The sequence below is a fragment of the Cryptomeria japonica genome, chromosome 3 (genome assembly GCF_030272615.1).
Source record: "Cryptomeria japonica chromosome 3, Sugi_1.0, whole genome shotgun sequence".
NCBI lineage: Eukaryota > Viridiplantae > Streptophyta > Pinopsida > Cupressales > Cupressaceae > Cryptomeria > Cryptomeria japonica.
The window spans coordinates 176,360,762-176,432,850 of record NC_081407.1 but is presented as its reverse complement, the minus strand read 5'-3'; the positions used below and the strand labels follow the sequence as shown (position 1 = coordinate 176,432,850).

The 72,089-nt window shown below is 38.4% G+C and overlaps 1 protein-coding gene and 1 pseudogene across 1 annotated transcript; one reads left to right on the top strand and one right to left on the bottom strand.

Annotated features, from left to right (window-relative positions):
- LOC131048571 (potassium transporter 5-like) overlaps positions 1 to 16,927 on the top strand; it is a 56,703-nt pseudogene extending 39,776 nt beyond the window's left edge.
- A 3,753-nt stretch (positions 16,928 to 20,680) lies between these two features.
- LOC131874028 (epidermis-specific secreted glycoprotein EP1-like) lies at positions 20,681 to 63,387 on the bottom strand. Its single transcript, XM_059217236.1, has 4 exons — positions 63,211 to 63,387; positions 21,214 to 21,966; positions 20,849 to 21,160; positions 20,681 to 20,779 (listed from the first exon to the last, which is right to left on the bottom strand). The coding sequence occupies exons 1-4, from the start codon at positions 63,385 to 63,387 to the stop codon at positions 20,681 to 20,683; spliced, it is 1,341 nt and encodes a 446-aa protein (XP_059073219.1).
- Between the last annotated feature and the right edge of the window lie 8,702 nt (positions 63,388 to 72,089).

Here is a 72,089-nt window from a genome sequence, read left to right as displayed (position 1 = left end):
CACAGAAAAGCGAAGATGATTGGGGGGTTAGGGATTAGGGGTTTGCCCTTAGGTCAAACCCCGGTTTTGGAATTAACCAAGAAATGAGAAATGCTGTAAAGGTAATGTAAAACAAGTACTAATACCTTGTTGTAAGGATGTTTGTATCCTTATATGCGAAGGTATAGATGTTGTTGTTTGTTGTATGTTGTATGTTGTAGCATGTAATGTGTTGTAAGTGATCTCCTCTTCAATGGTTGAATCCTTGTATTGAATGCAACACTTAGCCTTGAATGGAGACTTAGAATGATCAATTGCTTGAAGGAATGCTTGAATGCTTGAATGCTTGAATGCTTGAATATTTGAGTATCGTTTCCATGCCTTGTACGCATATGTCCTTCCCCCCTCAAATGGGAGAGGAAATGTAGTTTTTATACTTGCCAATTAGGGTTAAAAGACTGATTTTCCCGACCTTAGGCTGACCAGGAAATGTTATTTTCCAAATTGCAAACAAAAAGACCCGAAGTCCGATAGGAGACTGGGCCCAAAATAGGGCCAGGGACCAGGGCACTGGGCACCATGGTCCTGGGGGACCAGGGCGCTGGGCGCTCTGGTCCCACCTCCCGGGACAGCAGGGTGCAAGGAGGATCAGGCCAGGGTGCTGGAAAAATGCAGTTTTTGGTGTCATGGACAGGTTTCGGGGTCTCCATTCACGTTTAGTGTTGCGTCGCCATCGTGAAGACCAAAATGCGGTCGAAATTGCAAGTGTCGCAATTTTAGGATGCTACAACTCCTTTGAATGAATCATTGCATAGTATTATGAATAAGTTATTGGAACAAAATGTGCTTACTCTTCCTCCTATAAGGCAAATAGATCCTACAAAGATTAATTCACCCTATTTTGATAACAAATCTTTTTGTCAATTTCATCGTCAACCTGGGCATGATACTGAAAAATGTTTTGCTTTAAAAGGTAAAATTCAAGATTTGATTGATAATAATACTATCTCTATTTCTGGTGTGAATGATAAAGGCAACACATCTGTAGCTCCTCCTAACCAAAATCTTCAGATTTTTACCGATCCATTGCCTTCTCATATCTCTAATGCGATTGATACTACTGATTCCTCTGTCTCACCTGATGATCTTGTGTCCATGACTCCGAATGTGATTAACTTTGTAGAGCAGCAGAAAATCCCTAAAGAACCTTCCATCACCTTTGATTCCAGTGAAACTATCAGGGCACCTGATGGTCCTTTATACATAGTTGCAAAAGTCAAGAATACACCTTGCCGTGGAGTGCTTATTGATCCTTCTTGTATGATTAATGTCATTACTGAATAATTTCTTTTTACTTTGCAATTGAATCAAGTGATCTATGACGAAACAAATGTGGTTGTGAAATTATTTGATGCATTTTCTTCTCCTGCAATTGGTTCTATTACATTACCTATTGAGGTCCATAACAAATCCCTTGATGTGGACTTTGCTATTATTCCATCATCTGAACAATTTCGTGTGAAGCTAGGCTATCCTTGGCTATCTTCCATGAAAGCTATTGCTTCTCCTATTCACAAGTGTTTGAAATTTCCCCATAATGGTGAAGTTGTTACTGTCAATCATAGTCTCTTTAAACCAGCTGAAAGAACTTCTAGCATTCCTATTGATTACTTTTGGCCTAAACAATTCCAATCTCTTCCTCCGCGAAGTGATCATCTTTTTAAATCTTATCAAAAGTGGAAGAAAGATATGATCCTATCTCTAAGTGAACCTAGAACACCCAAACTTGACATTCCTATCGTTCTCGAGAAGGAAGTTCTTCCTTTGAAAGATAAAACTAATGTCTTTCCTCAAGAAGATTCCCAACCCATCCCTATGGATGTGACTATGCCTATGATTAATAAACTTCCTAAAAGTAGACCTATCCCTCCTCGTCATGATGGACTTGGTCTCCTTCCTAAACCAAATATTCCTCCCTTATATGGAGCAGTTCCTCCTCCTTCCTCTTATGGAGAGAAGAGACCTTCCTCTTCTCCTATTGTTCAACCTAAGAGACCACAACCTAAACACCCAAGTGAAAAGGATGAGAACATTCCTCCTCCTCAATCTTCACAACTTCCTACTAAGACTAGACGAAATCATTCTGCACATGAACGCCGACGAAAGCATCGTCTTAGAGCTCAGGCAGCTGCTTCTCAAACTTTGCAATCCCCAAAAACACCTTCAGCTAATATTATTCCATTTTCTCCTCAGCTGACGATTGAGCCGAAATCTCCTAAACATAGGATGCATGATGGTCTTGACCCTGTGCGAGTTAAAGATCCTATTTTTATAAATCTTGATGATGATATAGATGAAAATGTTATTCATGATGAAAATGTTACTCCTGTTCATTCTGATAGTGAATATGAATATGTTGATGTTAATAACCATCTATCTAACGAATTTTCTAAAGCACTTATCCTAGCTCCTAGACAAGAACACCGTGGCTTGGGATATGAACATAGCCCTTGTTTGGATCTTGTGATAGCTCCATCTGCTGTGTTGGATGTTCCTCCTCTAGCGTGTTTCCTACCTTCCCGAAATATTGATCAGCAAGATCGGGGGGTAGATGATGTGCTAGACTAGTTCATTAGCATAGCAGATTCTCTCCTCCTCTCTTGATCTCTTTTGTTACCTCTTCTATATGTTATTCTCATTCTTCTATTTGTTGTCCTTAGTGTTGTCTACTTGAGGATGATGCAAAGCATTGAGATCTCTTTTGGTCTCTCTCATGTTGACTCAAAAGACACATGTGTTCCCTTCTTCTAGGTGATCTTCCTTGATCGGGGAATGAAGAACAATTATGCATACATACATATGATACACATGAATTATCATACAGCATACTGACCCCGAGGAAAGCGAAGTCACCTTGTGCTTTGTGTTTTGTGTCTATTATCCTTGGGCTTATCTCACACTTGGGGGCTAAATCCTTGTGATAACGTGCTCCTTTCTCATTTCTTATATGTATCACTACCTTAAAGCAATCACCCCCGGTGAGGCGTGTGCGATTACTTTAACGTAGGGGGGCATACATCCCGTTCATATCTTTTCAAGATACTTAAAAATTTCTTGACAAATTTAGCTTTGCCTTGAAAATTTTTGATATCTTTCTTGCATGACTCATAGTGAGGGAACCTTACTACTGACAGTCATGGTTCTCCCTCATGATCTTCCCTTTTACTTTGTCAATCGAAGTCGTAAGATCCTTAGTCCACTGGGGGCTTGGTGTATCTTGCCTCCTTGACGTGGTGAAAGTCTTTCAATGTTGTTTCCTTGTACTTTACCGAAAGTATGAGCGTACGCTCATACTCCCGCTAAAGTGGGGGCTAAATGTAGCGTCCTAAAATTGTGACACTTGCAATTTAGACTGCATTTGGGTCTTCACGATGGCGATGCAACACGGAACCTGAATGGAGACCCCGAAACTTGTTCATGACATCAAAAACTGCATTTTTTAGCACCCTGGCCTGATCCTCCTTGCACCCTGCTGTCCCTGGAGGTGGGACCATGGCGCCCAGTGCCCTGGTCCTTCAAGACTAGGGCGCCTAGCACCCTGGTCCCTGGCCCTATTTTGGGCCCGGTCTCTTATGGGGCTTTGGGTCTTTAAGTTTGCAAATTGGAAAATATTATTTCCTGGTCGGCCCAAAGTTGGGAAAATCAGTCTATCAGCCCTAATTGACAAGTATATAAACTACATTTCCTCTCCCATTTGAGGAGGTCAGAAAAGAGAAAAAACATATGTGTACAAGACGTGGAAACGATATTCAAACATTCAAGCATTCAAGCATTCAAGCATTTCCTTCAAGCAATTGATCATTCTAAGTCTCCATTCAAGGCTAAGTGTTGCATTCAAGACAAGGATTCAACCATTGAAGAGGAGATCACATACCACATACAACATACAACATACAACAACATCTACGCCTTCGCATGTAAGAATACAAACATTCTTACAACAAGGTACTAGTACTTGTTTTACATTACAATCATTTACATTTACAACATTCTCATTTCTTGGTTAATTCCAAAACCGGGGTTTGACCTAAAGGAAAACCCCTCATCCCTAACCCCCCAATCGTCCTCTCTTTTCTGTGTGTAGGTTGCAGGTACGTGGCTGTAATTGAAGATCTGGAACCCTTGTGCAGAGACGAACAGATCCCCCTTCGTTTCGTGGATTTTTCGGAGGACCGTGTGCACGCCGGGCGCCATCGTCCCGTCAACTTTCGCTCAAATTTGCAGAACAGTACCGTCTCGACATTTTACTGCTAATTCCAGGTCCGCAGCTTCATCCCATAGCCCTATCTCTGTTTATAAGTGAATCTTTCTCACTTTTCATGCATTCCTAGTTCAATCTTCTATCAACATTCTTTACAAAAGAGGGTATCCTTGATGTCTTAACCCTTGAAACTCATTTAGAATCCAATCTTGCATTGTGTGGGATTGGATCTTGTGGGTTTCAACCCCTCTTTTGAATGTAAAGTCTCTCCTAAGTGAAAACCATCAACCCTAGTGATCTCCCTTCTCTCTCCTTGGAGTTGGGGAGGGGAGAACGAGTAGGGTTCGATTTTTCCGCTTTACAATTTGAAGAGATGTGAGCTAGTGAAAAATGATATACGTGTAGCTCAATTTATGAAAATGTTTTAGGAGAAACTAGTTTATGAGTACATAATGCATACACATAGAGCTCAATGGTTAGATGAGCAATTCAAGTTATGTAAGGACACATTTCCTCTTGGCACCATTGTCTCTATCGTTGATTTCGCTGAAAATTATACACTACAACCTCAAAATGAAGTGCAATCCATGTATTATCACTCTACACAAGTTTCTATTTTTGTACACATAGCATTCATGCATGCAAATGATAGCACAGAGGAGGATAGAAAGGTTGTAAGAGAGTATCACTTCTACATAAGTGATGATTGTACTCATTCATTAGAGTTTGTACAAGGATGCTTTAAAGTTTTCTATGATAGTTTAAGGGAAAGGAACATACGATACAACCGACACTTAATATGATCAGATAATTGCACCGCACAATTCAAGACTGCAAGGATGTTTTATTGGTTGACAAGGATGCATGTGACAAGTGTTGTACAATATTTTTGGAATTTCACTGAGGCTGGACATGGTAAGGGAGAGCACGATGGTGCAGGAGCATGTGTGAAAAGAGCTCTAGCTAGGGAAGAATTGAAGGACGAAGGTGGTGCTAAGTTGATAGATGCAGAAACAATTGTGCGATGGTGTATGATGGGTCCAAGTAATCCAGGTACGTCATTGGTTCGTAGATATTTTTGGTTGATCATGAGTTCAAATTCAAGTTCACTGGTAATTTATACAAGACAGATGGTATGTTTTTGCTCTTCATGCATGTAATGTTTGTGGGAAGAATGTGAATCACAAGAGTGGGTTGGCAAATGGTCTTGTAGACCATTGGTTCCCATTGATTCATATCAAATTCTCAAAGCACTACAATTGAGGCAAATGGAGACATTAGTGGATTTTGACCATGTATCCAACCTAGTGGTTTTAGGTGATTTTTTGAGTTAATTTTTTTGCAAGTATTCTTTTTGGTTCATTTTGTTGTTCATCATACTTTATTTTTGGTATTAATTAACACTTTGTAAAATGCAGGTCATGTGTATGCAGTTGTTGCAGAAGAGAGCAATGAAGAAGGAACAGATTACTATTTGTGTCAATGTGTTGAGCCAAAAAGAAAATTGACAACCACAATCATTGACAGAGAGGGTATTGAGTACCCAATAGGGTCTGTTGTCGTGACAGGAACATGGCTTCAAAGATACCCTATCAATAATTTTGATGTTTGGTTGTTCGAGGACTTTGAAACACACAGACATATTCTTTATTTCTCTAACCTTGTTGTTGCAACAAATATTCATTTGATTAAGTATCGTGGTAGACCTCATAACAAGATTTTATGGAGAGTTCGTGAATCTGACCACGAGGCAATACTTGACACAATATGGGTTAGAGTCGATCTTGAAGGCTCACTTGATTGATTCTACAGTTCAGAGTAGAATGATTTTGAGAATTTTGTATAAATCATCAACAAATTGTTCTATATTCATTTTTTGTATATATAAATGCCCATGAGCTGATTTTTACATGTTTAGGGGCATAATTTTGTATATTTAAATGGCAATGAGCTGATTTGTACATATGTACATGCCAAATTTTGTATTTTAAAATGGTGATGAGCTGAATCGCACATATTGTAATGCCAAATTTTGTATAAAAGCCCATGAGATGATTTGTATATTAAAATGCCGATAAGTTGAATTGCACATATTGTAATTCCAAATTTTGTATAATTTGACCATATTTAGAGGCAAATTTTTGAATAATATGTGACAATGTTTTCTAACTATTTTGTGTGTCAATGTTTTGTGACTATGTTTTGAGTATATTTGATGTGTCCCTGGTCAATCACGAGCATTCTTGATTCTTTTATAATCATGGAGAATTATTTGAGTCATTATCGGGTCATAGGGGTCATAGATTGAGACTAGATACAATTTAAGCAAAAATTGTCATTGTTGTCAAAAAAATTGTCAAAAAAGTTGTCAAGCAACTTCTACATTGAGTCGGTATGGTATGACTCTTGACGTTTTGACACTTTGGAATGCATGACAGGGGCATGCTTAGCATAAACGTGCCCACCTAGATGCGCTTGTGACGTCGGTTTGTGCACACGACAAACTGAATCAATTCTAGTCAATCTTGCAACTTTTCATTGCATGCAACTAACGGCTTTTACAGTAGGCAAAAAAATGCTAATAATTGAAAATGGCTTCAACTCGTCAAAAACTGAGATAGGCCATTGTAGAGGAGCCTCATGCGAGCCCATGGGTTCAAACAGATTGACCACATGTGTCCTAGATTTGAAGAAACAGTCCGTCAAATTTTGACTTTTTTTTGGACTCAGGGCACTTGAGAGATCGCACCGATACGGTATGACTCTCGATATTCTGGCACTTTGGGATGCATGATAGGGGCATGCATAGTGTAAACCTGCCCACCCGAATGCACTCGCGACCTTAGTTTGTGCACATGACGAACCGAATCAATTCTAGCCAATCTTGCAACTTTGCATTGCATGCAACTGACAGTTTTTGCAGCAAGCAAAAAATGCTAATAATTGAAAATGGCTTTGAGTTGTCAAAAACTGAGACAAGCCATTGTAGAGGAGCCTCACGGGACCCCACGGGTTCAAACAAATCAACCATATGTGTCCTGGATTTGAAGAAACAGTCCGTCAAATTTTGACAATTTTTTGGACTCAGGGCACTTGAGAGATTGCACCGTTACGGTATGACTCTCGACATTCTAGCGCTTTGGGATGCACGAAAGGGGCATGCCTAGCGTAAACCTGCCCACTCGGATGCACTCGTGACGTCAGTTTGTGCACATGATGAACCGAATCAATTCTAGCCAATCTTGCAACTTTGCATTACATGCAACTGACGGTTTTTGCAGTAGGCGAAAAAATGCTACCAATCGAAAATGGCTTTGACTAATCAAAAATTGAGATAGGCCATTGTAGAGGAGCCTCACACAACCCCACGGGTTCAAACGGATCGACCATATGTGTCTTGTATTTGAAGAAACAGTCCGTCAAATTTTGACAGTTTTTTGAACTCAGGGCACTTGAGAGATCGCACCGGTACGGTATGACTCTCGACGTTCTGACACTTTGGGATGCATGATAGGGCCATGCTTAGTGTAAAATTTCCCACTCGGACGCACTGGCAACATTGGTTTGTGCACACGATGAATCGAATCAATTCTAGCCAATCTTGCAACTTTGCATTGCATGCAACTGACGATTTTTGCAGCAGGCGAAAAAAATGATAATAATTGAAAATGGCTTCGAGTTGTCAAAAACCGCGATAAGCCATTATAGAGGATCCTCACGCGACCCCACGGGTTCAAACGGATCGACCATATGTGTCCTTGATTTGAAGAAATAGTCCGTCAAATTTTTACAATTTTTTGGACTCAGTGCACATGAGAGATCGCACCGGTATGGTATGACTCTCGACATTCTGATGCTTTGGGGTGCATGACAGGGGCATTCCTAGTGTAAAAATGCCCGCTTGGATGCGCTCGTGAATTCGGTTTGTGCACACGACGAACCAGATCAATTCTATCCAATCTTGCAACTTTGCATTGCATGCAACTGATGGTTTTTGCAGCAAGCCAAAAAATGCTACCAATTGAAAATGGACTTGATTTGTCAAAAACTTAGATAGGCCATTGTAGAGGAGCCTCACACGACCCCACGAGATCAAACGAATCGACCATATGTGTCCTGGATTTGAAGAAACAGTCCGTCAAATTTTGACAATTTTTTGGACTCAGGGCAATTGAGAGATCAAACCGGTACGGTATGACTCTCAACGTTCTGGCACTTTGGGATGCATGACAGGGGCATGCCTAGCATAAACCTGCCCACCCAAACACGCTCGGGACGTTGGTTTGTGCACATGATGAACAAAATTTGACCATTGCGAGCGTGAGGGTGCTCTCGCACCAAACACATTGTTGTTTATATTCATATTGTTGATTTTGGTTGTTTATATTCATATTGTTGATTACATATGCAAATATTAATTTAAATTTATAAAAGGGCAGCAACCAAATATAGCGAATACACAATAATGAACTGAATACAAGGAGTTTTGTAGGGTTAATTCAACATTTTAGAAATTTTATCAAATCATATTCCACGATTGCAATGTTTTATATTCATATTGTTGATTACATATGCAAATATTCATTTAAATTTATAAAAGGACAACCACAAAATACAACAAATACAAAATAATGAACTCATTACACATTTATTGGATCAAATATCGATATTTATATATATAAAAAAAGGCATGTCTGCCAAGTCAATACAATATTACAAAAATGTGGCATATGCCATGTCCAAATCGATATACAATAAAAATGTAGAATATATCTACATGTATTGGTCATTCTATGACCAAAACTAACACTATATGATCCTAAACTTGTGGTGGATCATCAAAATCAAGCCTCTTCGATGCAGTACGTGACTCTGTAGATGGCTGCAAAATCACAATTCAAAAGCCAAGTTAGAATTCTTTTGTAGAAAATAGTTCACAATTAACAACATAACTATGCATTTAACTTTAATTCCTTTGCAATTGAAATGTAGATTACCTCATCGGCTGATCTAGGAGCTAATGTCTTCGCTCTCCTCTCCTTGTCACTCTTAGGAGTTTTCTTGAAGACATACTTAAATAGATCCACTTTATGGCCGTACCGCGAAGGGGTCTATTGTAGATTAAATATACAATTAATATAATGTACTAACATAAATATATCAAAAACACTTAAAAGCTATAATATAGAGAACAATGACGTACCTATGCCTGAGATGCTTCTCCAATGGACTGAAGATGGCTCACCATCGATGCAGAAACTGTCACTATTACCTATACAAAAAATGTTCAAAGATTAAATACAATTAATATAATTATAAGTACTGAAGGTTAAAAACAATTAATTTTACATATCAAACAAAAGTGTACCGGGTCCTGAGATGCTTCTACAATGAAAGGAGGAGGGTTCACCATTGACAAAATAGGTATGGATGTTTCCTGTATGAAAAAATTATAAGATTACAATATATCACAAGTTCACATGTACGCGTGCATATAATCATGAAATCAAGAAAATAAAGTAGAGATACATACCTCCACCCTCTCTTGATCTGCGGGCAATCAGATGCATTCAACAAATCCACAAAGCTCAATGGCCGTTGTACATGTAAAATAGACAAAAAACACTAATCAATCTACAAACCCCAACTAATACTTGATTTCAAGATTTTCAAACAATTGTACAACTAAAAATGTGTTCAATTACCTTCTTCCCACGTTTTGGCGTCTTCGAGGAATTCTTTTTCTTAGAACGAGCCCTAGACGCGGAGGGGGTACCCTAAAAAAACAAAATTAACATGAGATATTAGTACAGATAATAAATTAAACATAATTTTAAAAATCTAAAATGAACTGACTTGCATATTCCATCAAAACAATACATAAAAAGAGTTGTACAAAATATGATACCGTATAGCCTTGTAGGCCAAAATCGATCATTGAGAGCATGATGTCATCAATCTAGGACATTTTGTCCCCTGTCAACACCTACAAACCAGAAATTGGACCAAGCATTAAAGATAGTTAGTATATATTGTATTTTTTTGAATTCAAAGTGTACTATTCTATTTTAACATGTTACAAAATTTATACCTCAGGCATCAAAGCTACAGCTATAGTAACTAGGGGAGGTGTATGGGATACCGCTACTGCATCTTGAAATGCATATTTTTTGTCTCAATTTAAATTGATGTATAAATAAATTTTTATTTATGTAATCACAAATTTAAAATCACTGACAAATAAAATTTTATGAATTCAAATCAACACACCTGTGTCTGTGGCTCATGGGAAAACACCATGTCCATCAACTCATCTGTCAACGCGACATCCTCAACCGTGTGAGCCTGACATCTACAACCGTAAATCGTGCATAGATGATATGAGGATCCATTTGCACTGGCTGCATCATCTATCCCTGAGCATATCCTCGAGCAACTGACACACAATGCTAGATGGGCTCTCTGTCGCCCTCTAATGGCTCATCATCCAATACAATAGGGTGTGCTAATGACGTCCCATGTTGGATGATGGCACCAGTCAACGTTGTGGCGGCCTGAAGAGTCTGTAGCTCCATCGACTCTTTCATCTCTAATGGGACAACCTGATGCACCTTGGGTTTGGGTGCTAGGGGGCGGCGACTCTCCGCGGGTAATTCCCTATGGGCTCTAGGTCTATCTTGGGCAGAGCCACCACCTCTACCATGAAACTCTCTCATGTCAAAATAGTTTGGCCACACATTGAGCACAAACTCACAATATATTTTTCACAAAAAATATAATGGCACCTCATAATTATTACAAGGTGGATCCTCAAAGACCATCCACCACCTCTGCCAAAAAAGATTCTTCATCTGCACATTGGTACACCAATGTATGGGAAATCTCTTTGCATTAAGAGGTAATGACTGACTAGTTTTGGGATCAACAAAAAGGGCACATATTTGTTGTTTAGTAATATTTTTGTTTTTTACTCCATTGTATGATAGCCCATTGGCATAGAATTGACGACACCTATCCCTAAAGCTTCCCCATTTGGTAATTTCTATGAAAACAGCTATGGCATCACTAGCTAATGTTTCTAGGCTAGTGGCGAGGGATTGATGATGGTCAAGTTCAAAAGTTTTCAATTTAACAATCAGTTTATTGATTTTAGACGTATTTTGTCCTAACTGATTAATTAATTCTTCCTATGTTTCAGGTGTGCGGTCAAAAGGAGGAATTTGGGGTTGTTCTTGTGTGTTTTTAGGAGGTGCATTTGGTTGTTCTTGTGGGTTTTCAGGAGGTGCATTTGGTTGTTCTTGTTCTGGATTAGAAGAATTTGGTTTTTGAAACAAAAAATAAAAAAACCTAATCAAAATTAATGAAATTAAATTCAAAATATAAAACAAATTGCATAAATCCGAAAAAAAAGACAAAAATAAACAAAAACTAACCTTGATCCATAGCTTGGAGGACAATTCTAGCACCCTGTTCGTGGTTTAGGAGAGGAAATGGAGAAAAAACGAAGTTAAAAACACGTTATTCATGGGTAAATGAGACCTAGTTTTTTTTTAAAAGCTTTTTTTACCAGGCACTGTGTATGTGGTTTTATTTGGATTATTAGTGCGTGCGCGCTCATTTTCCTATGAGCAGCACGTACGGGCTCATTTTCCTAATCATAGCACGTACGTGCTCATTTTTCTAAAAGAAGTGCGTATGTGCTATCTTCTCTAGGCTCGAGAAGAACAAACCTAAGTGCGTATGCAAGAATTTCAAATTTTAAAACTACATATGCGTTGCTTGTTTTTCCATGTTTTTTTTAGGTGGTGTCCACTTTTCTGACAACCATCTTTGTGCACACACCCTTTTAGATCATAAAATATCCATCTCTTCTCTCATTTACTCATGTAAGACCTTGTAAGGCTATTCTTTTGGATTCGCACACATTTGTGTGAAGTTGTAGGAGTAATTATGAAATATACTAAGAATAAGTTAGAGTGTGACTAAATACTGAATTATCATATTATATAGCTAATAAAATTCTTTATGTTTGGTAATTCTAGAGTTTGAATAAATCTTTTATGTATATGGATGGTGATAAGGGATTCTATGTGAAGCTAGAAATCTAAATATCACTCCAAGACTATTTTATCTTAAGGTTATTAAGAGACTTTTTCAATAGAATGTAGCTTAGAAGGATCGAGATGCTTGGGTAGAAAATGACACCTCTAATAGAAGCACCCCATTCAATGGACAAAACTAAAGCATTTTAGAAAAATTTTTATGTTTTCTCCATGAGTGAATTAAATCCATTTGACAATGCATAAGATTGGTATTTATAATTTGAATTAACATTGACATATAGGTTCAAATGAGGCATTTTTGTTTGCAAAAAGTTTGAGAGAATAATCTTAAAGTAAATTTTACTAGTTTTTTTGGTCTTAGGGATCTTAAGAGACTTTGCTAGTATAATGTAGCCTAAATGGATCATAATGCTTGGGAAACAAAACTAAACCTCTAGTACTAGTATTAGGTACCCATTAAAATAATCAAATGACTAATATTTTCAAACTGTAGCGTCCTAAAATTGCACCCCTTTGCAATTTTGACCGTATTTGGCTCCTTACCTTAGCATTTGTGCCCCTTGGCCTGCTTGGGACCTAATTATGCTCATTCCCCTTCTATATTGAATCATTTTTTCACATTTTCTATTCATAAGGCACTTGCTCCTTGCCCCAAAATAGGACAGGACCAGAGTGTGGTGCCTTGGTCCTCAATAGGACCATGGCACCACGCAATGGTCCTCCTTATTTTTGGGGCCCCTTTAACCTATTTTCACATTTCAAATGTGAGCAAGAATTCCCTCCCCGTGTTGGTTCATGTCAAAAAATTAATCAATTTTCCCTACGGGCAAGTATAGAGGATTTCCCCTCTCATTTGAATAATCTAAGACACCTATCAAGAAATCTGGCAATCACATGAGATCAAGCATTCAAACATTCAAGAGTAATTGAGCATTTTTAGTCTTCCTTCAAGATTCAGAGCAGCGATAAGGTCAAGATTCGAGCATTGAAGTGGAGATCTATACCATATTTCATGAAACCCCAATTCCATATGGAGGCAAGAAAAACTTCACAAGGAGGTATCATCATTCCATTTTTAGTCATAATTCAGCATCTCCCTCAAAAGGAGAACCTTTCATTACAGTCATTTCAATTAAATCTATTTCAATTTCATGGTTAATTCCAAAAATGGGGTTTGACCTAAGGCAAGCCCCTATTCCCAACCTTTTCCCCCTTCTTTCTCTGTATAGGAAATAGGTACAGAGCTCTACTTCTCATAATAAGATTCATTCACAACAATGAATCAATGCTTTTCGAGACGCAAAAATTTTAGAGGACCGTGGTGCCGCGTCTTGGTCCCGAATTTTTATGAACTTTTTTGAGGGTTAGATCTGACTCGGCTTATGCTGCTCAATTCCAGGTGCCCAACTCAATCCCGCATCGATAACTCATTGTTTTCTCATTTCTATCTTTATTTTTCAGCACTTTACCTTAAATCAGCGTTTCAACTTACAAAAGAGGGAAAAAAAATTTAGTAATCAAATTAATCCATTCAGTATTCAGTCCTTATTTTATTTGTGATTGAATCTAGTAGATTCCCTTCCCTCTTTTGAATGTAAAGGCTCCAAGTGAAATTGATTTGGTGATTTCTCCCTTCTATGTTGCAAATTGCCAAATCCAATTTTCCCCTTTACACAAACAAAATTTAAAACAATATATAATTGACCAAGACAATCAAATGGCCCTATAATTATTGAGCTAAAATTCATAATTTTAATAAAAAAGTGTTTGGATCCAAAGAAATAAAATAATGCTGTTTAGTTCTACATTCGATGAAGATTCCTTAGTATTTAGTTCACTTAAATTTCTCTAATGCACACTTCTATGTCATTTGTTTTTGTTCCTAATGTTTTGGTTTAGTTTCACACCTATGAAACTAATCTAAACTAGCTTGTAGATCTAATGCATGTAAATAGGGTTTGTATAGAAATCGATATCCAAAACTTGCATGCCTTGATGTTGGATCTTATATTAAAAAATAGTTAGTGTCGATAGACACTAGATTTAGGAGTTTTCTAAGATAGGAAGGTTCTTCTTTGGTAAAAGGTTTGTTGCTAATTCAATGATTTGGTAATAAGGTTGAAAGATAACAAGTTAATATGTAATTATGCATAAGATGTTGATACAAGTTGGAAATTTTACAATTATACTCTAACTATTGGTTGCTCTATTGAATTTTGAATGGATTCTTATATATATATATATGTATATGAATTAGGATTTTTCCTTATATATAATGCCAAAATACACAAGATAATAAATTTTGTGCGCAAGTAAGCTTATAATAGCTAGTTGGAGGGATCTGAATTTGGCCTAGATTCAAATTAGAAATTTCAAGTTATGAGATCATTTTTTCATATATGTGAAACAACAAAAGTTAACTCCATGCATGCAAATTCAATCCAAAGTAATAAATGGATAAAAAAATATAAAACTATTCTTACAAAAATACAAATAAAATCAAACCAGACTTACATTATTTACCATTTTTTAATACTAAAATATACTACTTATGTACTAATCCTTATATTATAAATAAATTAATAAAAAATGAATCCACAAGGAACAAAAGAAATGAAAGTATAAATTTTTTATTATTACAAATATACTAAATATATTAACGACGTTTAGAATTGAGAAAAAATAATGATGATGATTGAAAACCCTCTCTAAATTTTGAGTTAAGGTGTACACTTTTTACTTCTCTTTATATTAAGAAAGTTTACTCAATCAATGACATCATATTTCCACAATATATTATATCCATAGTTTGCAATTTCTGAATTCGATTGTGTAAATTTTTTTGCATCAAATATACATCTCATTCTTCGCATAATTTGAACATTTCAATCCATACTTCCAATTTCATTTTAATCGAATAAATCCCTCAACATAGAAGATGGATATACTAGTATTTACTTTAATCTTTTGAAAAGGACAGGAAGGGTTGGTCGTCCATAGGTATCTGACTTTTTTATTTCTTTGCAGATGTAGTGGTGCTGATCTATTTGATTATTTTAGTTCTTCTATTCTGCATCTAGAGCTTCAGAACCAATAAAGTTGGGTGTATGTTCGGCCCTGCAATATTACTATGGTTTTTTCTTATTGGGTCCGTCGGCATCTACAACTTCGCTAAACATGACAATGTTGTTTTGCATGCCTTCAATCCCATGTGCATCGTTGACTACTTTAAAAGAAATTGTAAAAAAGGCTGGCTCTTCCTGGGAGGAGTTGTTCTATGCATTAAATGTATGTAAAATCATACCCACTTTTTATTTTATCAGTAAATATGATCGTGTATACAGAGTTAATTGATTGCAAAAATTATCATGCAGGAACTGAGGCCATGTTTGCAGACTTGGGTCATTTTTCAGTTCGATCTATTCAGGTGAGTACCACCTTTGACAGATGTACAAGCTCTGTTCAAGAATTGAATTTTAAGTTCACATAAACTAACTTACACTTGTGATAAAATTGTTCAGATTGCACTTACTGGAGTAGTTTATCCATGTTTGATCTGTGCCTATGTGAGTCAAGTTGCATACCTTCGAAGATTTCCAGAAAATGTATCAGACAGTTTTTAAAAGTGAATTCCAGGTAAAGTATTGCATCATTGCTTCCACAGTCCACTCACAGATGGAGAAAGCTAAATTGGCAGAAGCAGCAACTATGAATTATATGATGAATGAGACATTGAAATATATGGTTTTTATATGATTTAGATACTCTATGCCTGCCCATGTTTGCTATCGCTATTTTGTCTTCAATTATTGCAAGTTAGTCAATGATATCGGCTACATTTACCATAGTAAAGCAATCCATGTCAATGGGGTGCTTTCCTCAAGTTACAATCATCCACACATCTCTGAAATATGAAGGGCAGGTGTACATCCCTGAGATCAACTACATTCTCATGGTTCCGTGTGTAATTGTCACCACTTCTTTCAAAGACACAACAAAAATTGGCAATGCCTATGGTAGACAGTCCTATAACAACACCTTTTTAGGATTTAATGAAGATTTCATACTTAATAGAAATTAAGTAAGAAGTTTCTAATTTGGCATGTTGGTGCAGGCATAGCTGTGGTTGTAGCGATGGTAGTGACCTTAGCCTTCCTCGCTCTCATAATGCTCATGATATGGCAGACGGTTGTTACTGGTGGGCGCTTATGTGGTCGTATTTGGAACAATAGAACTTATCTTCTTCTTAGCATTGCTCTGGAAGTTTACAGAAGGAGGGTACCTGCCTTTATCTTTTGTATCTGTATTATTATTTGTAATGTACGTATGGCACTATGTACATGCAAGGAGATATGAATACGAGGTGGAGCGAAAAATGTCGGCGGATTACGTGACAAGCCTTGGTAGAAGATTGGGTGTGAATAGAGATGCAGGCATGGGGCTCCTCTACACAGAATTAGCACAGGGGATTCCTGCTATATTTTCACAATTCATAACAAACCTCCCAGCCTTGCATTCTGTAGTTGTATTCGTGTGTTTCAAGTTTAATGTTGTCTTACTGAAAGCATTGTTTCCTGATTATAAATACCCCGTAGAATCTGATCTTCCAAGCCCGTATAGCTGATATGGGAATAGCGCTGGAATTGGAAGCCATGGTTGTTGGAGCTCAAGTAATCTCACAATTTCTTCTTTCTCTAATTCTTTTGCATGTATGTTAGCCGCATAATATGCTCTGCAAGTGCAATAGATACCATAACAAAAAAAATTGAGTTTTCATATATTTCATTATTAGTAGTTTTTTTTTAGCAAGTTGAACACTTTGAAATTCAAATTTTGTAATTGGTAAAAACGGCAAAAACATATGTAATATGAAAAATAAGAAAATGAGTATGTTATTATCAAACCAGTCCATGTAAAGATTTAGATTAAGGCAAGCTAGACAGAGAGATTGACTTTTTGTTTTTTTTGGTTTCTAAGGAGAACCCTCATGCATCAAGTGTTCTCAGAAAAGCTGGACAGATGAAAAACGCCCAAGATATGAACATTGAGAAACTAAACGAAGAGTTGAGTCAAATGCAAAGTTCTCATTTAAGTCAAATGCAAAGTTATATGGCAGAGATCGAATGGTATAAAGAATGTTGTAAGAGGCGCTATAGCTACTATGATTCTTTCAAACACCACATGGAACAACAAGATCAACATGTAAATTTGGTTCATATAAAATTGAAAATTGTTGAAGAGGAGGAGAAGCATCTATTATCAAGTTATTTCAGATGCCAAAATAAATGGATCAATGCTGGCACGGCATATAAAAGGCTTGTATCATAAAACTAATTTTTGTAGCATATAGAAGACTTGGCAATTATAAACCTATTTTTTGTATCATCCTACTTGTTTAATGAATACTTATCAATATATTCACTCTCAAGCTTTTCCTTAAGAACATGAGGAGTTGGTTGTTTTTTAAATAATTATCAATTTTGTTAAGGAAATCAAGCCTGTTTTATTGGATGAAGTTAGTTTGTTATGGTATTTTGTTCAGTGTTTTGTAAGAGATTAAATATAATTACTTTGAATATTGTATTACTATTTGAAAACATTTTGATTGAAAACTACACAAAAAATATTTAAAATAAATAGTTTTTTTTTAGTATATTTTGATTGAAAACCACACAACAAATATTTAAATAAATTGTTTATTTTTTTAATACCTTTTTTATGTTGTCTCTAGAGAGACAATAGTTGAGATCTTAAGACATATTGTCTCTCGAGGGACAATATGGTTTTAATTCAAACTATTGTCTCTCTAGAGACAATATATCTTTAAATGCCAACATTTGTCTCTAAAGAGACAAATGTGAAGTTGTCTCTAAAGAGACAAATGTGAAATTATCTCTACAAAGACAAAAATATTTTTGTTTTATATTGTCTTCATAGAGACAAATTTTTAAGACGATAATTTGAGACACTCAATTAAAGACGATATTTAAGACAATTTATATAACTTTTTTTTTGTCTCAAGTTAAGACAATTTGCTCAAATATTGTCTTAAAACACCCCCCTATGTAGTAGTGTTTGGACAATCTAAGACATCTATCAAGCAATCCGACAATCACATGAGATCAAACATTCAAACATTCAAGAGTAATTGAGCATTTTTAGTCTTCCTTCAAGTCTTGGAGCAGAGATAAGGTCAAGATTCAAGCATTGAAGTGGAGATCTATATCCTATTTCATGAAACCCTAATGCCATGTGGATACAAGCAAAACTTCACAAGGAGGTATCATCATTCAATGTGTAGTCATAATTCAGTATCTCCCTCAAAAGGAGAACCTTTCATTATAGTCATTTTCAATTAAATCTATTTCAATTTCATGGTTAATTCCAAAACTAGGGTTTTTCCCCTTCTTTTTGTGTTCAGGAAATAGGTACAGAGCTCTAGTTCTCAGAATAAGCTTCATTCATAGTGATGAATCAACGCTTTTTGATGCACAAAAAGTTCAGAGGACCGTGGTTTCGCGTCTCAATCCCAACTTTTTATGAGGTTTTTCGAGGGTTGGATCCGACACGACTTATACTGCTCAATTCCCAGTGTCCAACTCAATCCCACAACTATAACTCATTGTTTTCTCATTTCTATCTTTATTTTTCAGCACTTTACCTTAAATAAGCATTTAAACTTACAAAATAGGGAAAAAAATATTCACTAATCAAACCAATCCATTTAGTATTCATTCTTTATTTGATTTGTGACTGAATCTAGTAGATTCCCTTCCCTCTTTTGAATGTAAAGGTTCCAAGCGAAATTGATTTGGTGATTTCTCCCTTCTATGTTGCAAATTGCCAAATCCAATTTTCCCCTTTACACAAACAAAATCTAGAATAATATATAATTGAACAAGACAATCAAATGGCCCTATAATTAATGAGCTAAAAAATTCATAATTTTAATAAACAAGTGTTTGGATCCAAAGAAATAAAATAATGGTTTTTAGTTCTACATTCGATGAAGATTCCTTGGTACTTAGTGCACTTAAATTGATCTAATGCACAGTCCTATACCATTTGGTTTTGTTCCTAATGTTTTGGTTTAGTTTCATGCCTATGAAACTAATCTAAACTAGCTTGTAGATCTAATGCATGTAGAAAGGGTTTGTATAGAAATTGATATCCAAAACTTGCATGCCTTGATGTTGGATCTTATATTAAAAAATAGTTAGTGTCGAAAGACACAAGATTTAGGAGTTTTCTAAGATAGGAAGGTTCTTCTTTGGTCAAAGGTTTGTCGCTAATTCAATGATTTGGAAATAAGGTTGAAAGATAAAAAGTTGATATGTAATGATGCATAAGATGTTGATACAAGTTGAAAATTTTACAATTATACTCTAACTATTGGTTGCTCTATTGAATTTTGAATGGATTCTTTTATACATATATATAGATGAATTAGGGTTTTCCCTTATATATAATGCCATAATACGCAAGCTAATAAATTTTGTGTGCAAGTAAGCTTATAATAGCTAGTTGGAGGGATTTGAATTGGGCCTGGATTCAAATTAGAAATTGCAAGTTATGAGATCATTTTTTCATATATGTGAAACAACAAAAGTTAACTCCATGCATGCAAATTCAATCCAAAGTAATAAATGGATTAAAAAAAATATAAAACTATTCTTACAAATATACAAATATACAAATCAAATCAAATCAGACTTATATTATTTACCAATTTTTTAATACTAAAATATACTACTTATGTACTAATCCTTATATTATAAATAAATTAATAAAAATGAACCCACAAGAAACAAAAGGAATCAAAGTATAAATTTTTTATTATTACAAATATACTAAATATATTAACGAAAGTTTAGAATTGAGAAAAAATAATGATGATGATTGAAAACCCTCTCTAAATTTTGAATTAAGGTGTACATTTTTTACTTCTATTTATACTAAGAAAGTTTACTCAATCAATGACATCATATTTCCACAATTCATTATATCCATAGTTTATAATTTCTAGATTCGATTGTGTGAAATTTTTTGTATCAAATATATATCTTATTCTTTGCATTATTTGAACATTTCAATTCCATACTTCCAATTTCATTTTAATCGATAAATCCCTCAACATAGAAGATGGATATACTAGTATTTACTTTGTTCAAAAAGAAAATGACATGAAAAGGAGCGTACAATATTACTTTGATTTAAATATCAAATTATATATGATTGATTAAGACTAATGAATTTCAAACACACATAGGACTCTTGTTTTATTTTTTTGAACACCCTGTTTTAGCGGGACCGTATTTCCTAGGAGAGAACGATTCCGGTTATTCTATTTCATATATTTACTACAATGAGACGGCCATTACACCTTTTTCGCGTACTTAATAAAGGCAAGATGCGTGCTGTTGCCAAGCTGCTGCAGAGTATACAAGCTCTGTGTAAGGAAGTATGTTGACGACTCCTGCTAATAAAAGAAGGCAGCGCACTTACAGTCGCTTAAACACCTCCTCTTACATTCTACCACCGTTACCTTACCAATTCCTGTTCCATATTTGTTAGAGAAATGCTCCACCCCAACCAGTTTGTAGAAGTCCACAGAAGCAGAGCTCTTGCCACTGCTGCTGGGCAGCTTTGGAGGAGAGCAGTTTGTAGAACTCCACAGAAGTTCAGGGCACGCCACGCAACTGCTATCTTGACACACCCCAAGAGACCCACACTTTTTCGGCGGACCACACCCATATAATCCTTCTCCGCTCTTAAACCGCTCATATGTGATGTCCCAAGTATTGTATTCTACAGCGGGGAGAATGTATACATTCTCAGATTCCCATCCCAATCCAGCCTGAGGAGCGACAAGGTAGTATTAAACCTGGGAAAATTAAAGGAATGGCTAACTGTGGATTCGGAACTGAGATTGCAAAGCTCTCGTGCTCTCTGTTGTGCAGGGGCGCTCGAGTTGCTCAGTTGCATTTCGATTATCTGGCGGAACCCATTCTCGGCCTCAGGGTCGCTGAGGAAGGTGATGGTCGAAACCGGCCGCTCACAAGTCCTTTCTTTCACTCCCATAGAAGCTGAGAGTCCAGTAGGGCAGAGGATTAGGCAAACTGGCATAGAGCGCAAAGCCGCCAGTTCCATTTGCAGAGTGTAAGGCCCCTCCGAGGCGTCTTTCTCCAAAGTACGGCTCACCAGCTTTTTCACTCGGCTTATGTCTAATGACTGCCCCACCGAGAGACTATCTGTGGGGGAGTCGAAGCTCTGCCAGATTGTTCTGTTATTTTTGTCATAGAGCACCATGTTACCGTTGGTCCGGAGTTCGATCCCCATGACGACGCCCTTGTTAGCAGTGTTGGTAGACCAGACAAGGGGGCCATCGGCATCGAAGAGCACCAGATCTCCTCGGCTTGTGAAGTTGAGAGTGGCCTTCTCCGAAACGACGTGGTGTCTCTTTGGCGTCCACACAAAGCTCATGGTTTCAGCATTGCTGTCGTACCCCATGCGGATGGCTGATGTGTATGCATTGGGCGTGGTGTTGAAGAAAACCAACTGAAATATGCCTCCAACAGATGCTATTGGTGTGACTCGATCGTTTGCACCGTACTCCACTGTACAGTCCCCCAGATCTCCTTCGTTCACATAGGAGAAAGGTCCCTGAACTTTTGCTTCCACACTCATGAGTACCACTAGAAGAAATAACAGCTTACAAGTAAAATCCATTGCTTCTACTTGGGTTATTTGGATTAGAAATTGCATAGGATGATCTCTACTTAATGGACTCTCACCGAAGGTTCGTCACTTGGGTGACTTAATGGACTCTCACCGAAGTGATGAATGTACGAAAAGTTCTTACCGGCAGATGCAAATGGATGAAGTGGAATTTTTTTTTTCTTAAATATTATGAATTACTAATCAGAGCCGGAGTTTACGTACCAGTTGTACTCGTTCTAGGGGAAGAGCACCAGTAGCCGTCATAGCTAATTTCGCTCATCTACATATCTTAAATGGTACATTAGATTTTGATTTTTTTTTAGTTGTCTTCGTATGCGACTTAATTGCTTATAGCTATTGATCTGGCTTCTGGGTAGTAACGATGCACGTTGTGGAATCAATTATGCGCACAAAGGTCAAAAAGTACACATTTCAAAGTGTCCCCTAATACCTAACTAAAGATGTTTCAGTAACCGTCAACTCAAAATCGCTAGTACTTGTTGACAAATGTCCCAATAGTGGTGCACAAATGTTCCAATAGTGGTACACAAATGGGACAAATGTTCCAATAGTTGTGCACAAATGGGCCAATTAATTACAAAAAATGATTGGTACAAAACAAATTTATTAATGGTGTTTTCACTATGACGGCTATTGGGGGGTCAACATGACAATAAGGTGACGGTTATTGGAACTATGTTATCTATTGGTGCTTTTTCCCTAGTCGAAGTCAATAGTCATCGTTTGGCACTCTGCGTCTGAGATATTTATAAAACATTACGTGATCAAAATGTCTACTAAGTCCTTTCAAATGCAAGTGGCGCACGTGGTGGTGGTGAAATGGTTTCGTACTTTGGCAGTTGATTTTGTTTCTTTTCTTACCTTAAAAAAGTGTCTTATCGCAGCTGGTTTATTAAGTTGTGGGCTCATGAACAAGATTTATAGATTAAATGCATGAAATTTCAAGAGTCTATGATAGATTTACATATGATTTTTGGATTTTCTTGTGTTAGAAAAGAAAAAAACTTATAAAAGCAAAACAAAATTATTAATTTTCAAAATTGATTTTAAATGTCAAAGTTTTCAACCTATTCTATTACTTATAATTGATATTGTATGACTACATGAGATTGTTTAAATAATTGTGAATAAGTTTTCTCCATCATATATAATAGAGTATAATTCATTTAAAATTGTATCAATCTTATGATCTTTCAACTTTATATTCTATGAAATATATATATATGGCAAGTGCATCAAGATGGGGGACCAAAAAGGTGCCAAAAACTTTTTTGGCCCCCATCAGGCCCTTTGGTGCATGCCAAATAAGGGGTGTGCTCTATTTAGCGCGCATTCAATAAGTTTGGCATGCTGAACGTAAGGTTTGGTCATGCCAAATCTATTTGGTGAGTGCTAAATTTGGCACGTGCCAAATGGAATTGCATTTTGACAAGTGCATTTTCATTTTGAAGAGTGCAAATTCTCTCTCTCTCTCTCTCTCTCTCTCTCTCTCTCTGAATATATACAAAAAAATATAACATTTAAGTATAAGTCAATATTTTATGTATATATTGGCAAGATGTCTGAGTGGTTTCAGATCTCTAGGCGTTATAATGCAGATTCTAGTTTTGAGAGTATTCATAAATTTCAAACTTGGTCAAATTTCAGTAATCAACATGCTTGTATCAACATTCTCTCTCTCTCTCTCTCTCTCTCTCTCTCTCTCTCTCTCTCTCTCTCTCACTTGGGATTTCTCTCCCTCAATCCTCACCTTCCTCTTTATTTCTCACTCTCTTCATCTCTCTCTCTCTCTCTCTCTCTCTCTCTCTCTCTCTCTCTCTCCCTCTCTCTGGTTGTTGGAAATAAAATACCGAGGAGAGAGAGAGAGAGAGAGAAAGTGAGAGAGATGGAGGGAGGGGTTGATGGAAAGAGAAGGATATATCGATGAGAGAGGGAGGAAGGGATGGAAAGAGAGGGAGAGACCAGAGGGAGAGAGAGAGAGAGAGAGAGAGAGAGAGAGAGAGAGAGAGAGAGAGAGATTAAGTGAGAGAGGGAGGGAGGGGTTGATGCAAAGAGAGAGAGCCCAAGCGAGAGATATGGAGCGAGAGAGGTAGGGGTTGATGAAAAGAGAGGGAGAGACCAGAGAGAGAGAGAGAGACTAACAAGAGAGCCTAGGTAAGAGAGAGAGATAGACAAACAAAAAGATGGACATAGAGACAAAGAGAGGGGTTGGTGGAAAGATAGGGAGATACCAGAAAGAATTCCTAGAGAGAGCCTAATTGAGAAAGGGAGGAGAGAGAGAGAGAGAGGGGAAGGTAAGGGTTGAGAAAAAGAGAGGGAGACTTGAGAGAGAGATATCCCTACCCCTCATTCTCAACCCTTCCCTTCCTCCTTGCCTCTCTCTCGCTTGGGCTCTCTCTCTAGTCTTCTACTCATTTTCCATCCCTCTCTCTCTCTCTCTCTCTTTTAGGTCTCTCTCTCTCTTAGGTTAGGCTTGGGAGGGAGAGAGGGAGAGAGAAAGAGAGAGAGGGAAAGAGAGAGTGACAGGGAGAGATACTTGAGAGAGAAAGATAGGGTGAGAGGGAGATATACTTGAGAGAGAAAGGGAGTAGGAGAGAGGGAGAGAGGGAGTCTGGGAGAGAGAGAGAGAGAGAGAGAGAGAGAGAGAGAGAGAGAGAGAGAGAGAGAGAGAGAGAGAGAGAGAGAGAGAGAGAGAGAAGGGGGGAGGGAGATAGAGATCGAGATAGATAGAGGGGGGAATGAATGGGAGAGGGAAGAGAGAGGGTGGGGAAGGGGGAGAGGGAAAGAGAGGGAGAGAGAATTGAGAGAGAAAGAGAAAGTGTGTAAGAGGGAGAGAGGGAAAAAGAGAGACAATAGAGAAAAAGAGAAAGGGAGGGGGATGGAGGGACGAAGAGAGAAAATGGGGGAGAGAGAGAGAGAGAGGGGGGGGGGGTGAGAAGGAGATACAGTTGAGAGAGAAAGAGAAAGGGCGTAGGAGAGAGAGGGAATGAGAGAGAGAATTGAGAGAGGGGGGAGGGAAAGAATGGGAGGGAGAGAGGGAGAGGGAAGAGAGAGGATGGGGGAGGGAGGGAGAGAGGGAAAGAGGAAAAGAATGGGATAGAATGGGAGAGAGACACCTGAGAGAGGTGGAGAGAGAGAGAGAGAGAGAGACTCCTAAGAGAGGGGAGAGAGAGGGGGGGAGGGCGAGAGACTTGAGAGAGAGAGAGAGAGAGAGAGAATGTCTTTATCTGTAATAAAAAAAAGTGGTGGTGTTAATGAATGCATTTTCGGGCTTGTTTTTTTTATTCCTTATTTCAACCACTAAATCAAATTTAATCATTTTTTTTATAAATTTAGAATACAATAAGTAATAATATAAATGATAAGGGTATGTGCACCAAGTTGTTGTACCAAAAGGGGGTCTTAAGATGCCACTTTTTTTTTCTTCTGAAATCAACAAAGTCTGAACTTCAACGATAAATTGAAGATAGTTACACTCCAAATTTGAAGATGCAACAAGAACAAAAGTCAGAGTGCTTCGAGTCTACTTTCTAAACTACTAATTTGTTTTGAAAATGGTGGAGAGTAAGGGCTTCAAAAAGGGGGGCCACAAAAAGTGGTCCTATTTTTATGCAAAAAACATAACATAGCGTTTGTTGTGGCCCCCCTAAAATGTTAACTTTTTTTTGAATTTTTGAAATCGCTTCGGTAAGAAATTAGCTAACACCTTAAAGTTTATGCCAGATTTTTCAGCTAATTTTTTAATGAGTATATGATTTTTTACTAATTTTCGAAGTGGACACATCCTGAAAAATAGAAATTTGAGCGTGCCCCCCCCCCTAAAATCATTGATAACTAATCAAAAATATAAAAAAAATATTTTTACATTGTGTAGAATGGAGTCTAGTTTCTAAAAATGTAAGTTTCTTCAAAATCCGATGAACGTGTAAAAAACTATACCCAAAATAGTGCATGTTGGTTTTTGACCAAAAAACAAACACACTAACAAAAGAAATTATAGATGAAAGCCTTAACGAAATCAAAATGTGAAAAGAATTACATGCTTGGATAGCTAAGAGAGAGATTGAGGTCTTTATGGTGTTTTTTTTAGTTTTATTGAAACACGTGCAAACCTAATGGAGAGCACGGCCAAAAACATATGGAAAATTTCTAATCTTCTGTTAAAAACATGCCTCAGGCATGAAATGGTCGTCCAACCCTTTGGGTTGGATGCCCAAGTACAATCCAACCCAAAGGGTTGGTGGTTTCCAATGCAGACCATTTGGTGAGCACCATATGGCGCTCATCAAATGAAAAAAAATGACTTTTCCCATTTGGCGTGTGCCAAATTTGGCGTGCACCAAATGAGAAAAGTCAACTTTTTTCATTTTGCGAGCACCAAATTTGGCATGCACCAAATGTCTTGCATTGTCCAATTTGAAGGTTTTGTGATGCAAATTTTTCAACTTGGGCACAAGTTATACCCATCCTGAGAGGAGAATATATACATGAAATATAACATTTAAGTATAAGTCACTTTAAGTTATATTTCATGTATATATTGGCAGGATGTTTGAGAGTGGTTTCAACTCTATAGGAGTTATAATGTAGATTCTAGTTTTTAGAGGATCATATTGAATTTCATACTTAGTCAAATTTCAGTAATCAACATGCTCCTATTAGCATTCTTTAGATCTGTATCTCACTATCTTTATCTTCCCTAAACTCTACACCTATCTCTCTCCCTCTCTTGTCTCTCTCACTTCTCTCTCCCCTCTCTAGGTATATCCCACCCTCTCTACCTTTCATCCCTTCCTTGTACCCTAATTTATATCCTTGACTCCCTTCCTCTCTCTTCTCTCTCACTCTCTTATTATTTCTCTCCCCTCCCACTCGTTTCTCTTTTTCACTATCGATCCCTTCTATCCTCTCCCTCCCCATGTCTATGGCTCTCCTTCCCTCCCTATTCACCTCACTACCTCTCCCTCCCTATATTATTACCCACCTCTCTCCCCCTCTAGGTTTCTCACTTATCTAATTGTCCACCCTCTAGTTCTCTCCCCCCCTCTCCACCTTTCTCTCCCTTTCCCTTGCCCCTATCTATTTATGAACACTCTCCCTCTCTTCTCTCTCTCCAAACCTAGATCCATCTCCTCATTCTCTAGGTCTCTCGCTCCCTCCATTTCTACCTCTCCATCCATCCCCTCTTACTCATCTCTTTGTTCTTCTATCTCTTCTCTTCTCTCTCCCTTTCCTCTCTAGATGTCTCCCTTCCTTTCTTCCCCTCTCCATTTATATCTCCTTCCCCCACTCTCTCATTATCTCTCTTCCTCTCTTATTCTCTATCTTCATTATCTAGTTCATTAACTCTCCAACCCGCCCTCTCTCCCCTCTCTAGGTTTCTCCCTCCCTTCCTCTCCACCTATCTACCTTTGCATATAGGTCTCATTACCCACCTCTCTTTATCCCCCTATGTCTATCTCACTCCTCTCTCAAAATCTAGGTCTCTCACCTATCTATATGTCCCCTCTATAGTTCTCTCTCTCCCTCTTCCTTAACCCTATCCCTTTATGAACTCCCTCCTCTTCTCTTCCTCCCCTAAAATCTTTATCTCCTCCTTCCACAGGTCTCTCACTTCATGTCTACATCTCCATCTTTCCCCTATTACTCCTCTCTTTTTTCTTTTATCTCTTATCTTCTCCCTCCCTCCCCTCTCTAGGTATCTCTCTTCCTTTCTTCCCCTCTCCCTCTCCTTCTCCCCATCCATAGATACCCTCATATATATCTCACTCCCCCACTTTTTTATTCTCTCTTCCTCTTGTATTCTCTCTCTACATTCTATGTCATCAACTTTCTCTCTCCCCTCTCTAGGTTTCTCACTTCCTTCTTCTCCACCTATCTACCTCTACATCAAGTCTCATTACTCACCTCTCGCTCGCCCCCTTTATCTATCTTAATCCTCTCTCTTGTCATCAAGGTCTCTCATCTCTCTTTCCTTGTATATTATTACCCCTAACAACACGTAATGGGACATATGGTGTCCTAAGGGGTCATAAGACACCATATGACCCCTTAGGACACCATACGACCCATAACGACACCATATGGTGTCCTAAGGGGTCATAGGACACCATATGACCCCTTAGGACACCATATGACCCATAACGACACCATATGGTGTCCTAAGGGGTCATAGGACACCATATGACCCCTTAGGACACAATATGACCCCTAACAACACCTAAGGGGTCATATGGTGTCCTAAGGGATCATAGGACACCATATGACCTCTTAGGTTACCATAACAACACCATATGGTTTCCTAAGTGTTCAGGACACCATATGACCCCTTAGGACACCATACGACCTATAACGACACCATATGGTGTCCTAATGGGTCATAGGATACCATATGACCACTTAGGTGTTTTTAGGGGTCATTTTGTGTCCTAAGGGGTCATATGGTGTCCTATGACCCCTTAGGAAACCATATGACCCTTTAGTACACCATATGGTGTCAGTATGGTTCGTATGGTGTCCTATGACCCCTTAGGACACCATATGACCCCCTAGTACACCATATGGTATCAATATGGTCCTATGTTGTCCTATGATCCTTTAGGACACCATATGACTCCTTAGGACACCATACGACCCATAATGACAACATAAGGTGTCCTAAGGGGTCATATTGTGTCCTAAGGGGTCATAAGACACCGTATGACGTGTTAGGACACAATATGATCCCTAACGACACCTAAGGGGTCATATGGTGTCCTAAGGGGTCATAAGACACCATATGACCCCTCAGGACACCATACGACCCATAACGACACCATATTGTGTCCTAAGGGGTCATACGGTGTCCTAAGGGGTCATAGGACACCATATGACCCCTTAGGACACCATACGACCCATAACGACACCATATTTTTTCCTAAGGGGTCATAGGACACAATATGACCCCTTATGATACTATGACCCTTAACAACCCCTTAGCACACCATACGACCCATAAAAACACGATATGGTGTCCTAAGTGGTCATATGGTGTCCTAAGGGTTCGTAGGACATTATATAGCCCCTTAGGATACCATACGACCCATAATGACATGAAGTGGTGTCCTAAGGGGTCACAAGACACCATATGACCCTTTAAGACATAATATGACCCCTGACAACACTTAAGGAGACATATGGTTCCCTAAGGGCATACCATATGACCCCTTAGGACACAATACAACCCATAACGATGCCATATGATGTCCTCAGGGGTCATATGGTGTCCTAAATGGTCATTGGACACCATATGACCCCTTAGGACACAATATGACCCCTAATGACATCTAAGGGATCATATGGTGTCCTAAGGGGTCATATGGTGTCATAAGGGGTCATATGACACCATATCATATGACCCCTTAAGACATAATATAACCCTTAATGACATCTAAGGGGTCGTATGGTGTCCTAAGGGGTCATAGGACACCATATGACCTCTTAGGACACCATACAACCCATAACAATACCATATGGTGTCCTAAGGTGTCATAGGATACCACATGACCCCTTAGGACACCATACGACCCATGAAAACACCATATGGTGTCCTAAGGGATCATAGGAAACCAGATGACCCCTAAGGACACCATATAACCCATATTGACACTATATAGTGTGTTAAGGGGTCATATGGAGTCCTAAGGGGTCATAGGACACCATATGACCCTTTAGAACACAATATGACCCCTAATGACACCTAAGGGGTCGTATAGTGTCCTAAGGGGTCATAGGACACCATTGACCCCTTAGGACACAATATGAACCCTAATGCCACGTAAGGGGTTATATGGTGTCCAAAGGGGTCATAGAACACTATATGACCCCTTAGGACACCATATAACCCATAACGACACTATATGGTGTCCTAAGGGATCATAGGACACCATATGACCCTTTAGGACACCATACAACCCATAACGACACCATATGGTGTCCTAAGGGGTCATAGGATACCATATGACCCATTAGTACACAATATGATCCCTAATGACACCTAAGGGGTCATATGGTGTCCTATAGGGTCATAGGACACTATATGACCCCTTAGGACACCATACGATGTATAACAACATGATATTGTGTCTTAAGGGGTCATATGGTGTCCTAAGGGGTCATAGGACACAATATGACTCCTAACAACCCCTTAGGGGGTTGTATGACACCATATGAACCCTTAGCACACTATACAACGTATAATAACATCATATGGTGTCCTAAGGGGTCATATGGTGTCCTAATGGGTCATATAACACCATCTGACCCCTTAGCACACCATACGACCCATAATGACACCATATGGTGTCCTAAGGGGTCATATGACACCGTATGACCCTCTAGGACACCATACGACCCATAACAACATCATATGAGGGCTCATATGGTGTCCTGCACCATATGACCCCTTAGGACACCATATGATCCATAACGACACCATATTGTATCCTAAGGGGTCATCGGACACCATATGACCCCTTGGGACACCATATAACCCATAACGACACCATATTGTATCCTAAGGGGTCATATGGTGTCCTAAGGGGTCATAGGACACTATATGACCTCTAATGACCCCTTAGGGGGTCATAGGACACCATATGACCCCTTAAAACACCATATAGCCCATAACAACACCATATGGTGTCCTAAGGGGTCATACAACACCATATGACCCCTTAACACACCATACGACACATAACGACACCATATAGTGTCCTTCATATAACACCATATGACTCCTTAGGATACCATATGACCCATAACGACACCATATGGGTCGTATGGTGTCCTAAGTGGTCATATGGTATTCTATGACCCATTAGGATGCCATATGACCCCTTAGGACACAATATGGCCCCTAACAACACCATATGGTGTCGTTAGGGGTCATATGGTGGCTTAAGGGGTCATATGGTGTCATAAGGGGTCATATGGTGTTCTATGACCCCTTAGGACACCATATGACCCCCAAGACCACCATATAGTGTCCTGAGGGGTCATATGGTGTCGTTAGGGTTCATATGGTGTAATTAGGGGTCATATGGTGTTCTATGACCCCTTAGGACACCATATGAAGCCTAACAACACCATATGGTGTCCTAAGGGGTCATATGGTGTCCTTAGGGGTCATATGGTGTTCTATGACCCCTTAAGACACCATATGACCCCTTAGGACATGTCATATGGTATAATTACGGGTCATATGGTGTCTTAAGGGGTCGTATGGTATTCTATGACCCATTAGGACACCATATGACTCCTAACGAAACCATATGGTGTTGTTAAGGGCCATATGGTGTCCTAAGGGATCATACAGTGTCTTAAGGGGTTATATTTCTATGACCCCTTAGGACACCATCTGACCCCTTATGACACCATATGACCCCTAACGACACCATATGGTGTCCTAAGGGGTTATCTGATGTCGTTAGGGGTCATATGGTGTCCTAAGGAGTTATATGGTGTTCTATGACCCCTTAGGACACCATATGACACCTTATTACACCATATGGTGTCGTGAGGGGTCATATGGTGTGGTATGGGGTCATATGGTATCCTAAGGGGACATAGAACACCATACGACCCCTTAGGACACCATATAGTGTTTTTAGGGGTCATATGGTGTCTTGAGGGCTCATATGGCATCCCAAGGGGTCATAGAAAACCACATGACCCCTTAGGACACCATATGTTGTCATTAGGGGTCATATGGTGTCCCAAGGGGTCATAGAACACCATATGACCCCTTAGTACACCACATGGCATCGTTATCGATTATATGGTGTTGTATGGGGTCATATGGTATTCTAAGGGGTCATAGAATATCATATGACCCCTTAGGACACCATATGTCCCCTTAGGAATTTAGATGACCCCTTAGGACACCATATGGTGACCGTAGGGCTCATATGGTGTCCATAGGGGTCATAGAATACTAAATGACTCCTTAGGATACTATATGACCCCTTAAGACACCATATGGCATGTCCTAAGGGGTCATATGGTGTATCAAGGGGTCATAGAATACCATATGACCCCTAAGGACACCATATGACCCCTTAGGACACCATGTGGTGGTGTTAGGGGTCATATGGTGTCATAAGGGGTCATAGAACGCCATATGACCCATTAGGACACAATATGACCCCTAACAACACCATATGACCCTAAACGATGCCATATGACCCCTCAGGACACCATATGGTGGTCTTAGGGGTCATATGGTGTCCTAAGGGGTCATAGAGAACACCATATGACCCCTTATGACACCATATGACCCCTTAAGACACCATATGACCCCTAACAACACCCCTAACAACACCATATGGTGTCATTAGGGGTCATATGGTGTCCTAAGGGGTCATATGACATCCTAATGGGTCATAGAATACCATATGACCCCCAACAACACCATATGATCCCTTAGGACACCATATGACCCCTAATGACACCATATGGTGTCTTAAGAGGTCATATGGTGTCCTGAGGGGTCATATGGTGTTCTATGACCCCTTAAGGCACCATATGAACCCTTTTAACATCCTAGTACATGACATGACCACTTGTGACACCATATGACCCCTCAAGACACAATATGGTATCGTTAGGGGTCATATGGTGTCCTAAGGGGTCATATGGTATTCTATGACCCATTAGGGCACCATATGACTCCTTAGGACACCATATGACCCCTAACGACACCATATGACCCCTTAGGACACCATATGACCCCTAATGACACCATATGATGTCGTTAGGGGTCATATGGTGTCATAAGGGGTCATAGAACACCATATGACCCCTTAGAACACTATATGGTGTCGTTAGGGGTCATATGGTCTCATTAGGGGTCATATGGTGTCCTAAGGTGTCATATGATGTCCTTAAGGGTCAAAAAATGCCAAATGGCCCCTTAGGACACCATATGGTGTCATTAGGGCTCATATTGTGTTCTAAGAGATCATATGGTATCCCAAGGGGTCATAGAACACCATATGACCCCTTAGGAGACCAAATGACTCGTAACGATACCATATGACCCATTAGGACACCATATGACTTGTAAAGATACCATATGTTGTCCTAAGAGGTCATATGGTATCCTAAGATATATAGTAATGGTTTCCTAAGGAGTCATATGGCCCACCATGCTCCTACACATACCCAGATGGGTTATATAGAGATATAAGATACCTAGAGGGGTAGAGAGGCATGAGAGACCTAGATAGGGTGTGAGAGAGAGAGAGAGGGTTGAAATAGATGGAGGGGCATAGAGAAAGGTTGGTAATGAGATATGGATGGAGATGTAGAGAGGTGGAGAGGGAATGAGGGAGAAACCTAGAGAGGGGTAGAGAGGGTGTGATGGAAAGCTGATGATGTAGATGGTAACGAGATAATAAGAATTAGTAGGGAAGGGAGAGAGAGATGGGGATAAGGAGGGAGAGGGAGATAGAGAGTGAGAGGGGAAGAAAAGAATGGAGATGCCTATAAATGGGAGGGAGGGATAAGAGGAGAGAAGAGTGTGAGGGGATTGAGGGAGAGGTAGACATGGAGGGAATACAATAACTAGGGAAGGAGAAGATAGAGAGGTCGGGGGAAAGCGAGAAGAGGAGGAGATCGAGGGGAAGAGAAAGGGAGAGAACTAGAGAGGGGACAAATAGATAGGTGAGAGAACTATATTGGGAAAGAAAGATGAGAGACCTAGATGAAAAGAGAGAGGAATGAGGTAGATAGAGGGGGGGAGAGACAGGTGAGTAATGAGACATGATGCAGAGGTAGATAGGTGGAGAAGAAGGAAGTGATAAACCTAGAGAGGTGAAAGAGATTTGATGACCTAGAATGTAGAGAGAGAGAATAAAAGAGGAAGAGAGGATAAAAAAGTGGAGGAGTGAGATATATATGGGGGTATGTATAGATGGGGAGGTAGAGAGTGAGAGGGGAAGAAATGAAGGGAGAGACCTAGAGAGGGGAGAGAGGGAGAAGATAAGAGATAGAAGAACAAAGAGAGTAAGAGGGGATGGATGGAAAGGTAGACATGGAGGGAGTGAGAGACCTATGGAAGGAGGAGATAAAGAGGTTAGGGGAGGAAGAGAAAAGGAGGGAGTTCATAAAGGGATAGGGTTAAGGAGGAGGGAGAGAGAGGTAGAGAGGGACATAGAGAACTATAGAGGGGGAATATAGATAGGTGAGAGACCTAGATGGCCAGAGAGGAGTGAGATAGATAGAGGGGGATAAAGAGAGTTGGGTAATGAGACCTATATTGAGAGGTAGATAAGTGGAGAGGAAGGGAGGGAGAAATATAGAGAGGGGAGAGAGGGTGGGATGGAGAGGTAATGACCTAAATAATGAAGATAGAGAATAAGAGAGGAAGAGAGAAGACGAGAGAGCGGGAGAGGGAGATAGAGAGGGAGAGAGGAAGAAAGGAAGGTAGAGACCTAGAGAGGGAAGGGAGGGAGAATAGAAGAGATAGAAGAACAAAGAGATGAGTAATAGGAGATGGATATATAGGTAGACATGGAGGGAGTGAGAGACCTAGAGAATGAAGAGATATATAAGTTTGGAGAGAGAGAGAGAAGAGAGGGAGAGAGTTCATAAATAGATAGAGGTAAGGAGAAGGGAGAGAAAGGTGTAGAGGGAGGGAGAGAACTAGAGGGTGGAAAATTAAATAAGTGAGAAACCTAGAGGGGGAGAAAAATCTGGGTAATAATATAGGGAGGGAGATATAGTGAGGTGAATAGTGAGGGAGGGACAACCCTAGATGTGGGGAGAGAGAGGATAAAATGGATAGGTAGTGACCAAGAGAAAGGAGTGGGAGGGGAGGGAAACAATAAGAAAGAGAGAGAGAAGAGAGACGGAGAGAGTCAAGGATAGAGAAGTGAGAGAGACAAGAGAGGGAGAGAGATAGGTCTAGAGTGTGGGGAAGATAAAGAGAGTGAGATACATAGCTAAAGAATGCTAATAGGAGCATGTTGATTACTAAAATTTGACATGCCGATTACTGAAATTTGACTATCTGAAATTTTATATGATCCTCTAAAAACTAGAATCTACATCATAATTCCTATATAGCTATACTTAAATGTTATATTTCATGTATATATTCTCCTTCAGGGGTGGCGCTCGCCAAATGTGAAAATTCAAAATTTTGCATTTGGCATGCGCCAAATGTGAAAATTTAAAATTTTGCATTTGGCGAGCACCATATTTGGTGCTCGCCAAATGGTTTGCTTGGGAGAATACCAACCCTTTGGGTTGGATTTTCCTTGGGCATCCAACCCATAGGTTTGGATGACCTTTTCATGCCAATGATGCATTTTTATGAAAAGGTAAAAAGTGGCACCTTTTTGGTACCACAACTTGGTGCACTTACCCATAATGATGTGAGTATCAAAAAATGTATCAAACTTGAACATATTTTTAAAAGGGTTGTGTAATAATTTAGTACAAGAACTAAGGTTTTGCACTTTGTGGACAAAAAGAAGATACAATTAAAATAGTTAATGAAAGTAGTTTTATAACAAGGGTACAATTGATTTTGAAAGGTATAATGCTAGAAGTGAGTGCTTCTAGGTGGTAAGGAGCGATAATTGATGCTATGTTACAAGTGGTTACTGGTTAATTACTGATGCTCTGCAAAAAGGATTAGAATAGTAATGCAAACACAACAACACAATAAACAAGTTCAAATGTTAGTGTTAGCAACAAAAGATTATCCTAAGAAAGCATATCAAGAGAGATATTAAACATGAAATGGAAAGCATGCAAATATAAAATAGATAAACTACACTCCTCCAAAAGCTAACCAAGATGCTCATAACTACTCCTCCCTTGTTCCTCTCCTCTCCAAGTTCCACATGAGTGTAGCTCTTAGCTTTGCACTACTATGGAAGTCTTATGAAGATTCAAGATTGAAGATGATTATAAAAATATGCAAATGCAAGCTAGCTAGGAAGGAGAGAGAATGAGATAATTAGCTATTATCAATTTTAACCAAAAGACAATGTGGATTATGATTTTTTCTCTAAAATGCTCTCTCAAATTCACTATAACTTAGATGCATACAAGATTTTAGGATCTGGTTTATGAAGGAATGGGCTCTATTTATAGGAAAAATAGAGAAATTGATGGTTGAGATTGAGTAATCTCAACAAGGGTCAGGATTGATGGGTTTATGATCTATGTGAGGGTTTTCAATTCAATCCCAGGATGACAAATGTCATCATGAGATGGGTTAAGAGGAGAGGGAAGAAGCATTAAATGCTTGACACGACTTGAAGGTTAGCTTGGGAGGTAAGGTTAATGCTGAGTTGAATGAATAAAGCCAGTATCCAATAAATAATGCCTTTATCCAATGGATAAACTCTTGTGCAAGAGTTAGTGAGGATAACCATGGTCAAAGCAATAAATGCTTGAAGAGACCCATGACTCAAATGGAGGTTGAGTTAGAGAGAAAGTCTCTAACCATGTGGGTGAGTTGATTTAACCATAAATGGTTATGTACGAGCCATAAATGGTCATGTAAAAGTCATTAGTGGTTTGGAAGACTTTAGGGGTTAGCTTGTTGAACACATAAAGCATTAAATGCTTTTCAAAGACTTTGAGGCTTTGAGAAGTGACTTCAAGTTTCTTACGAATGTGACAATATTTAGGAAATGAGATTAGGCTAATTAGGAATGATTAGAAGAACTTAGAAAGTGGTTAGAAGAGTCTAGAAGGGGATTTAGGATTGCAAGTGGGTTTGGTGGGTGAGGGAAAATAGGATTTTATTTAAAATAAAACTAATTTATTTCAATTGTGGTTGCTACTTGCATTTGTAGGAGAATGCAAGTGGGGGGTAGTTTAGGGATTTAAATAAATGTTTTAATTATTTATTTAAAAAGAGGAAAAGGGGTTAAAATTAAATAAATATGGTGTATTCATTTAATTGATTTTAGAGTGTGGCTTAATGAATTAATTTAAATAAATTGAATAGTTTATTTAATTAATAGGAGAAGGGGTTGAGGATCAATTAATTAAATATTAATTTAATTAACTGGTGACTAATGGTTTATTAATCAAATAAATAGTAAATATTCATTTAATTAAGTGGATAGATTTATGTGACTACAATTACTAAAGAGCGGTGTCTTTATACATAATCTAGGCATACATTTTGAATGTTTTGGTATAGAAGTTAGAACATAATGGTTAGTTGAAAATAAGTTAACTTAGACCTAATGCTCTGTGAGAAGAATTAGAAAATATGTTTGATGGCAACACACACAAGAATCAAGAAACAAACATTAATGTTAACAACCAAAGATTATTCTAAACAGGTATATCAAGAGAGATATTGAGCATGAAATAAAAAGCATACAAACATAGAATAGATAAACTATGCTCCTCCAAATGCTAACCAAGATGCTCATAGTTGCTCCTCCCTTGTTCCTCTCCTCTCCAAGTTCCCAAATGAGTGTAGCTCTCAGTAGATTTTTGCACTATTTTTTTGGATGTCTTATGGAGATTCAAGATTGTGATATGATTGTAAAAGTATGCAAATGTGAACAAACTAAAAATGAGATTATTATCTAGTCTAGTGTACATTTTATTCCAAAAGAGTAAATGTAAATGCTTATGCTAAATGCTCTCTAAAATTCACTATAAGTTAGATGCATACAAGTTTTTAGGATCTAGATTATGAAGAAATGAGCTCTATTTATAGGTAAAATGGAGCAATGGAGGGTTGATATTGAGTAATCTTAACAAGGGTCAGGATTGAAGGGCTTAAGATCCATGTGAGGACTTTCAACCCAATCCCAGGATGACAAATGTCAACAAGAGATGGGTTGAAAGGAGAGGGAATAAGCATTAAATGCTTGACATGACTTGAGGGTTAACTTAGGAGGTAAGGTTAATGTTGAGTTGAAATAATAAAGCCATTATCCAATAAATAATGTCTTTATCCAATGGATAAACTCTTGTGCAAGAGTTAGTGAGGGTAACCATGGTCAAAGCAATAAATGCTTGAGGAGACACATGGGTTACACGAGGGTTGAGTTAGAGGTAAAGTCTCTAACCATGGGAACAAGTGGATTTAACCATAAATGGTTATGTAAGAACCATTAATGGTCATGTAAGAGCCATTAGTGGTTTGGAAGACTTTAGGGATTAGTTTGTTGAACACATAAAGCATTAAATGCTTTTCAAAGACTTTGAGGGCTTTGAGAAGTGACTTCAAGTTGCTTAGGAAAGTGACAATATTTAGGAGATGGATTAGGCTAATTAGGAATGATTAGAAGGTGATTAGAAGGGTCTAGAAGGGGATTTATGATTGCAAGTGGATTTGGTGGGTGAGGGAAAACAAGATTTTAAATTAAAAAAAATTAATTTATTTCAATTTGTGGTTGCAACTTGCATTTGTAGGAGAATGCAAATGGGGGGGGTTTAATGATTTAAATAAATGTTTAATTTATTTATTTAAAAGAAGAAAGGAGATTAAATTAAATAAATAGGATTTATTCATTTAATTGATTGTGAATTTGGTTTAATGAATTAATTAAAATAAATTGAATAATTTATTTAATTAATAGGAGAATGTTTGAGGATGACTTAATTAAACGTTAATTTAAGTTATTGATTCGCTAGTGGATTTTTAATCAAATAAATAGTAAATATTCATTTAATTAAAATGGACAGATTTATGTGACTATATTTGCCCCTCTTTGAGATAGTGTGGTTTATCGCGTCGTTTCAAAGAAAGAAAAATAGCTGCGAAGAAATATGCCCCATTAATGTTAATTTAATGGGTGGTATGCCCCCTCGAGAGATGAGCCGAAAAATTTCAAAAATTCGAGCGATCTATCGAAAAAGAATGAGAATTGGTAGGGAGGTAGAAGAGAAGAATTTAGCAATAATGGTAAAAGAATAGAAGAAATCAGAGATAAAATAGAGAAATGGGAGGCGTTGGAAGTTCACAGGGACCACATCGGTGAGCGAGGTAAAATTAGGGTTAGGGAGAAGGGTATATATGGGGGTGAAGGGGTAAAAATAGGGTCATTTGCATCCATCTCCATAGCAATTCAGAGCTCTGATAGTGACTTCTTTGAAAAGAGCGAGTAGCGGTCAGGATGCCAATGCCTATAGCAGATCATCGGCTAGAGTGAGTCCATTGATTCCAGCGGCCAGATGACTATGGACCAGTTGTACGCAAATTTGAATTTTTTCTTTTCATGCATTTTTTATGTCTTTTTCAAGCGTCCAAGTTGAGTCAAGACAATAGCATTGTTGTTACTTAAACTAGCACTTTTGTGCCGCTATAGCGCTATTACATATTGGTTTTAACATTATTGCAAGGTTTAGCGCAACCGAGTAGTTGTTTTAGCACTAATGTAGTTTTAGCGCGGTCGAGTCCTTCTTGTAGCGCTATTGCCCTGAAATGGTGTTGTTTTGTAGTTGCTCTAGTGCTATTGGTTTTTTTAGCGCTAGTGTGTAGTTGTTATAGCGCGATTGTTAGTAGAGTAACGCTATTGTCTAAAAAATAGATGCCCTAGTGTTTAGAAAAAGAATCTTCTGATGCCAATGTTGGGTGGATGGATGGATTAGTTGTTTTGAATCATAGCAGCCCTGATGAGAGTAGGTCAATATGATAAATACTTGTTGTAGTCTAGGTTTGCCACGATCGCTTACCTGTTGAGACCCGAAGATACTTGATCAAAGTATCTATTGATAGTCTAGGTTTAAACTTAAGAAATTTTGAAACAAAACAACTAATGATGATGGTTGATGTGCTTGTGTAGGAGGATCTTCTCATCTTATAGATGTGGGAGAGGCATCCAGCTACACAACAGTTAAGAGATCAATTGACGGAGGTCGAGATTGATTGCATTGCAGTGACAGGCCTATATGATGTGATGTATATGCTAGTGATTCAGACTAATCATGGCTTGATCACAGAACTGGCGGAGCGTTGTCACAACAAGACTTGTACGTTCCACTTGGCTGTGGGGGAGATGACCGTGACATTGGAGGATGTGTGGTGGATCTTACACATCCCTATCTGAGGGGATCTTGTGACATATGACCGAGCATGGGGGACAGTAGTTGTGCAGCGGATTTTTGATGAGGATGTGTTTATTCACGATGGCTCAATAGCGTGGGAGGATATAGCTGCATTATATGAGCCACTTCCAACTATACTATTAGGGATTGTTGGGGGCCTACTATGCCCTGATCGATGATCACATGGACTGGCCTTGGGTTGAGGCCAGGTTATAGAGCAGATGGTGACTGAGGGGACCCACTTTGCATGGGGACCGTGCGCTCGGTCATACTTATATCGAGATCTTCTTGAGGTGGTGTATCAATAGACGAGCTCGCTAAGAGTTGGGATCACTCTACTGCATATCTGGGCATGGGAGCACCTACCTATTAGTCTAAGATTTAGGGTAGTGGATCAACCCTATGTGTATATGTATGATGGTATGATTAATCAACCCCACCTGGGGAAGTTAGAGTGGTGGCGATGGGCATTAGATGATCTAGATATAGTGATCTGGAGGCCCTATATTGAGTGTGAGCCTTGGGATGATGATGCAGAGGCCTTTCCTTATGTATTTATGACATGATACTTGATTGGTAGGACATCATACAATATGAAGAGACAGGTACCTGGCAGAGTGATGAGGCAGTTCAGTCAGAGGCAGGGATTATCAAATGGATTAGGGGAGTATGTACGGGCGATACAGGAGAGATTCCAGTGGGGGCTAGTGTTACCGTATGATCAGGCCTTAGCAGAGTTTTGGACTTTACAGGCGAGACCATGACAGATGAGGTCGAGGATTGTAGATGCAACGGTGACAGAGGAGTACACATAGTACATTACTGCACATCCTATTCCATGTATATCGGATCCGACAGAGCTGATTCCAGTTTTTGAGGATAATAGGAGACAGAGATGGCGGAGGAGAGGAGGGCTTGCATTTGTAGTAGATGGATGAGGGAGAGGTGATGGAGGTGGGGGTGGTGGATTTGGAGGTGGTGGGGGGGTTTGGAGGTGGAGGTGGTGGAGGAGGATGATTACAGCGGATAGGGAGAGGCGAGCAGCCGTTGTGACTGTCATAGGGGCCTTTCATGTAGGGAGGATTTAAATTAGGTGGTAGGGATATGAGGGAGGGAGAGGCACCTTTGGATACAAGAGAGGGAGCTACAGGTAGAGGAGAGGGAGCTAGAGGTGGAGGAGATATGCGAGATTAGATGATAGTATTTTTGTAGACTCGGCTAGAGGATATGGAGGCAGAGGTTGCAGCTAGAGATGTTTAGTTGTTTGCATGGGAGTCAGAGTTGACTGTAGTGCTGCGGGAGAGAGATGATGCAGTGGAGAGATTGATGGGGTTGGAGGAGAGAGTACGAGTTGGGGTAGGAGCACAAGGTCCTATTGGGGAGGTGATGAGGCTATTCAGACGGGCTCATACAAAGATAGAGTATTGGTAGGGTTTATATGAGCAGGCGGTGCTAGCCACTGAGCTATTCACAGATGTGTCGGGCGAGATCAGAGCAGTCTCAGAGGATGCAAAGCAGTGGTGGTGTGATGGGTCCTCCACGGTGAGATATTGCGGGTGGTGCAAGGGGTAATGGGGAAGCAGGTGGTGATGGTGGTGTAGCATCTGGCCAGAGTACCATTTGAGAGAGCTATATGTATTTTATTACATTGTCATTTTGGACTGTGACTTGGATGGCTCTTGGTAGCCAGTATTTTTGACATCACTGTACTCTGATACATGATATATGATGTGATATATGAGGAGATCCCATATTTTTTTGATGATATGCATGTTGATGATATGTATGGGTTTATGCAAGATGATGATTTATGATTTTTTCTTAGATGGATGTTTTTACTTGCTTAGATGTATATGTTTATGAGATGATTTCTATATGCATGTTATGATTATTATATGCATGTTTATGAATGTGATGTTAACATGTGGATGCAGGTTAATATATGTACGATTCATTGTTGTAATGCTTTATGTATGGAAAGCCATGATAATGATGTATGCATAATGATGAATGAATGATGTTGACCATGAGATAGATAGTACTTTATGTTGATGAAATGATGATATACAATTGTGTTTGATATGATGAAATTCAATGAATCTAATGAGTTATGTAAATATGTATAGATGGTTAAAAATGAATGTAAAATGGATACATTTGTTTATGTGATGATTTCTAAAGGAATGCATGTGTAAAATGAATAAACAAATGTTGAGACAAATGTTTATTTATTCTAAATTACTTAAAATATGACTAAGTGAAATGATAATGCAATGATAATGTAACTAAGGGGGTAATGACTAACTGCACCTTAATGCAATTAAAAGGATAATGAATGCATCTTAATGAATCCTAAATGAAATCTTTGTAAGATGAAATGAATGAGTATAAGAGTATACTCGATGGATAGATGAATGCACTTAACTAATGGATAGATAAATAAGTGCATGCAACTAAAGGAATCTAGATGAATGTATTGTAAACAAACTTTAAATGATGATGAATGATTTTGAATGATTTTAATGATGAGAATATAAGTACATGATAATGAATGCAACTAAATGATATTAAATGCACTTTAATGAATATTGAAAATGAATGTAATGAACCTATATGCAAGTAAATAATAATGAACAAGATGCATTTAAATGCAACTAAATGTAATGAAATAATGATGCCATGTGTTCATGATAGATGAATGCAAGGTTGGTGATAAATTTGCATGATGCACTGATAATGTATTAGAGAACTTCGTCGTGATTGTATCCAAGACCAAATCATTTTTAAATAATTTCTCATATTTAAAATTGCTCACACTTGCATAAAAAAGCATAAATATGAATAATGAATGATCAAATGGATGGGTGATATGCAACGGAATGCAATATAAATAGATGAGATGAAATGACGATCCATAGTGCTTTTATTTTTCATCATTGAGCAAAGGTAGTATCAATCTTGGACAAGGTAGTAGGAACCAAGTTTGGAGCATTGTACCTATAAGCAAGCATCATATACAAAGAATATGGACCCTCCATAATGGTTCGTGCTCATATGGTTGAGGTATTCACTGTAGTTAGCAAGCCATAGTGATCCATGATTATATTTTGCATATGATCACATAGCTTAGTGGACTTCCCACGTAGACACCATTAGTACATGCCCCAAAACTTCATTGGAATAATTCGTAGAAGATAAACAAACAAAGCTATACTTAGGAACCATCTCGACCACTCTAATCAGTTGTGGATATCTCAGAGTAGCGTAGGAACCTGATATAAATGAATAAATAACTTATCAAACCAATCAAGTACTTGATAGCTTAAACAAAATTTTCTTGTCAAAGAAAATGTTATCATGTATTTGTTTTGGGAAAGGAAGGATGAATCCTTGTTAAGACAGTTGTGCGTACCTATGTTGATTTTTTGGTTGATTTGATAAGTGATCATCATTTTGAGTAGCTTAAAATGTTTGTGTGGTGTCTGCTTTTGATGCGTATGTACAATGTGTTGCCATGTTCTTTGGTTGATTTTTGATGTTTTATGATGTTTTTGGATTTTGTGAGTGTTTTGAATGAAGAACTCAATGAATCATAAGTAATGCAGAAATCCACTTCCATCAATAGGTTAAGGGCATTTCCCTCAGTTTAGACATGACTATGAAAAAGTGGGATGCAAGACGCATGAAGTACTATCCTTGATTGCAAATCAATAACAAGCCATGGTTGTACTGATGGATGAGTAGATGTAATGAATGTGATCGCAACAAGTCTGAAAGAAAATGGAGCCATAGCTTTTATGAGTGGCGCCTATTTTCCAGGTTTTCACCATCGCACTTACCCAAGGTGCCATCGGAGTGGTTGTTCACCATTTGGATGCATGATTTTTCTTTACTAGATTGATTTAAACAAAAAAATTATATTTTCTTCAGGACATTTATCTAAATGTTTTTGGTGTTTATCTAGTATGTATTGGAGCTTGATTCTCTGTACAGCTTATGTATGAAACCATTTGAGGTGCATTCTATTGATTAGATCTGCTAGCAGTTATCCTTCTAAAGTAGCCAACTAATATGCCCCAGACCCAAATACAATAGTGATAACATATGAACCCAGCTAGTTTGATTCAAACTTGCCCTGATGTTCTATGTTTGGTTGGTTATGAGGATTCTCTCAAAGAACAAGATCACCTACCTCAAATGTGCGAGGCCTAACTCGATGATTATAGCTTCTGCTCATGCGCTGTTGATAGGCCTTGAGGTGGTTGTATGCAGCTCGTCACCTTTCATCAAGTAACTCTAAGTATTGGAGACGTGATACTCTGTATGCTTCATCATCTATGAGATTCTGCAAGGAAACCCATAGAGATGGTATCTCAACCTCAATAGGTAAGATATCTTCTTCGCCATAGACCAGTGAGTAGAGAGTTGCACCTGTAGGGGTTCAAATGCTAGTTCAATATGCCCATAGTGCTAGATTTAGTTGAACGTGCCAATCACAACTGGCATCATTGATTGTCTTCTTGAGTATTCTCAATATGTTCTTATTCGATGCTTCGACCTGACCATTTCCTTGTGGGTAATAGGGAGTGGGAAAGCGATGTTGGATGTGAAAATTCTCACAGAGCTCACAGACATCCTGATTTTTGAAAGGAAGTTTATTATCTGTGATGATGGACATGGGTACACCATACTGGCATATGATGTAATTAAGGATGAATGAGGCAATCTTCTTGCTAGTGACTTGGGTAAGTGGAACAGCTTCGATCCACTTTGTGAAGTATTCGGTGGCGGTAATGATGAAATTGTGGCCGTTGGATGAAGATGGATGAATTTTACCCACAAGGTCAAGTCCCCATTAAAAAAAGGGCCATGGTGTTGTGATTGGTTGCAATTCCTATGTTGGTGCATGTATCTAGTCTCCATGAACTTGGCATTTCTTGCATTTTCTGATAAAGTAGTAGGAGTCCTTTTCCATGGATGGCCAATAGTATCCAATGCACATGATCTTCTATGCTAGTGAAGGACCACTTGAGTGAGTCCCACAAATTCCTTCATGTACCACTTCCAAGTCCTTTGTTGTCTCATCATGTTCCAAACATTGAAGGAGAGTACCATCAAGACTGCATCGATATAGGGTTTCGACAATGATGGTGTATCGAGTGGTTTGGAAAATGAAGCTTTTGCATTGGTTATTCGATTGGTTAGGAGGAAGTATGTGATCATGAAGGTAGGTGTAGAACTCACCCTACCATGGGGATTCAGAACCGACAAGGCAACATATCATCTCGGATTTGGGGATATCATAAGCGGGAATCTAAAGTTGTTCTACCAAGATCTCGTAGTGTGTTGAATTATGTGGAAGATCTAGGAGAGATGCAATGGTAGCCATAGCATCAACAGCTCAATTCTGATCTCTATGTATCTACTCAAAGGTGATAGTAGTAAATGATGCTTTTAAATTGTCCATCATTTGCTTGTTCAACATGATTTTATCATCCTTGGTCTGATATTCATCTGTGACTTGTTGGATGACTAGTTCGAAGTCACCATATGTCTGTAACTCTTTCAATTTCCATTGTATGGCTAGTCTAAGTCCTATGATTAGAGCCTCATATTTTGCTATATTGTTTGTACATGGAAAAGTTAGCCTGTAAGACTTCGGGATGTTGTCACCTTGAGGTGTGATAAACAAAATGCTTTCCTGCGAGCCATGCCTAGTATATGAACCATCAAAGTATAATTTCCATGGTTGTTCTGCTGTGATCATGAATATCTCTTCATCTAGAAAATTGGAAATAAGAGGATGATCACCTATGAGGGGTACATCGACTAACTGATCTGCAATAACTTGCCCCTTGATAGCCTTACGGTCCACATACTCGATGTCAAATTCACTTAGAATCATCACCCATTTGGCCAAGCAGTCTGTCAATGTTGCTTTGCTGACTAATGTAAAGATGTAAATTTATCTATTAGATATAATATATGATAGTTCTGATACTTAATATAAGTACAAATCCAATAGCCAACAAGATGAGAGGGGGGGGGGGGTGAATCATACAAACTTAATCATCCATAAAAATATCAGATTCAACCTTGGTAACATATATATCAGTAATATAACCAAAACTGTTAAGCATGCAAACTCAAAAGCATTTGAACAATATAAACCTCATAACACCAGATTTAATGTGGAAACCCAAATAGGGAAAAACCACTGTGGGATTTCAGACCCACTAAGAAATATACTCTTCTAGAGTATGCTCGGTTAAAAGCAAATCCTATTAAAGATTATAAACACATTGCTAGATGTGACCCGGTTAAGGGATTTCCCTCAGATAGGATCTTCACTTTGTTAGAAGTGACCTTGTTAAAGGATTTCAAACACTCGATCAGAATGTCACCTTGCTAGAGGGTTTACATATAAGACTGTTAAGTCCACTTGGTTAAGAGATTTTCTGTCACTTTCACAAAATAACAGTAATAAAATCTATTTGCAAATTCACATCTAAAATGCTAAAGCAGATTTCTATTTGTTCAATACAATCTAGACATAGAACTAATCTTGTCTACCTGCTGGGCTTCTATACTTTGTTATTCTAATAGGTCTTCAAGCTTCTGTGCTCGGTAATCACTATGTAGCATCCCTGTACATACACTTGCCCGCATACATTGTTTATCAACAGTTTCCTATTTATAAACAATTAGGTAACCACTTAATCTCCTTGATCACATTTCCCATGATCAATCATAGCCATCAAATCTTCAATCTTGTCCATGTTCAATGCATCTTGCGATCTAAAAATGTTTTATCCCGCCTTGGAACTTGCATAATAGTCTTGGAACTTGTGCCAGGGTATTGCGGTTCAATCTGAGCTGTTGATCTTCATGTCAACTTTTCATTGCCTTAGATTTGTTAACAAACTTCTTCCACAGCTTACCAATCATTTAATCCGCTCCATCTCATCAGCTTCCTTCATTAAATACCACATGTAAACATTTAATGCATTCTGTTATAGCTCAATTACAACTCGGTAATAACTCGGTGAATACTAAACTCCACTTGGTAGACATTTCGCCTTCATTAATCGATAGCGATAACCTTAGGGTTTACCGACTAGGTTCTTTAGGGTTTACCGACTAGGTTCTTTTCTTGTTAACATAGTATAGTATTAACCTTTACAATCTACAACATATGTATGATGTTAAAACAATCTAAAACATCATGATCTCATCATTGTCTGACTCGGTAGTAGTTGCCCATTGAATACCTTATTCATCCCCTTATTCATCATATACTTTCCTGTGTCTTTTACCAACATCTTTATAATCTTCATATCATACTTCTCAAGATATGGCAACATCATACTTAATTAGAAAATCAATTTCTTGACATCAATGACAAAATAATAATATCAAGACAGTAAAACATCTTTAATTAGTTATATCCATAATCATCAACAACCTTCTCAATATCCTTAAGAAATGCCAACAATCTTTCATTGTCTATTATAATGCAATATTACCAACAATCTCCCCCTTTGGCATTGATGGAAAAACCAATTGATTTGACCTTAATAGATTTGGATTGTTGTGATTCTGAAATGCTGAAATGCTCTCCCCCATACATTAGACTTCTTCTCATTTCTTCAATCTAATTCCCAATCTGTAGTCTGCTGAGTTTGCTCTTAGTCTTCTCCCCTGATAGGTCTTCTCTCAGTCGTCTCTCCTTTATAGTAGTCTTCACCCCCTTTGCAGGTCTTCTCCCCCTTTGACAACAATGCCAAAAAGTAAAGAACTAAAACATAATTTTTTTCTGTAAGAAGTGATTTCCTACTGTTGTGTATCAACTGAGTCTCAGTCAGAGCATTTGTCTTCAATTCCTGTTCCCTGAAGAATTCTTGTATTAATTCCTGTACACTTTTAGAAAACATCCTAAAGTGTATAACTCAGCATCAACTCCTAAAAGATATTCATTAGAGTCATCAAATTGATGCTTTCATTGATCTCGGTCAGTGAGTAGAAGATAGGGGTAGGACCCCCAACTTACTTCTGAGATATTCAAAAGTGTCCTTTGGTAGTGGCTTGGTGAAGATATCTTCTATTTGCTCCTTTGTGCTAACATACTCCAACACCACTTTCTTCTCTTGAGCTTCTTCTCGAAGATAATGATATTTGATAGATATGTGCTTTGTCTTAGAGTGCATAACAGGATTCTTTGAAATATTAATGGCACTAGTATTGTCACAGAATATAGTTACTGGCTCAGTAAATTTCTCATGTATACCTTCCAACAGTTGTTTGATCCATGCAATGTTTGTACAATTCAATGCTGCAGCAATGTATTCAGCTTCTGTTGTTGACTATGAAACACATCCTTGTTTCTTGCTAAGCCAACTCACTAGTCTTTCTCCTAAAAAGAAAGCTCCTCCACTTGTGCTTTTCCTGTCATCAATGTTGCCTACCCAATCAGCATCAGTATAAACTTTTAAATCAAAATCATTTCCTTTCTGATATACTAAGCCATAATCCTCTGTGCCTTTCAAGTATCTAAAAATTCTTTTGATTGCTGTCATGTGTGTTTCCTTAGGATCTGCAAAGAATCTTGCAACTATACCTACTGCATGTGCTATGTCTGGTCTGTTGTGAACAACATATTGTAGTTTTCCAATCATGGATCGGTAGAGTGTCTCATCAACAGATGCAGATTCATCATTCTTAGATAATTTACAGTTGGTAGTCATAGGAGTACTTACTGGTTTTGAATCATCAATTCCAAATTTCTTCAAGATTTCCTTTATGTACTTGGATTGAGTAATGAAAATCTCATTTTTCATTTGCATTATCTGTAAACCTATAAAATACTTTATCTCACTGACTAATGACATCTCAAATTCTTTGCTCATTTCATTTCCAAAGTTCTTGCATAAAAAGTCATTTCCACAAAATATAATATCATCAACAAATATGGTTGAGATCAGTATTCCATTTTCATCATTCTTCATGTACATGTTGTTGTTCTCACTTGTCCTTATAAAACCAATCTTAATCAAATAAGAGTGCAATCTTTCATACCATGCTCTTGGTGCTTGTTTCAAACCATATAAAGCTTTGTTCAATTTACATACCTGATCTTTATTATTGTCTTCAACAAATCCTTCAGGTTGTTCAATGAAAACTTCTTCTTCTAATATTCCATTCAAAAATGCAGATTTGACATCCATTTGATATACCTTGAAGTTCTTGAAAGCATCATAGGCCAACAATGTTCTTACTCCTTCAAGTCTAGCAACAGGTGCAAAAGTTTCACCATAATCAATTCCTTCTTCTTGAGCATAACCTTTGCAAACTAGTCTTGCTTTGTTTCGAATGACTTCATCTTTTTCATTTAGCTTGTTTCTGAAAATCCACTTTGTACCGATTACATTTTTGTCCTTCGGTCTTGGGATTAGTGTCCATGTGTCATTCTTCTTGATTTGATCAATCTCTTCTGTCATAGCATTTACCCAATCTTCACTGTTAAATGCCTCTTTTACTATTCTCGGTTCAAATTCAGATATCAAGCATGTGTTCTATCTCAGTTCGTTCCTTGTCATCACTGGATCATCCTTATCTCCTATAATCTGACTTGGTGCATGATGTTTTTTGACATATTTGACTAATACAGGCTCGATAGGCTCTGTATGTTCTTCTTCATCACTCGGTAACTGGATATTCTCTTCATTTTCTTCAATAGTCTTCTCGGTAGGACTTCTCGGTTGAACATAGACAAATTCATCATAGTCTTCTGGTTCCTTGGAATTTCCTTCATCATTTCTTTCTGCAAATTCATCAATTTTCACATTTGCACTTTCTACTATTTTGTTAGATGATTTGATCAGACATTTAAATGCTTTGCTTCTGGAAGAATAACCTAGAAATGTTCCTTCTTCACTTTTCTGATCAAACTTGTCATTTCTATCATCTTTATGAACATAGCATCTACTTCCAAAGATTTTAAAATAACTAACATTACGTTTCTTATCATACCAGATTTCATATGGTGTCTTCAAAGTACCTTTCTTCAATTGAACTCGATTCAAGGTGTAAATAGTTGTGCTTATTGCTTCTCTCCAAAATATTTGTGGCACCTTCTTTTCAATCATCAGTGTTCTAGCACAATCCACAATAGATCTATTTCTTCTTTCAGCTATTCCATTTTGTTGTGGAGTTCTCAATGTAGAGACTTGTCTTTTAATACCATGATCATTGCAAAATAAGTTGAACTCATCAAATGTGAACTCTCCTCCTCTATCTGATCTAAGACATTTCAGTTGTCTTCCTGTTTCATTTTCAACTCTTGCCTTGTACCATTTAAACATTTGAAAATCTTCTGATTTTTCCTTTAAAAACATTACTGACATCATCCTTGAATAGTCATCCACAAATAATATGAAATACTTATCATCATAATAACTTTGAACTTTCATAGGACCACAAAGATTAGTGTGCACTAGATCTAAAATTCCCTTAGAAGTGTAGGACTTACTTGTAAAGCTTGATCTTGTCATCTTACCCATCTGGCATCCTCGGCACATAGCATTCTCAGGTTTTTCAAGACTCGGTAGACCTCTTACTCTATGCTTCTGACTTATTTTGATCAGATTATCAAAATTGACATGACAAAACCTTTTATGCCATAACCAGGTATCATCAATCTTTGCATGCAAACACTTATTCCGAGTTGAGTCAAGGTGAAATGTATTACCTTTTGTTTGTGTCCCGGTAGTAGCTAACTTTCCATTCTTGTCATGAACTTTGACAATTCCTTTCTGAAATTCTATTCGGTAACCTGTGTTGTTTAGCTATTCTACACTCAACAAATTGTATTTCAAACCTTCAACCCAATAGACATCATTACATCTTGCATTATCAAGAAGTGTTATAGATCCTTTACCTTTTACCGGACATGGTGCATCATTACCAAATCTAACATAGCCTCCATCATAATCTTCTAATATAACAAACTTGTGTTTATCTCCTATCATATGATGTGAGCATCCACTATCTATAATCCAAAAATCATTAGTGTTTATGTGAGATATTAGGGCTTTTTCTTCATACCTTCTTTCATCTGAGCCATCCTTGATAGCCACATAAACTACTTCCTCTGTATCAATCTCATTTGATTTATCATCATTAGATTCCTCATCAGCTATTAAGCATGTCTTTCTATCTCTTCTTCTAAAGTCTCGGTGTCCTCTGTAATGATTATCTTTCTATCTGTTATCTCGGTAATCTCTCTTTTCAGTAAAATCTTTGTCAGGATAGTTAGAATATGTCCTATCTTATCATAATTGAAACATTTCAAAGGTAGTTTTCCTTTATACTTACCTTTGCCTCTCGGTAACCTTTTGGCTAATAGTGCTTCAAACTCTTCTTGCTTTCTGATTTCTTCATATAGTTTGTGTACTTCTTCCATGTTCTTCTGAAATCTTTCACTTGCTCCACTGTGATCTCCTTCAGAGTACTTATACTTTCTTTCATTGTAATCATTAGATTCATCAAGATGAAAAGAACTAAATGCAGATTCAACTTTATTTACTGAAGATCCACTGTTATCAAAATTACTTAACTCAAATGCATGTAGCTTACCAATAGTAGCATTCAAAGAAACTGGCATATTAGGTACAGACCTCAATTCATTGATTGTAGAGACTCGGATTGCATAAGCTAGTAGAAGGGTTCTCAACAACTTACTTGTTATATCCTTTTCTTCAATAGTTGCACCTGCTCCTTTGATTTAATTGACAATCTCCTTTAGTCTTTTACTGTACTGAGTTATGTTCTCACCTTCATTCATCTTCATAGATTCAAGTTTTCCTCTCAGACTGTCTACTTTTTCTCTTTGAACATGTTCATCTCCTCCATATACTGATATGAGCTTATCCCACATTGCCTTTGCATCATTGCAGCCTTCTAGATCATTAAACTCTGAATCGGTCAATGCAGATGTTATTTCAATCATTGCTTGAATATGTTCTTGCTTCGCCTTTATCTCTTCCATAGTCAATGGATAGGTGCTCGGTGTAACAAAATCATTCTCCAAATAGTATACAACATATTCTCCAACTCCTAATAGATGTAGCTTCATCCTTTTCTGCCATGTAGAGAAACTTGACTTGTTCAGCTTTGGTGCATCCCTCTTATACATATTTGGATCTTTAAACTCAAATACCTTTAAACTTTCCTTCCAGAGTCCAAAGCTCTGACACCAATTGATAGTTCTGATACTTAATATTGTTCATGGTGAAAATGGATAACAATGACAACAATATTGAAAGGCTAAATGAATCCAACCACTAAACCCTAGCCTAACAATCAACAAAGATCCACCATAACATATGAAGATTACCTAAGACAATGAAAATAATTCAAAATCACAAAGATTATACCATCACATGTCCAATAGGGTTTTGATCTCCATTCTTCCTATCTCCATTGATCTTGCTTGATATATTTGCTCTCAGATTTTTGTATGCACAAGAGCTCAACAAAGAACGGAATGTGGTTGCAAGTAGGATCGTAGTGTAGCAAGTTGCATGAAAGATCATTAGCATAAGTGATTAGTCATTAGGGTTTGACAATGAAGAAAGCATCTTCTTAAATAGAAGACACAATATGAAATGGAGGGTTAAGATTGAGAGGTGTAAAAAGGAGGTCGGCTAGGATTAGAGGGTAGGTAAAGGAAATAATAAAATAATGAAAGGGGTAGGTAGTGTATGAATTAAGAGATGAATGACATGTGTCATGGGTAGAAAAAGCTAATGAATTAATTAAATAAATAAAGATTTATTTAATAAATAGAAGAAGTAGGATAATTAAATAAATAAAAATATTTATTTAATTTAGGAAAAGGATAATTTAAATAAATAAATGTATTTATTTAAATGAGAAATAAGGCTAGAAGAGGATAAATGAATTAATTAAATAAATAAAGATTTATTTAATTAATAGAAGAATTAGGCTTAGGTAATTAAATAAATAAAATATTTATTTAATTAGACTGGACAATTTTAGGTGTCTACATTTTGCCCCTCTTTGAGACAATGCGGCTTGTCGCATTGTTTCAAAGAAGATAAGATGAACTGATACAGAGTTGCCCCAAGATGGGAATAATATGCCCCCTCGAGAGATTGGATGAAAATGTCTGAAAAGATTGTAGACAATCTCTCGATAAGAAAGAAAGGCTAGAATGGATTGACCGGATAAAATGACAAAGTCACAGGATAAAGAAGACTGACTCGGGAAATGAAGGCCAAGGCTAGGGTAGGCTATAAGATAGACCATGGGCAAAAGACATCCTCATAGTCATCTACACCTTCATGAGATCACAGTGCAGAGCGAGAAAAGAGCAGCAGTAGTTAGCAGCAATGGTTTTCGTACACAAATTCGATCGCGTTCGCCGATTTCAGAGGGCAGCAGAGGCAAGAGAGCCGGTAAGTACCACAAAACCTCCTTGTACTTTGATGCATTTATTGTTGTCATTAATGCATACTAGGTAATGTAATAAATGCATGTTTATGTTAGGAAAGCACGTTTGCATTTGAAAAGTATGAATTTGCATCTTCTAGGTCAAATCGGCAGTTCTGTGATGAACATACGCTGTTAATTGGATAAGTTGCTGAGAGGATACACTCAAGCAGGTCCTCTAGGAAGACTAGGATAGATCAAGGCACTTTGTGATGAATAGTGAGTACCAAGATAAAGTACCTTGTGATGAACAGGGAGTACTAAAATATGAGCAGCACTTTGTGATGAACAAGGAGTGCAAATGTGAGTAACACTTTGTGATGAACAGGGAGTGTCACACACGTAGTACTTTGTGATGAACAGGGAGTACCACTAGGATAATCAACAGCACTTTGTGATGAACAGTGAGTGTCACTAGGATAGATAACCATATGCATTTAGATAGCAAGTAGCATTTTGTGATAAACAGTGAATGCCACGATAACTGACATGATTCGATTGTTTGACTGCAGGAGTATCTGCCTATGCTAGAGTCAGGGGAGAGATTATCGTCGACACAGAGGTTGCGACCTGAGTTGACACTTGAGGACCGAGCCACGATTGAGGCTATTGGATTGAGATACATTCTGTATGTGCCTAAGTTTCGGGTGAACATGGGATTGCTGACTGCACTAGCTAAGAGATGGCACTCAGAGACTTGTACGTTTCATCTGCTGATGGGTGAGATGACAATCACCCTGGAGGATGTATATAGGATTCTGCGGATACCGATCGATGGGGAGTTAGTACCCTACGATTGAGATGGAGACAGGGATGCACTGAGATGAGTGTTCTAGGATCCAAGACTAGAGATGAGGGTAGGACACGTGGCATGGGATACCATGGCATGGATAGGATTAGCACTACCATTAGTGTTGGCAGGAGTGATTAGTGAGTTCCTCTATATCAGTTTTGTACCATTTTATATAATGATGTAGACACCTGTGGGTGATTGTAGCCATATGATTTTGACATCATTGTATCATGACACTTTATATATATATATATGAGATGATTCATCTTTGCGGCAGCTATATGCATGTGTACCTATGCGATGAGATGTTCTTATGTGATGCTTATGATATGGATGCAAATATGTATATGATGCAATGCAATATTTTTTTTGTTCTTTTATGTTTTATATGTGTATGCATGATGCAAATGTGAATGTATGTAATGCAGATGAATATGATAATGCAGATGTAAATTGTGCTAATAGGTGTTGTGTGCAGGATGTGATGTAGTTGTGATATCTATATGTATGTATGAAATACTTATATGTGGTAATGCAGGTGCAACTACATGAAATGCAAATGTTTTTGGTGTGTCATTATACTCAGTCATATGATAGCAGGCTACGTGGACTCAAGAAGGACAATGGAAGTCAATCAAGAAAGGGGGATGAAAGATAGAAGATATGAAAGTGAAAGAGCTTCTTGTGCGTTATCATCATTGAGCTTTATTAGGGCAAAATAGGTCATGACAATCGAGGCATATGTTCGACCCAGAAAGTCATTGTACCTGTTTGCATGGAGATAAGACAGTCACAAACAAGGAATGCCCCAGTTCATACTAGACTCACAGTGTCCTCATATCCTTGGACAAGTCATAGCATTACTAAAAGACAATCTACAGACAGCAAATGCAAATAGGTGACGATACCCCATCCTCACCTTTTTAGTCAAAGACATCCTGGAGATAGAATCTCTAGTCAAAGACATCCTGGAAAAGCTAAAAGACATGTCACCAAAAGATAAAATCAAAAGAAAACCAAGACTCGACACCAACATCCACTGTAGTCCTCAAGTTTAGTGTCTCTTGTCACTTGTATAAGTCTTATTTGATTGTGGTCACAATGTTTACTTTCACAGAGAGGATAGATAGCATTGAACCATGATGTTGTCTGAGTCTGTTGAAAGATTTGATTTTGTTGAAGCCCATTGTTGCTGCTGTGTCTCATCTGAAACTGACTGAATCCATGAAACTGATACTTTATTGCGGAGAAGACGAAACTTTATTGCGGATCTGTGATGCAGATGTTGCTTTATTGCAGATTGTGCACGGATAGACTGAAGAATGCTGGAAGAAACTGTACTCCTCAAAACATGTGATGTTCTTAGTTCCACACCCATCACTAGACGTAGGATTTTGCCTTAGCCACAGATAGGATCTGATTTATTATGGATGGAAAGGGATGTGAAAAGGGAGATTTATTATGAATGGCTAACCAATCTTAGGTAGATCAATAACAAGCCATGATGGAACTGGGTAATTTTATTATGGATGAATAGGTTGTGAGTGTGTGCAAAGTGAAAGGATGAAAGAGAATCCTGAAGGAGGGAGGAGCAATGTCTCTACGCATGGTGCTGGTGACCCAGTTTTCACCATGGTACTTGCCCAGGGCGCCACCAAAGTGGTTTTCACCATTGGATGAAATTATTTCTCTTTACTTTTTTCGATTTTTCAATGTTTTTGTGTCACAAGGTGCCTGTTTGCCAGGTTTTCACCAAGTAACGATTTTTTTGTTTTATAATTTTTTTTGTATTTTTGATTTTTTTGATTTTTTTGTGTTTTCGAATTAGGATACTCTAAAGAGCTATGTGTAAAACCTGCGAAGGTGCATGCTGTTGATAGGATCCTCCAAAGGTTCACCTTCTGTAGTTGAGAGCTGATATGCCCCAGAGCCATATACTGCTGTAATAATGTAAGGACCAAGCCAGTTTGGTTCAAACTTGCCCTTCTTCTCTTTGTCTTGCTGATTCTTGGGGTTTTCTCGGAGAACCAAGTCACCTACCTCAAATGTGTGAGGCTTGACTTTGTGATTGTAGCTGCGACTCATTCGCTGTTGGTAAGCCTTAAGATGATTAAAAGCAGTTTGTCTCCGTTCATCCAGCAGTTCTAGTTCTTGTAAGCGAGAGACCCTGTAATCTTCATCGTTGATGATGTTTTGCAAAGAGACCCGTAAAGAAGGTAACTTGACCTCAATAGGCAAGATGGCTTCAGCGCCGTAGACAAGTGAGTAGGGTGTAGCTCCTGTAGGTGTGCGGACACTTGTGCGATAGGCCCAAAGTGCAGGATTGAGTTGGATATGCCAGTTACGGCCAGCGTCGTCGACTGTCTTTTTGAGGATTTTAAGAATTGTTTTATTAGACGCCTCAGCTTGGCCATTACCTTGGGGGTAATATGGTGTGGAGAAACGATGAGAGATATGGAAGCGCTCACAGAGTTCACGAACATCCTGATTTTTGAAGGGACGCCCGTTATCAGTGATAATGGAAGTGGGAATACCATATCGGCAAATGATGTAGTTCAGGATGAAGGTAGCAATTTGTTTCCCAATGACTTGTGTGAGAGGCATGGCCTCAATCCACTTTGTGAAATACTCTGTAGCTGTGATAATGAATTTATGACCATTGGAAGAAGGAGGGTGAATCTTGCCTATGAGATCGAGTCCCCACTGACAAAAGGGCCAAGGAGACGCAAGTGGTTGTAATTCTTGTGTTGGTGCATGTATTAGGTCTCTATGAATTTGACACTGCTTACATTTCTTGACAAACTGATATGAATCTCTTTCCATAGTAGGCCAGTAGTATCCAGTCCTGATGAGTTTCTTGGCCAAGGTAGGACCACTAGTATGCAGACCACATATCCCTTCATGCACTTCACGTAATGCAATCTGAGCTTCGTCACTTTCTAAACATCTAAGGAGAGTGCCATCTAGACCTCGTCAGTATAGGATATCAACTAGAATGACGTATCAAGAGGATTGACGAATGAAGGTGCGGCGTTGGTTGTTTGATAGATCAGGAGGCAAGATATTATCGCGAAGGTATGTGAATATGGAACCATATAACTGGGATTCGGGACCGACAACGCATATCATTTTAGTAGGAGTGATCTCATATGAAGGAACCAACAGGTTGTCTACCAGAAACTCATAGCAGGTTTCATTTTGAGGTAGGTCAATTAGTGAAGCGATTGTAGCCATGGCATCTGCAGCACGATTTTGCTCTCTTGGTATCTGCTCAAGATCTATCTTTGTGAAATGTTGTTTCAAATCATCCACCATTTGTTTGTAAGGCATTAATTTTTCATCTTTTGTTTGGTAATCATCAGTTGCTTGACGGATGACAAGTTGGGAATCCCCAAAAACACGAAGTTCCTGGATCTTCCACTGAACTGCAATTCTTAATCCAGTTGTTAATGCCTCATATTCCGCTATATTGTTAGTGCAAGGAAATGATAAGCGGTATGATTTTGGTATAGAGTCGCCTTGAGGAGTTATGAAGAGGATACCAGCACCTGCCCCATGCTGTATGTATGAGCCGTCAAAGTATAATTGACATGGCTTTGCATGTGATACTGTTAAAATTGCTTCATCTGGAAATTCTGAATTTAGAGGAGCATCATCTATCATGGGAGCATCTGCTAATTGATCCGTGATTGCTTGTCCTTTTATTGCTTTTCTGTCCACATACTCAATGTCAAATTCACTCAGGATCATTACCCATTTGGCCAGTCGCCCAGTAAGTGTAGCTTTTTTGAGAAGATATTTTAGTGGATCAATTCTTGCAATCAACTTAGTCTTATGAGTGATCATATAATGTCGTAATTTTTGTGAAGCAAAGACCACAGCGAGACATCCACGCTCGATTGGTGTGTAGTTTAGCTCATATCCCACCAATGTGCGACTGATATAGTATACTGCTTTTTCCTTGCCGTTAGCTATTTGTTGTGCTAGGAGTACCCCCAGTGCTGTTGGAGTAGCTGATATGTATAGTAGCAAAGGCTGATCTGGAATTGGTGGCATCAAAACTGGCGGATTCAAAAGATAGTCTTTGAGCGTCTGAAAGGCTTGTTGACAGTTCTCATCCCATTTGAACTTTATGTTTTTATGTAGCAGGTGCTGAAAAGGATTACACTTATCTGCAAGTTGTGCTATGAATCTTCATATGGACTGGAGTCTCCCTTGTAAAGATCGAAGTTGACTGATATTTTTGGGTGGCGGCATGTCCAAGATAGCCTTGACTTTTGCTGGATTGGCTTCGATTCCTCTTTTAGACATAATGAATCCTAGGAGCTTCCCAAAGGTTACTCCAAAGACACATTTCTTGGGGTTTAATCTTACCTTGTATTTTTCCAACCGATCAAAGACGACTGAAAGTATGTCCAAATATGTATCTCTGTCTATTGATTTACCCAAGAGATCATCAACATAATCTTCCACAGTTATGTGCATGAGATCATGAAAGATAGTGGTCATTGCTCTTTGATATGTAGCACCTGCATTTTTTAGCCCAAAGGGCATGACATTCCAACAGAAAGTTCCCCACGGACAAGTGAATGATGTTTTGTGTTGATCTTCGGGTGCAATCCTGATTTGATTATAACCAGAAAACCCATCCATTAAAGATAACATTTCATGACCTGCTGTGAGATCAACAATCAAGTCGATATTTGGTAATGGGAAGTCATCTTTCGGACAAGCTTTGTTGATGTCTCTGAAATCTATACATATTCTGATGCTGCGATCTGGTTTGCTGACAGGTACCAAATTGGAGATCCATTCAGGATAATCAATTGGGCGTATGAATCCAACATCCAGTAATTTCTCCAGCTCTGCTTTGACTAGTAATGCTACTTGCGGATGCATTTTTCTTAATTTCTGTTTCACTAGCTTTGCCCCTGGTTTGACTGTCAAATGATGCATTACCAAATCCGGATCTAGTCCAGGCATATCAGCGTATGACCATGCAAAGTTGACTTGTCGTTCTTTGAAGAAGCTTATGAATTTTAATCTTTCGGACTCTGTCAAGGATTGAGCCAGGAATATGTTGTGTGGAATCTCTTCTGTACCAATGTTTGTCTTGATAGTCTCCTCTACCAACATAGATGATTTTTCCTCATACGATGCTGGGAGAATGTCGAGCCTTCCATCTTCGGGTGCCTCAGAGAGGTTTTCGCCCTCAGATACGTCCTTTCTTTTTACTTTTTTGGAGTCAAATAGCGCCACCGTGTGGTTTTGGCCATAAGACCCTTTTTTTGTTCTTATTTTCACATTTTTTCGACTGGAAGGTCCGACACCCTCACCGAAATATGCCACGTTGTTGAGTTCTATGGTATATCCTGCTTTGTGGTCCCCAGGGGGAAGATCATCTCGTATGCCAAGATAGTCAATAACAGCTTCGTCATTTTGAAATGTGTCAAATTATGCTGGTCCTTCATAATCCCAGTCAATGAGTTGGGGATGAACAAGGGGAAGGCCTTTAATGTTTTCAGAGTTTGCAGGGCTAAGAGTGAAGATGTGGTTATATTCGGGTATATCGAGGCAATCGTCGAGGTCATCGATGGCACTCTCCTCATCAGTTTCGATCGTGAGTGAATCCAAATTGTCGTCACTATTAGTGCATTCTGGGACAGGTGTCCTCATCCTATGTGATTTCAACCTAAGACCTTGAAACGAAGACTGTGGGAAATCCTTATGAGTTGTTTCTTGACCAACTCTGAATTTTTTGTAAAATTCCTCTTCTTCTATGGGTTCATCTGGCTCTCTGAATGTCTCGGTGAGCTCATAGTCACTGGAGGATTTGTCTGAACCCCATTCCCATTCGTTGGAATCTGTGGAATAGTAATCTTCTTGTTGAACTTTGGCAACTTTGGTTTGTGATGCCTCTTCTGTCCTTTTAGTGTAGATCTTGGAAGTCAGAAAACCAAGTCCCTTTGAGCGTTCCCTTTTTACAGTCAATTCAGGTTGTAAGGGCTCCATAGTGCCTTCTTTGCGTAACCCAAGAGGGCTTTTTCCATCATACCCAAATTTTTGTAGAATCTTGAAGCCTTTGCCATATTTCTCACAAGGTATATTGATCTGATCATGTGTGTCCTCTTCAATGTCTTTGTAAAGAATTTTGTATAAATTTTCCTCTTCCAGTTCGCCCCATCTTTGAAAGGTAGTAGGATCCCATTTGAATGCCATGATGGAGATTTGTTTGTTAGGATGTGGCCTTCCATATTCTTTTGGAGAGCTCACGACTTGTCATAAATACATTGTCTGATTTAGAGTGTATTCTCCCATGCCTTTGTCTTGAAATTTGCCTTTAAGTTCACCTTGTTTTGATGTCAAAGGTTTCAATGACTCAGGGTCAATATATGCCGAAGAAGGAACAACTTCACGATTACTGGGAATGATGGTCTCAGTATGTGATCTCAGGTTATTGCAATATATGAACAGATTTGGATCACCGTTGACTATTACCTCGACTCCATTATGAGGAAACTTAATGCATTGATGATATGTTGATGGGACTGCCCTCATTTCATGAATCCAAGGACGTCCTAGCAATATGTTGTATGTGAGATCTAGATCTAGGACTTGACAAACCACATCCTTTGTGACAGGCCCAATTCTTAGAGGTAGGGTGACTGTGCCCTTGGATGAACGCTCTTCATCATCATAGGCCTTGATGGTGATTTGATTTGTAGAATTCATAGCTTTGTCAGAATATCCCAATTGTTTAATGGTGCTCAATGTACAAATGTTTAAACCAGCTCCTCCATCTATTAGGACTTGCTTTATTCGATGTTTGTGTATGAAGGCTTCAATATGTAATGGTGCATTATGTGGCTGACTTACAGATGCGTCATCGGCTTCTGTGAATGTAAGGGAATGTGGAATGGAAAGGTATCCCACCATGGCTTGAAACTAGTCCACGTTCAGATCAGTAGGAACGGCGGTGTCTCTCAAGATTTTGTCCAGAATAGCTTTATGTGCGGGAGATATGCGTAATAGCTCAAGGATGGAGATGAGCGCGGGTGTCTTCCCTAACTGTTCTACAAGGTCATACTTTGGTTTGGTTGATGAAGAAGCGGCATTCTTAGTGGAAACACCTGGCAAAGTAATCTTACCTCGACAGGTTGTAACATGACATTCAGAGGTAGACTCGGACGAAGATCCCACACCTCTTAGAACAATCCTGGGTCTCTGAGGAGGATTCTCAGGATTTTTGTTCTTGATAGTAATCGTAGAGATATGATTGTCCGTCGAGATGTGGTTGATAGTTGAGTCATAGTTGTAAGGTGCTCTAGTATAGTTGGCTTGATCATCTGTGGCTTTACCTTTTCCCTTGTCATGCTTTGGGAATGGTTCCTTAAACATCTCATGTTCTTGATTAGATGAATGTCCCTCAATCTCAATGTCACCTCTATCAATGAGATCTTGCACAATGTTCTTCAGTCGATGGCAATTTCCTGTCTTATGACCCTTGCTCTTATGAAATTCACAATACTCATCATCATTCCACCAATTTGGTTTGACCTTTGGTTCATATGGAGGAAAATCTGGAACTGTGATCACTTTGTTTGCCACAAGCTTTTTGAAGACTGATTCAAGTGGTTCTCCCAATGGAGTGTACTTCCTTCGTGATCTGGAAGTTGTTTGAGTATATACTTGATTGTTTGTAGAACTTGATCCCGAAAAGACGAATTTGGGTCTCACTATGTTGGCCTCAACTGTTAGAGTAAAGGTTTTAATTTAATCATGTTGATTAAATTACTTTTATTCCTCTCTTAAGATTTCACTTTAGTTTGCATTTGTGACATTTAATAATTATATTAATTATTAAATGTCTACCTATTAGGGTTTCTTTTAGGGTTGCATAATATCCTTTTATAAGGATTCATCATTGTAATTTATCTCTCTCTTGGATGAATACATTTTTCAGCTTTCAGAGCACCCTTGCTTGTTTGTCTCCATCTCTTCTTTCTGTGACAGGTTATTTGCATGCAGGTGATCTTCGGGGTCTGTGAAGTTGGCTTTCTCAACTTCTACATGGTAGCAGAGCCAAGTAAAGTAAAGTAAAGTAAAGTAAAGTAATTAATTAACTTTGCTCTCCTCTTAAGATTTCTCTTTATGCATACACTAGTCATTTAATAATTAATATTTAATTATTAAATGCTCACACCTTAGGGTTAGGTTTTCCTTTTGGTGTTGATCTCCTTTATAAGGATTGATCTCTTGTATTATTCACATTCTTGATTTATTTTTCTCTGATAATACATCTTTTCTCTTTTTCAGAGCCAAAACCCTTGTATTCGTTCTCTCTCTTTCTCTGTGACAGGTTTCTTGCATGCAGGTTTCTTTTGGGTTTTGTGGATTTGTATTTCTCAAATCCTACATGGTATCAGAGCTCCAGACCTATTGCTTCCTGTTCGTCTTCTGAAGAATTTGGAGCTACGAGGGTTAGATCTGATTTTCAGGTTTTGGTTGCATCAGATCTGTGTTTGTCTTCTGTTTTTTTATTTTGGAATAGGGGGGTATTTTTTTTTTCGGTGCATTTTGAGCCCAAACGGACCTCATTTTTGAGCTCGTAGCGCCCAAAAACCCCTATTTCCATATAAAATTTGTTCGATTTGGACACAGTTGCTCCAGAAGGCAAATTTTTTTATGCCCCAAGGCCGTACGACCCTAGGGCACGAATTTCGAGGCAGAAATTTCAAAAAAAAAAAAAAGCGCAGTTTTTTAACAGCGCGAGCGCAGCCGTTTACCACGCAGCGCCACCGGTGAGCCGCCCGGCGGCCACTGCCGTCGGCGGTAACCATCGACCTCAGCCCGACAGCCACCGCCGCGCCGCCGGCGCAGCCTGCCGCCCGAGCGCCGCTCGGCCGCCACCCACGCCCAACCCGTGCCCCGCCTGAGCGCTGCCGCCTCCACAGCGCCGCCATCGCGCCGCCAGCCCCAGCGCTAGCCCCTGGTCGCCCAACGGACTAGGGGCTTATTTTTTTTTAGCCCTTGAGGGCTGTAAGGGCCTATCTGGGTTTTTTGGAGCTGTTTTTACAAAATCGGGTATAACTCAGGCATTTTAGCTCGGATTTTCGAATGGAAATAGGCGTTGGAAAGCTGGTTCCGAGCCCGATCTAATTGATTCAGGTCTTTTTCTCTGATTTTGCCGTTTTACAGTGTTTTTTGCCAGTCAAAGTCAGAACAAGTTTTTTGCACTCCAGGAGCCATATCTTTTGCATACGGACTCCGTTTTTCGCAAACGAATAGGCGTTGGAAAGGGGTTTCTATGCTCTTTCCAGATCTATCATGTATTTTTCCAGAATCTACACCAGGTACATTTTATTCAGTACTTTGTGTTTTCACACATCTGTCAATTTACTTGGACGTTTCAGACTTGGAAATGATTTGTTTGCGTGGGATGGCTTTATTTGATCTGCTTTATCAGTATTAAAGTCATTTTGTCTTAGATTTGTTAATTTGAAGAGTTATCATGGGTTTTTCTACTCACCCTGCAGTTGTATTTCTAGAACGGGGTAATTATGAGTCATGGGCAAAGGGCATACTTACACACTGTAGGTGGCTTAATATTTTGCCTTATTTGTATGATCTCATACCTGAACCAGCAACTTTAGAGGGAAAAATAGCTTGGGATATCATTAGAAATCACATAGTAGGAGTTATTTTGTCTAGTGTTGATTCTGACACTGTGTGGGCTATATCGGGCATTGATTGTCCTCACTCACTTTGGACATGTCTTTGGGAGATCTATGGAGACCCCAGTCTTTCTCCATTCCCAAAGGATCCTGCTTCAGATTGTCTTGTACCCATTGGTTGGAGAGATAACACACCTTTTGATCATGCTACTTTAAAGGAACTTCAATATTTAGACACCCTTACATATTCCGATGAATCAGAGGATTGTCTCACAGTTCCTACTCTTCAGACTGAGATTATATATGTATCAACATCATCTCCTTTTGTTCTTGATCAGTTTGATATTGCCTCTTCTTTGGCTCCTATTGATTCAGCTAAGCAGGACATCATACATCTTTTAGACATGGCTACTTGGGATTCTTATCTTGCAGGCATTTCGTCTTTGTTTGTAGAGTCCTATATTGCAGACTTGGAGGATTACTTTGAGGATTTTCAGCTCCTCTTTGTTGACGGCCATATTCCAGCTATTAGCCCACCATCATCTGTGCATTCAGAGGTTGCAGTTTTTGAGTCTTCAGTTCAGTTTGGATTTGACATCTTTTGTTTCAGTTCAGACAGAGGGATTCTTCAGCATCCTATTATGGCACACATCTTGAGACAGATTGATTCTTCTCTCTTCACAGGGTTTCTTCATCTTCGTCCTTTGGATCCATTTCTTCCCAAGGGGAGGAATATTATATGCCGCTTCAGGATCTCTTTTTGGATTCTACCTCATGCATCCATATGTGCGACAGGAGTTTCTTCATTGTGGGGGGGGCTTCTAGTCTCTTTCTTTTTCTCCTATGGAGACCATTGTATATGTACTTATATGATAGAAGTTGTCTATGGGGGGTATCATGTTATCCACCTCCTATCCTTATGTTATTAGTGCATTTATTTCTTTCATCTCTTTTTGGAGTAGAGTTTTTCCCATGAGGTTTTCTCTATTTCTCCACTTTACAGAGATTTGGTTGTAATTGGGTACCTGATCAGGCCTTGTTGCCGGGACCCAAGTTTACTTTCTTGCATTGTAGTTACCTTTGCTTTCTTGCACATGTTTGTAACTGCACTTTTGCTCATCTTAAGGGGGGGTGTTAGAGTAAAGGTTTTAATTTAATCATGTTGATTAAATTACCTTTATTCCTCTCTTAAGATTTCACTTTAGTTTGCATTTGTGACATTTAATAATTATATTAATTATTAAATGTCTACCTATTAGGGTTTCTTTTAGGGTTGCATAATATCCTTTTATAAGGATTCATCATTGTAATTTATCTCTCTCTTGGATGAATACATTTTTCAGCTTTCAGAGCACCCTTGCTTGTTTGTCTCCATCTCTTCTTTCTGTGACAGGTTATTTGCATGCAGGTGATCTTCGGGGTCTGTGAAGTTGGCTTTCTCAACTTCTACAACAACACCATCATTAACTGTATTCTTGTTCTTATTCCAAAATCTTGGCTTGTCTTTTCCTTTAAAGTCCTCTTTGTTTTCTTTGAATATCTTAATGACTCCTTGTTCAATTAAGACCTTTTCTGTCGCTAAGCCTTTTTCAATGACATCCTTGAAGGTGGACAAACAAGCTTTCCTGAGATCATAGCCAATATCCTTGTTAACGTTTTGAGTGAACATTTCTACCATTTGTTTCTGTGGGATTTCACAAGAGCATCTGCTAGCTAGATTTCTCCATCTTTGTAAAAATGACGCAAAAGATTCTCCTTCCTTTTGCTTAGTATTGCATAGAGTAGTGACTGAGATATCTGTTTCTATATTGTAGGAGAAATGCTGAATGAATGCCTCTGCTAGATCACCCCATGACTTAATACCGGGAGGTAATTGAGAAAACCATTCCATAGCTTGATCGCCTAAGCTTTGTGGGAATAATCTCATCAAGTATGTCTCTTCTGCTGCTACCTCAATACAAGCTGTGAAAAATTGTCTTATGTGTGCCTTAGGATCCCCTTTTCCTCTATACTTATCAAATTTAGGCGTCACAAAGTGTGTAGGAAAAGGAGGCATTGGAATGCTCTTATCAAATGCTTAAGGACATATGTCTCTCATTGTGTATGTTGGCTTTGGTGTACTCATGTCCTCCATTTTCTTTTGTAAATCTCTTATTTGTTGCTCCAAATTACTCTTGGGAGGAGATCTATTTCTTGTAACATACCCCGTGTTTGAAACACCCATTTGAGGAGGAGCTTGTTGCATGTATGGATGATACTGATCGTAGACATGTCCATATGGAGGTCTATATTGATGCGGCATATATGGAGCACTTGGTATAGCTTCATGTTGAGGAACCCCATATCTATTTTGTGCATGTATACCATATTCTATAGGCATGTCATGTTCTATTGTGTTGCCCCCAAATTTGACATGAGGTTTCTTTGTGTCCAAATTTTGAGTATGCCTTTGAATGTCCACTTGTTTTGATTGATCCATAATGGTCGTCGAAGGTAAGTATCATATGTTTGAGCTTGTGTATGTGGGATTTCTGGTTTTTGAAGCAAAACTGATGGTGACTCAGGCATCATATTCGGTCCTCTATTTCCCCCACTATTGGGTCTCCTTTGATCCATGTTGGATTGAGGTTTTTGCAAAGGTCTATGTTCCATTATTTGAGACATGTCAAAATCATGAGGTATTTTAGCTCCACTTTGTGCCATCATGTGTAAGAAGTATTGTCTATCCCTCTTCATTATCTCTTCAACCAATCTATTGAAATGAGGATTCATTATGGATTCTTCTATATCTGCTGATTGTATTGAAAAGTTGTCCACATTGTCATTGTGTGTAGCATTGTTGTTTGTAGTGTCTGTGTTTTCCACATTTGGAATGTTTCTATAAACATCCATGTCAGGCAATGTAGTGTGCTCAGGATTGAAAAATAAATCATTGTCATACTCATAAGAACTCATGTTTGCGGATTCTTGAGCTTCTTTAGCTTTTCTCCTACATTTTTGAAGGCGGGTTTCAACCATGAACTAGGTGTTTGACCAAGATGTGAGAGACTAGATGAAAAATGAAAAGAGTATGGAAGACCAAGAGTTGTATGGAATGTAAATGAATCTTGAGGTGTACTTGCAATGTCCAAAGTGTAAGACTAAGTATGTATGTAGTAGAGTAGGTGTGACTTCCAAAGAGAGGATAGTTTCTCTTGATGAGGTAAGCTGACCTTGACTCTAAGTAAGACCAAATGAGACCCAAAGGTAAGAAACCTTGATGAGGGACCACTTAGCAAAGTGTTGTTGTATGTAGTGTGTTGACAAAGTATGATGAGGACAAGCAAGTGACCTTTTGACTCAAGTTTAGACAAATGTGAATGTAAAATGAGATGTGAAGCAATGATGGACTGTATGAGACCCAAGGACAGGTTGAATGCTAGATGAAACCTGAAGAAACAACCTAGGAAGCTCAAGTATTCCGAAACTGATTTCTTTTGTTTGCTGGACTGTGAAATTTTCAATCCTGGACACAGACGCTTCTGTATACTTCACAGACGCGATTCCCAGACACAGACGTGTCTCTATTTGACACAGACGCTGTTACAAACACAGACGCTATTCTGCCCTTCACAGACGTGATTCCCAGACACAGACGTGTCTCTGTTTGACACAAACGCTGTTACAGACACAGACGCGTTTCTATAAATTTCGTGCAATTTTTCCAATCTGTGAAGTTATTTTTGCTATGACCAAATCCGACTGTTTGACTGTTTTTCGTGACAAGAAGACGCAATGTTGATGAGGACTCAATGTTTGCAAGTGTTTAGACTCCAAAATGACTCCAAGAAAAGTGTGTTGTTTGATGTAAAATGTTTTGCATACACTTGAAAACACAAAAGACACAATGTTTTGTTGTTTGGTCTTGAATGTTTTGAATGTTTAAAATAAGTCAAGCACAATTCTTATGGCTGGCCAAGACAATAGTTGTTGATCCCACATAGGGTTTTACCCCCGAGGCTACGCTATTCAGAGCGGATACTTAGATGCTTGACCTCACTAGCTCCACCCTCGGCACTCACTTCTCGGGTCAACCAAGCATCAGTCCCCATGAAAACTCCCCATGGCGAACTTTGTATCTCTACTAAGAACCGTATGTGTGTGGGCCGCTACCAGAGGTCCGACCTCCTGCCCCAACAACTAGAAGGATTTGGGCTTCTAAAACAAAAAGGTGCTAGTAAGGGCATCCGCTCGTGTGGCCATACATGCGGCACTTTTAGCTCTGTAAATACAGAAGGCTCCCAGCTGGTAGGGGTTATGCCCTACAAATGATCAAATAAATTTGATCAAACGGGTTTATGGGGAGACATAGTGTCGGTATGAACTAATCAACACACGTTATTCATAGTTTTCACCATGAATACATTTGATTATAGTGGCTTGGAAGAAGATGGCTTTTCTTTTGCTACCACTTGGGTCGTTCTCTTCTCACTAGTAGTCCTAATGACCACACGGGAAGACAGGCCCTCTAAAGATTAAACAAAAAGAGCCTATTGCTCAAGACACAAAAGACAATGATTCAATTTTAGTGCACCAATGGAAGTGTTTGCTAATCTATGAAAACAAGGCACACAACAAAATTACAAAACCCTAGCCAAGGCCCTGCAACAAAATTTGTTAGTAGTTTGGGTTGTTTCAAATGATCACCCCTTCCTGCAAGAACACAAGTTAGGTAAATTTTAGAAGACCCAAAAATACTTTGTGAAAAAGGGGCCTTCAACAAAAACGTTTTTGCTCCCAAAACAAGCTGCACAAACTTAGTTAGCTAGATCTGCAAGGGTTAGTCCAAAAATAAACCAGATCTGAAACCCTAAGCGCGAAATCCAAAAAATTGAATCAAAGAAAAATTGAAAAATTTCAAAACAGAAAACACAGACACAGTTATACCAGACACAGACGTGTCTGTACGACACAGATGCGATTCTGTGATTCACAGACGCGCTCAGAACTCACAGATGCCTTTCCAGGACACAGACGTGATCATATGTAATATAGACGCGTTTCGGACACACAGACGCGGCTCCAGAAACCTGCAAAATAAAATTTGGCAAAAACACAGGCGCGATTCCCGATCCCGCAGACGCTTCTGAAATTCAGAGACGCGCTCCGAACGCTCGTAGACGCGGAAATACCTAAAATGTTGTCCAAAAGTGTCCGATCTGCAACTTCAAAAATGCAAAATCTGCAACAAAAATGTTAAATGCAAAGGGACAAGAGTCCCACCGGGCGTGCCAAAATGTTCATGGTGAAAATGGATAACAATGACAACAATATTGAAAGGCTAAATGAATCCAACCACTAAACCCTAGCCTAACAATCAACAAAGATCCACCATAACATATGAAGATTACCTAAGATAATGAAAATAATTCAAAATCACAAAGATTATACCATCACATGTCCAATAGGGTTTTGATCTCCATTCTTCCTATCTCCATTGATCTTGCTTGATATATTTGCTCTCAGATTTTTGTATGCACAAGAGCTCAACAAACAACGGAATGTGGTTGCAAGTAGGATCGTAGTGTAGCAAGTTGCATGAAAGATCATTAGCATAAGTGATTAGTCATTAGGGTTTGACAATGAAGGAAGCATCTTCTTAAATAGAAGACACAATATGAAATGGAGGGTTAAGATTGAGAGGTGTAAAAAGGAGGTCGGCTAGGATTAGAGGGTAGGTAAAGGAAATAATAAAATAATGAAAGGGGTAGGTAGTGTATGAATTAAGAGATGAATGACATGTGTCATGGGTAGAAAAAGCTAATGAATTAATTAAATAAATAAAGATTTATTTAATAAATAGAAGAAGTAGGATAATTAAATAAATAAAAATATTTATTTAATTTAGGAAAAGGATAATTTAAATAAATAAATGTATTTATTTAAATGAGAAATAAGGCTAGAAGAGGATAAATGAATTAATTAAATAAATAAAGATTTATTTAATTAATAGAAGAATTAGGCTTAGGTAATTAAATAAATAAAATATTTATTTAATTAGACTGGACAATTTTAGGTGTCTACAAATATAAGTACAGATCCAATAGCCAACAAGATGAGAGGGGGGGGTGTGAATCATACAAACTTAATCATCCATAAAAACATCAAATTCAACCTCGGTAACATATATATCAGTAATACAACCAAAACTGTTAAACATGCAAACTCAAAAGCATATGAACAATATAAACCTCATAACACCAGATTTAACATGGAAACCCAAATAGGGAAAAACCACTGTGGGATTTCAGACCCACTAAGAAATATACTCTTCTAGAGTATGCTCAGTTAAAAGCAAATCTTGTTAAAGATTACAAACACATTGCTAGATGTGACCCGGTTAAGGGATTTCCCTTAGATCTGTTAGGATCTTCACTTTGTTAGAAGTGACCTTGTTAAAGGATTTCAAACACTCAATCAGAATGTCACCTTGCTAGAGGGTTTACATATAAAACTGTTAAGTCCACTCGGTTAAGAGATTTTTCGTCACTTTCACAAAATAATAGTAATAAAATCTATCTGCAACTTCACATCTAAAATGCTAAAGCAGATTCCTATTTGTTCAATACAATCTAGACATAGAACTAATCTTATCTATCTGTTGGGCTTCTATACTCTATTATTCTAACAGGTCTTCAAGCTTCTGTGCTCGGTAATCACTAGGTAGCATCCCTGTGCATACACTTGCCCGCATACATTGTTTATCGACAGTTTCCTATTTATAAACAATTAGGTAACCGCTTAATCTCCTTGATCACATTTCCCATGATCAATCATAGCCATCAGATCTTCAATCTTGTCTAGGTTCAATGCATCTTTCGATCTAAAAATGTTTTACCCCACCTTGGAACTTGTGCCAGGGTATTGCGGTTCAATCTGAGCTATTGATCTTCATGCTGACTTTTCATTGCCTTAGATTCGTTAACAAACTTCTTCCACGGCTTACCAATCATTTAATCCGCTCCAGCTCATCAACTTCCTTCATTAAATACCACATGTAAACATTTAATGCATTCTGTTATAGCTCGGTTACAACTCGGTAACAACTCGGTGAATACTAAACTCCACTCGGTAGACATTCCGCCTTCATTAACCGATAGCGATAACCTTAGGGTTTACTGACTGGGTTCTTTGCTTGATAACATAGTATAGTATTAACCTTTACAATTTACAACATATGTATGATGTTAAAACAATCTAAAACATCATGATCTCATCATTGTTTGACTCGGTAGTAGTTGCCCATTGAATACCTTATTCATCATATTCTTTCCTATGTCTTTTATCGACATCTTTATAATCTTCATATCATACTTCTCAAGATATGGCAACATCATACTGAATTGGAAAATCAATTTCTTGACATCAATGACAAAATAATAATATCAAGATAGTTAAACATCTTTAATCAGTTATATCCATAATCATCAACAACCTTCTCAATATCCTTAAGAAATGCCAACAATCTTTCATTGTCTATTATAATGCAATATTGGCAACAATATACTCTTCATTCATAAATAAACTCATATGTCAATTAAAAAGTCTATTTCATACATTCAATAAGGGAATATCAATAAGTTGATAGAAGAATCATAGATATACAATTTTCATGTAAAATGAAAGATACAAATTTCTCAATATATAAATCCTTATTACCTACTTAGGCTTTCATATTGTCTTAAGTAATATACATATAGAAAGAAGGTGAGATACATCTGTCGATCTCCATTCTGAGTCGCTTCCTTTCAGTCCTTTGAACGAAGATGAGAATAAGATTTAGGCGCTTTTTCTGCCCAACCTTGAAGCTTACACTTCCCCGGAATTATTGGTCAATCAAGAATACCCGACCCTGCACGAATTGTTTTAACCAAATAATTCGAAAGGCAAGAGGGAATCTGGTGCGTGCCTAGATGATACAAGCATTTTCATTTTTCTAATTCATTTAAAAA

Excerpts from the sequence above, each read along its gene's own strand:
- LOC131874028 (XM_059217236.1), bottom strand. The coding sequence starts at position 63,387 with ATGGCGGCGCTGTGGAGGCGGCAGCGCTCAGGCGGGGCACGGGTTGGG. Across the intron at positions 21,967-63,210 it reads CTCACCGGTGGCGCTGCGTG|GGACCTTTCTCCTATGTGAA; the intron begins GTAAACGGCTGC and ends GCAAAAGTTCAG. Across the intron at positions 20,780-20,848 it reads ATGGAACAGGAATTGGTAAG|GAGTCGTCAACATACTTCCT; the intron begins GTAACGGTGGTA and ends TTTTATTAGCAG.